This window comes from Rana temporaria, chromosome 9 (genome assembly GCF_905171775.1).
Source record: "Rana temporaria chromosome 9, aRanTem1.1, whole genome shotgun sequence".
NCBI lineage: Eukaryota > Metazoa > Chordata > Amphibia > Anura > Ranidae > Rana > Rana temporaria.
Window position 1 is genome coordinate 173,349,595 of NC_053497.1, and position 72,089 is coordinate 173,421,683.

Sequence of the window (72,089 nt, forward strand, 5' to 3'; positions counted from 1 at the left end):
TTCTAACTTTTTTTACCTAGACATTGTTACATAAATTCTTGCCTTTCTGCTACAACCTTCCTTAAAGGAAATATAAATCTCGAGTACAATATTCGTCCGCGTGAAAGATCGCTGCATAACATTTGAAGAGTATAAAAAGTCGCCGGTCTCCGATCGGCCACGGCAGCTAAAGAACGCGCTTTGTGCAGAAGTTATTCACTTACAGCTGAACTCACTGTTAGGCGTTCAGACTTTTAAAAAAAATGTAATGATCGGAATGCAGCTCATTGCATTGCACAGAGCGCGTAAGTATAGAGATTTTTGTAATTTAACCAGTTAAGGACCAGCCGCCGCAGTTGTACTGCGGCAGGTGGGCTCTCCTGGGCGAATCGCTGTCATTGTACGTCGGTCGCTTTAAGACCACTAGGGGGCACGCGCTCTGGCCCGCCGTGACACCAGCTATGACTAAGCACTGTTTGTTAGTGTGAAACGCGTCGGCTCTTCTGTCCGTTCTGATCTGCTGTGGCATGTATTTTTGAATCAATTTTTTGAATAAAGGCAAAAACTTTTTTTGGAGTGCGGCTGTCCAGAATTTCCTCCCATTTGCCGTGACACCAAAGCCGATGTGCGTGCCCGGCAGCCACGATGTCCACCGGCCACCCGCACGCGCTCCTGAGAGAAACAGAACGGCGATCTGTCAATGTAAACAGACAGATCCCTGTTCTGTCAGGGGAGTAGAGAGAGATCTGCTGTTCCTAGGGATTATGAACAGCGATCTGTCTCCTCCAGTCACTACACTCCCCCCTACAGTTAGAAACACCTCCCAGGGAAAACTTAAAGGGGTTGTAAAGGTTCATGTTTTTTCACCTTAATGCATTCTATGCATTAAGGCAGGGGTCTCCAAACTGCGGCCCGAGGGCCAGATGCGACCCTGTGCATGCCTTTTTCCGGCCCTTTCTAACGACCCTGGTGAACGGAGTGAACCACAACTGCGGTAGCAAGGATTTCAATGCTATTCTTTATGTGAGAATTCAGTATTAGGCCCCAGGCGTCACTCCACACAAACAGGAATTTGGGGGTTCTCTCCATCATCTCTCTCTCACATAAAGAAAGGCGTTGAGCTACTGAGTTTGGACGCATTACAACATGCGACCAGAGCTTAGCGTTTAAAATTATAGTATGCACTAAAAGATTCGAATGCACAACTGTATGCAAGTGATTATCAGTATTACATAGCGTTGTGCATTAGGCCACTAAGGGAGAAGGTATGAAATAGTCAACCCTTAGCATAGAAAAGTTTAGGCGAACATGTTCCGCAACTTAGGGCATAGGCCCATAAATAGGTACCACTCATGTCAAGCACATAGTAAATAGGCGTTGTTGAGACAACTAATAATTACATATGAGAGGCAATTATAGCTCAGGTACTTTGAGAGTACACATATAGGTAGATTCAGAGAGAGTTACGCCGGCGTATCAGTAGATACGCCGTCGTAAATTTAAGCGTATTCTGGAAATCAGATACGCTTAAATTAGGCTAAGATACGAGCGGCGTAAGTCTTCTACGCCGTCGTATCTTAGGGTGCATATTTACGCTGGCCGCTAGGTGGCGCTTCCGTTGTTTTCCGCATCGAATATGCAAATGAGCAAGATACTCCGATTCACGAACATACGTACGCCCGTTTATGGAAGACATACGCCGGCGTAAAGATAAAGCTGGTCTCTAGGTGGCGCAGCTAATGCAAAGTATGGACGACGGAACAAGCATATCTTTACGCCGGCCCATTTACGCTACGCCGCCGTAACTTAGGACGCAAGTGCTTTGTGAATACAGCACTTGCCTCTCTAACTTGCGGCGGCATAGCATATATGTGATACGCTACGCCTGCCTAACGTTAGGCAAGTCTTACTGAATCTGGCTAATAGTAAATAGGAGTTGTAGCGACAACTAATAGTTGCATATGAGAGGCAATTATAGCACAGGTACTTTGAGAGTACACATAGTAATTAGGAGTTGTAGCGACAACTAATAGTTGCATCTGGGAGGCTCAGGGCACATTATGGTGCACATCGTTCACCAGCCAGCATGCAGAGTAGCGCAGGAAGCGTGTGTAATATGTTCTCTCTCCTGTCACGGCACTCACTCGGCTCCCCGGTGGCCCCTCCCCCCCTGTCACAAGCAAATGGGGATTGACGAGAAGAGAGGAGGTGCCGCCGGGAAGCAGCGCGAGTGTCGTGGCAGGAGAGAGAACATATTACACACGCTTCCTGTGCTACTCTGCATGCTCGCTATATGTCGATCTACCCGTCAGGCGCCAGCTGTCGGCGATTGATGGGTAGATCGCTGCGGACCTCCAACCGGCCCACCGAGCCATCGTCCCACCGGGAATCCCCGGGTAGTCCTGATAGCCAGTCCATCCCTGGTAATGTTGGACCTGCTATAAGGCTCTAATCGCCACTATTACTAGTATTTTTTTTTTTAAATAAGTAAAAATATCCCTTCGTTTGTAGACACTATGGCTCAGATTCACAAAGCACTTACGCCGACGTAGAACACGTTACGCCGACGTAAGTGCAAATGTGCGCCGGAGTATGTGTGCGCCAGACCCACAAACTAATATGCGCCTAAAACAGGCTACACCCCGCCGACGTAGCTTGCACACGCCGGCGTAGGGTGGGCGCACATTTAGGCTGGGCGCATGGTTACCGCTCCCATTGATTAGCCATTCAAACATGCAAATGAGGGAAATACGGCGATTCACGAACGTGCGTGTGCCCGGCGCATGCTACGCGAGATGCGTGTAAGTTGTACGTCCGGCGTAAAGTTATTCCCCATAAAGGAGGTGCAACCTGGTAACAGACATGCCCAGGTCTGCACCGGGGAACACAAGCCGGCGTATTGTGCGTTGGACGTGTGTCTGGCTGGGCGTACGTTATGTTACGTTCACGGCGTACGCAGTGATCCAGGGTAGCTTAGGCAGTTGTGCCGGCGTGGTTGTGAGGCTTGCGTCCACGGCGCATGCGCAGTTCGTGACACGTACCTGTCTGGCGCTCGGCCCATCATTTGCATGGGGTCATGCCTCATTTGCATGGGTTCACGCCCACTTCCACCTACGCCGACGTGCGCCTTCTAAACCCAGCGTTGGGAGCACTGGCTTGCTGAATGCAATGCTTGCCTCTCTGCGCTGCGTTGGCGTAGCGTACGGTGTTTGCTCTACGGCGGCGTAATGTGCGCCTTGCTCTCTGTGAATCTGGGCCGATAACTTTTGCCCAAATCAATCAACAAGCGCTTATAAAGGAATTTGTAGTAGGATATTGGAGTGATTGTGTGCAGCAGGAGCATCAGCAATTATGTAATCATATCAATTATCCTGGTTGTTAGGCTGATTAGGTTATTAAATGCATTGCTGCTCCCAGACAACTTATATCTACACCGGTCCCTAATAGTGCACTGACTATGCTGACACTTCTACAACCTGTCCTTTGATTTATTATTATCATTTATTATTAGGCAGGTTTTATTAAAGCACCTATAGTTTGCGCAGCTTTTAAGCAAAACAAAGGGAAACAGTACTTGTACAGTATCTCACAAAAGTAAGTACACCCCTCACATTTTTTGTATACATTTTATTCTATCTTTTCATGTGACAACACTGAAGAAATGACACATTTGCTACAATGTTGTGTAGTGAGTGTACAGCTTGTATAACAGTGTAAATTTGCTGTCCCCTCAAAATAACTCAACACAGATTTTACCCCCCTTCCTAACCAGAGCACTGTTTACAATTTGGCACTGTGTCGCTTTAACCACTTAAGCCCCGGACCTTTAGGCAGCTAAATGCCCAGGCCAGGTTTTGCGATTCGGCACTGCGTCGCTTTAACAGGCAATTGCGCGGTCATGCGACGTGGCTCCCAAACAAAATTGACGTACTTTTTTTTCCCACAAATAGAGCTTTCTTTTGGTGGTATTTGATCACCTCAGCGGTTTTTATTTTTTGCGCTATAAACAAAAATAGAGCGACAATTTTGAAAAAAATGAATGAGTTTGTTGTCTGGCGGACCTACGGCTGGGGAGCACTGATTTTTTTCAAAGCTGGGCACCCCTTCCATAGACTTCCATGTTAAACGTCAGTCTAGTCATGGGCACAGTGAGGCATGGGCACAGTGAGGCATACACATGGACACAGTGAGGCACAGTGAGGCATGCAGATGGACATATACTCGAGTCAATTAGCTAGATTCAGGATGGCGAGCGCATACTTGCGGCGGCGTAGCTTAAGGCATTTAAGCTACGCCGCCGTAAGTTAGCGAGGCAAGTACATGATTCACAATGTACTTGCCTACTAAGTTACGGCGGCGTAGCCTAAAGCGGGCGGGCGTAAGGGAGCGCCTTATTCAAATTTGTCTGAGGGGGCGTGTTTTATGATAATGAGGCTTGACCCGACGTGATTGACGTTTTTTTTTAACTGTGCATGCACCGTGCGCCTACATTTCCCAGTGTGCATTGCGGCTACGTCCGCCGCACGGGTTTATTGATTTCGACGTGGACGTAAACAACGTAAATCCCTATTCACGGACGACTTATGCAAACAACGTAAAATTTTCGAACTTCGACGTGGGAACGGCGGCCATACTTAACATTACTATTCCATCTATTTGATGGAATAACTTTAGGCCTGCTAATGCGTTACATAAACGGCGTATCTGTACTGCGTCGGCCGGGCGTACGTTCGTGAATAGGCGTATCTACTGATTTACATATTCTACGCCGACTGCAATGGAAGCGGCACCTTGCGGCCAGCCTAAAAATTACACTTAAGGATACGAGGGTGTAAGACACTTACGCCGCTTGTATCTGAGCCTAATTTAAGCGTATCTGGTTACCAGAATACGCTTAAATTAGCGCCGACGCAAATTATGACTTAGGCTGGCGTATATATATTGATACGCCAGCCTAAGTCTCTCTGAATCTGGCTAAAAACGTTTTCCAAGTTTTTTGTGGTAAAATTAGGTGCCTCGGCTCATATTCGGGTCGGCTTCTCTTCTCCCTATTTCTTTACACTGAGTACAGTCAGGAACCATTTGGAATTGCGGTAAAAAAATAAAAATAAATGAAAAAGTAATTATCTAGTAATTAAACCTTGCAGTACATAGAAGTATTCTCTTTTTTTTCCCCCTTCCCACAATTAAACATTGCCTAGTTACCATGCAATAATTCAAGGCAAGAAACCTTGTTATTGTGTGTAGCGGAGAAAGGTTAACACTGAACATACATCATCCAAATGAGTAACTACAGAGTGAAATAATTATATAGTATCACCGCAGAGCTCTAATTTACTGCTGTACGACAAAGGGAACGAGATTATGAATATTACTGTCGTAATGTTGATCATATTACAGGGAATACAATAGATTATCAAGTAAATTTAATAATTACACAAAAAAAAAAAAAAAAAAAAATCAGTATATCTGTATTGCAATATTGGATCGTCTCTCCCCATGGGCTTCTTTCTTACAGGAACCGCAAATATATTCATGAAGAATGGTGTAATTTCTGTTTCCTCAGCGTTACTCAATAGTAAGCCCTCAGATAGATCTCCAATAGCAGCAAACGAGAATTTAAAGGGAACCTGAGCTCTGCTAATGCAGGACCAATCAACCCGCGCATTTTAATTTTTAACACTGATGCCACGTACACGCGATCATTTTTCGGCATGAAAAAAAAACGTTGTTTTTCAAAAACGTCATTTAATCACTTAAGGACCGGACCAATATGCTGCTAAATGACCCAAGGGGTTTTTACAATTCGGCACTGCGTCGCTTTAACAGACAATTGCGCGGTCGTGCGACGTGGCTCCCAAACAAAATTGGCGTCCTTTTTTCCCCACAGATAGAGCTTTCTTTTGGTGGTATTTGATCACCTCTGCGGTTTTTATTTTTTGCGCTATAAACAAAAATAGAGCGACAATTTTGAAAAAAATGCAATATTTTTTACTTTTTGCTATAATAAATATCCCCCAAAAACATATATAAAACTATTTTTTTTCCTTCTATTCTTCATATTTTTGGTAAAAAAAATCGCAATAAGCGTTTATCGATTGGTTTGCGCAAAATTTATAGCGTTTACAAAATAGGGGATAGTTTTATTATTTTTATTTTATTTACTGATAATGGCGGCGATCAGTGATTTTTTTTCGTGACTGCGACATTATGGCGGACACTTCGGACAATTTTGACACATTTTTGGGACCATTGTCATTTTCACAGCAAAAAATGCATTTAAATTGCATTGTTTATTGTGAAAATGACAGTTGCAGTTTGGGAGTTAACCACAGGGGGCGCTGTAGGAGTTAGGGTTCACCTAGTGTGTGTTTACAACTGTAGGGGGGTGTGGCTGTAGGACTGACGTCATCGATCGAGTCTCCCTATAAAAGGGATCACTGATGCAGCTGCCACAGTGAAGCACGGGGAAGCCGTGTTTACATACGGCTCTCCCCGTTCTTCAGCTCCGGGGAGCGATCGCGACGGGACGGCTATAAACGAATAGCCGCGCCGTCGTCCCAGATCGCCCTTCCCTGCGGGAATCCGACCGCCGCATGTAGCGGGGGGGGGGGTCCCGATCGGACCCCCAACCCACGTCTAGGCAGGGACGTACAGGTACGCCAATGTGCCTGTACGTGCCATTCTGCCGACGTACATATACATGCGGCAGTCTGGAAGTGGTTAAAATGATCGTGTGTGGGCTTCGCATCATTTTTCAGGTTCTGAAAAACGAAAAAAAAAAAAAAATTCGAACATGCTGAATTTTTTAACGTCGTTTTAAACTATGTAGTTTTTCGGGTTGTAAACAAAATTATCGTGTGTGGGCTAAAACGACGTAAAAAACCCGCACATGCTCAGAAGCAAGTTATGAGACGGGAGCGCTCGTTCTGGTAAAACTACCGTTCGTAATGGAGTAAGCACATTCATCACGCTGTAACAGACAGACAAGCGCAAATCGTCTTTTACTAACACGGAATCGGCTAAAGCAGCCCAAAGGCGAATGGAACTTCCCCTTTATAGTGCCGTCGTACGTGTTGTACGTCACCGCGCTTTGCCAGATCATTTTTTAAAAACGATGGTGTGTAGGTAACGCCGTTTTAATGATGAAGTTGGGAAAACGTTGTTTTTTCGACATGCTGAAAAACTACGTTTTTTTTTCATGCTGAAAAATGATCGTTTGTATGCGACATTAAACTCCGAAAGTTTTCAACCCCTTCGTGACCCAATCATTTTATTTTGCTATTCGGTAACTGGTAATTGCGCAGTCATGCAACACTGTACCCAAATGAAATTTATATCAACACAGTTTATTTTTTTATTTTTTAAAGACGGCCCTGGCCAGCACAGACACTCATCCCAACTCCCCGCCAGCACTGACACTCATGCCATTACCCCCCCCTACTAAGGAGTAAGAGAAGGAATACAAATAGAAAATACATGGAAGGTAGAAGAAAAGAGGGGGAGGAACAAAGAAAGATGGAGAGAAAGAATAAGAAAACAAGAAAGATGGCTAGAGAGAGGGATGGGGAAAAAAAAACTGAAATAAGGATAGAGAGAGAGATAAAAGGGAAAGAGAGGAGAACAAAGAGAGAGAGAGAGGTACATCCTAAAATGTACCATAAGGGCCCAGATTCTCGTAGATCGGCGTAAAACTCGGCAGGCGTAACGTATCTCATTTACGTTACGCCGCCGCAAGTTTTACAGGCAAGTGCTTTATTCACAAAGAACTTGCCTGTAAAGTTGCGGCGGCGTAGCGTAAATCACCCGGCGCAAGCCCGCCTAATTCAAATTAGCCGGGTAGGGGGCGTGGAGCATTTAAATTAAGCGTGTTCCCGCGCCGAACGTACTGCGCATGCGCCGTCCGAAAAATATCCCAGGGTGCATTGCTCCAAATGACGTCGCAAGGACAACATTGGTTTCGACGTGAACGTAAATGGCGTCCAGCCCCATTCACGGACGACTTACGCAAACAACGTAAATTTACAAATTTCGACGCAGGAACGACGGCCATACTTAACATTGATTGGGCCTCATATACCCAGGGGCAACTTTACGCCGGGACAAGCCTAACGTAAACGTCGTAACTTTACTGCGTCGGCCACGCGTACGTTCGGGAATTCGCGTATCTAGCTAATTTGCATACTCGACGGGGAAAACGACGGAGGCGACACCTAGCGGCCGTCGTAAGCCCTTTGAGAATCTGGGCCATGGGGTTTTAATACTGTACAAGTGGAAGGGACTCGGGGAGCGCTAAATGTGAGTGAGTGAGTGAATTACTTATATAGCGCTACAAATGCGAACTGAATCGCCTCAAGGCGCTTGGCATCCTTTTTCCTTGAGTTTAACCCTCAGAATCGATGGGTCTCTCGTTTTTTTCAGAAGGCCAGGTGATGAATTTCCATTCGGATTTTAGTTGGTAAAGCGTTCCATAGTCGAGGTCCTTGAACTGAAAAACGACGTTCTCCTTTGGTTTTATATCGGGCTTTGGGAATTTGTAATAATTTTTGGTTAGTTTATCTAATGCCGCGTACAGACGGTCGTTTTTTGGGATGAAATAAAACAACGTTTTAAATCATGAAACAAAACGACGTTTTTCAAACTTCATTTTCAAAAACGATGTAGCACACACACCATCGTTTTTTCCAAAAGCTCTTGCAAAGCGTGGTTACGTTCAGCACGTACGGCGGCACTCTTTTCCATTCAAACTCGCTTCATAACTTGCTTCTGAAGCATGCGCGGGTTTAAAAACTTCGTTTTAAACGTCGTTTTGCCCACACACTATCATTTTAAATGACACAAAAAACGACATTTTGAAAAACGACACAAAAAATTCAAGCATGTTCGAATTTTTTTTTGGTCGTTTTTCAGAAGACATAAAACGACGTTTTCCCCACACACGGTCATTTTAAATGACGTTTTTAAAAACAACGTTTTTTTTCATCACAAAAAACGACCGTCTGTACGCGGCATTAGAACTCGATTTGGGTTTTGTCGTTTTATTTTCTCACTTAAATATAGGGGCGCGCTTCCGTGTACACATTTGTGCGTTATGCATAAGGCTTTGAAAGTGACTCGGTCCTTTATGGGCAGCCAATGGAGGGATCTCAGGGACGGGGTCATTGGTTCCCAGGGTTTTTTCCCCGTTACCAGTCGAGCTGCCATGTTTTGGATGATTTGGAGCCGGGCGAGTTGGTACTTTGGGAGTCCGAGGTAAAGGGCATTTGCATAATCCAATCTGGAGTTAATGATTGACCCTACCTTTACCGCTGTGTCTTCTTTAGGGATGAAGGGAACCACTCTTCGTAGGAGCCGTAGAAGATGGTGCGATCCGCTATCTACTGATCCTATTTGTGCATCCGCGTCCGTGGGTTAGGGGCGCAAATTACTTGCCTTGGGTACTGACAGCCCACGCTACGAAAATAATTTTACTGTTAGGGGTCCCCACAACTTGGGAAATTTCATCAAGGGGTTACGGCACTAGAAAGGTTGAGAATCAATGATCTAAGACATAGGCGTCCGCTGAAATTTTTTCAGAGGGGGGCGATTCAGCAGTGGCGATACACGGTCGCATTTAACTCTTTCTTCAAATGCTAGCAGGGGTTAAAAGCGCCCCACTAGCGACCGAATAGCGCAGCTAAAACGATGGTAAAGCGCTTTACCGATAACGCGGCCAGCTGGCAGTGTAAAATAGCTCTTGAGATAATTCAGCTTCACTCCATGCCCATATAAATATAGCCTAGAGAATGTACAGACCCCCCTTCAGCACAAATGGACCCCCTGTCAGCACAGACCCCCATTCAACACAGATGGACCCACCATTCAGCACAGACCCCTCCCTTCAGCACAGATGGACCTCCCCTTTTAAGCACAGACCCCCCTTCAGCACAGATGGACCCCCTTCAGCACAAACCCCCCCTTTCAGCACAGACACACCCTCCCTCCCCTATCCCATTCAGTACCTCAGATCAGCCATCAGCGCGGCACAGCATGTTCCCTCCCCCTGTGTACACATAAACACTGGAGGGGGAGGCGGCTTTACTCTGCTCGCTGTGCCTGTGTGACATCTGGCCCGGACCGCTGAGACAGCCCGCGGCCGAGAGAAGGGGTTGGTTGGTCAGGTGCAGTGGTGTCACCCCTTACCAGACCACCCACCCCCCCCCCCCTGCAATGCCACGACCAGCAGCTCGCCTCTCTCTCCCTGTTCTAACCTCCCTGTCACTGCGGAGCTTTTCACTCTTCAACACCTTCTTGATTTTCCAGGGGGGGTCAATTGCCCCCCCTTGCCTTATGAAGCGGACGCCCATGATCTAAGAGAAGGGAAATACTTTTTTATTATTATTGATTAAAAGAATGTCTGTCTTTTTTTTTGTTGCTCCCTTTAGTTGCCTAACCTCACTCGTGACCCTGATACCAACTGGAGCCCTTCCAATTATCCTTGCTCTGGAGCAGCTTTTAATAAATCGGAGGACCTCGGTATCATTTGTTGCCGTTTAGCTTTTCTATCACTTGCCGATTCTTCCAGAGGAGCCCAGGGGGGGTTCTCAGAATTCATTGTTCGGAGAAGAATGGCGCAGGCCAGGAGGCAGGTCACCGATCTCGCTGTTGGCAGGGCAGTGACTACAATAAAATGTCACCACAAAATTGTCTGTGTCCACAAAATACATGTGATCCGGTGTTACTATTTAAAGAAGAATTCCGACTTGTACCTTCGTTCTAACACCAGAGACTAATATGCTGTTATCTGCAACTTTGAGACCATCGCTTCCATCTCAGCAGTGCAATGTCTTCTACAGACGTGTTGCCTAAAGGAAATCTTTATAGTGTATTATTAACCACATCAATACTGGGCATTTTGCCCCCCTCCTTTCCAGACCAATTTTCAGCTTCACACTTTCAATGACAATTGCGCGGTCATGCGGCGATGTACTAAAATTAAATTTTTCGCATTTTGGGCCAGATTCACATAGAATCTGGCTGCGCTGCGGCGGCGTAACGTATTCCATTTACGTTACACCGCCGCAAGTTTACAGCGTAAGTACTTGATTCACAAAGCACTTACCTGTAAACTTGCGGTGGCGTAGCGTAAATCCGCACGGCGCAAGCCCGCTGTAACGGAATGACTTGTGATACCCAAAGACTTTGTGAGGATGGAGGATACTCCTGTGTCAGCGTCACTGATAACTCTTGGGTCTGAGTCCACTCTGTGCCCTTTGGGCATGGAGTGGCAAGTGAATCATAATTCATGTATTACATGAGATTTGACATCACTGATAGTTCGTATTGCAGGATTTTGAGACACTGCAAGATGTTGGTTAATTGTGACCCAACCAGTCAATAGTGACTCTTCTCTCTCTGAAGACTGTTAATATGTTAAATAAGGCTAGCTTTTGAAAGGCCTTTAATTGTGTGATAACACTGTCTAAAACCTATTGATGCTCAGAGGTGTGAATAGGTGTCAAGCTGCATGCGGAGACGAAACATCTGCCTAGGAAACTCAGTGTGTGATGGGTTTGTTTGTTATGCTGTTTAAGGAATGTGCAGTGATTAGACATGATAATTATAGGCCGGTGCCGACCGGTCTAGAATGTTTAATTAGCCTTAGTGTGTGATTAGGGGGGTGGAGATCTCATTGTTGATTTAATGCCTTGTACTGTATAAAAAGCTGAGAAGAAACCATTAAAGTATCATTACATTTGGAACAAGCACAGAGCTGTGTCTCGTCTTGATTCTGGGCAAATGAAATGGGATTGGGTCCTGTCGGTTGGCATGTCGATAAGCTGTCTTGGATGTGATAGAAGGTCGTAAACGGTGGTGACCGTTACACCCGCCTAATTCAAATGGGGTGGGCACCATTTAAATTAGGCGCGTTCCCGCGCCGAACGTACTGTGCATGCTCCGTCCGTAAAATTACCCAACGTGCATTGCGCTAAATGACGTCGCAAGGACGTCATTGGTTTCGACGTTAAAGTAAATGGTGTCCAGCGCCATTCACGGACAACTTAAGCAAACTACGTGAAATTTCAAATTTCGACGCGGGAACGACGGCCATACTTAACATTGGCTAGACCACCTAGTGGGCAGCCTTAGTTTTACGCTGCGTATCTCGACGGAAACTATGTAAATTTAGAGCGACGGGCAGAGCGCATGTTCGTGAATCGGCGTAACTAGTCATTTGCATATTCTACGCCGACCGCAAGGGAATCGCCACCTAGCGGCCGGCCTAGAATTGCAGCCAAAGATCCGACGGTGTAAGTCAATTACACCTGTCGGATCTTTGTGAGAACTATGCGTAACCTGATTCTATGAATCAGGCGCATAGTTATGACGGGCGGATCTCAGAGATACGACGGCGTATCAGGAGATACACCGTCGTATCTCTTTTGTGAATCTGGCCCTTTGTTCGAACAAATAGAGCTTTCTTTGGTTGTATTTATTCATGATTCTGTTTTAATTTTTTTGCGATATAAGCAAAAAAAGAGCGGAAATTTTGAAAAAAAACAACAACTATTTTCTTCTTTGTATTTTAACCACTTCAATACCGGGCTTTTATACCCACCTCATTACCGGGCCTATTCTGGCACTTCTCTCCTACATGTAAAAATCATCATTCTTTTGCTAGAAAATTACGCAGAACCCCCAAACATTATATATGTTTTTTTTGCAGACACCCTAGGGAAGAAAACGATGGTCATTGCAACGTTTTATCTAGCACGGTATTTGAAAAATTATTGCTCTAACGCCTTTTTTTTGGGAAAAAAATTGTTTCATGAATTAAAAAAATAACAAAACAGTAAAGTTAGCCCAATTTGTTTGTAAAGTATGAAAGATGATGTTACACAGAGTAAATAGATACCTAACATGTCACGCTTTAAAATTGCGCACACTTATGGAATGGCGCCAAACTTCGGTACTTAAAAATCTCCATAGGCAACGCTGTGAACATTTTTACAGGTTACCGGTTTAGATTTATAGAGGAGATCTAGTGCTAGAATTGTTGCTGGCACGCACGCGGCGATACCTCACATATGTGGTTTAAACGGCGTTTACATATGTCGGCGGGACTTACGTGTGCGTTCGCTTCTGCACGCGAGCTACCGGGGACAGGGGCGTTTTAATTTTTTTTTTACTGATTTTTTTTTTTTTTACACTTTTAAAAAAAAATGTTTTATTTTTTTTTCACTTTATTCTTATTGTAAACATCCCTTGTAATAGGAAATGTGTGTGACAGGTCCTCTTTATGGAGCGATGCGGGGTCAATAAGACCCAACATCTCTCCTCCGGGCTGAAAGCATGAGATCAGTGAAAAAAATTCACCGATCTCATGATTAGTGTTGCTTACTAGCCGCAATTGCGGCTTTGTTTACTTACGGGCACCCGGGCGTGACGTCATCACATCGCGCCCGGGCCTCCGACTGTCATAGAGATGACTGGTGACCATCTGGTCACCAGTCATCTCTATGCTTCCTGCCTGTGCCGGACGATTATTTCTCCAGGCCCCTGATTGCACGGGAGAGCCCGGAGAAGCACCTGATGGCGGCGGGAGGGGGGGATGTCCCCTCCCGCCGCCTATAAGAACGATCAAGCGATGAAACCGCCGCTATGATCATTCTTATGTTACACAGAATTGCCCGCAGAAGAGAAGGATATCCGAATGATGCCTCTAGCTGCAGGCATCACTCAGATATCCCCCCACAAAGCCCAGCACATCATATGACGTCCACCCAGGGTGGGAGATCCCATCTGTGGACGTCAAATGACTATGAGCCGGTATTGAAGTGGTTAAAAGAAATCCAATGAAATCAAATTTTGTCATAAATTTATGTATTCTGCTACATGTCTTTGGTAAAAAAATCCCGTAAAGTGTATAATAATTCATGGACAGATGTGCGCAGATGATCATTGGGACATGTGATTTTACTGTTACATATGTGGGGGACATGTGTAGGGACATGTGTGGGGACATGTGTTTTGGAGACATTGTGTGGGGACTTTGCGTATTTTACATAGTGTGTTTACACTAGGCTGGTCATCAGTGTGTAAAAAGCTGTAAAAAAACAGCGCATACACACTGATCACCAAAGATCCGCTCTCCTCTCCTCACCAAACAACTGCTATGTGAGGAGAAGAGAGCCGATTGCCTAGCAACCGCCTCTGTATTTACATCACATGATGGCTGTGATTGGACACAGCCATCATGTGTTCAGGAGGGACAATCACAGAGCCCTCCTGACGATCTGAGATGCGCCGTGTCCGGGTGACATGAGCGCATCGGGATCGCCCCACTGCGTGGGCATGCGCGTGCGGGCAAGATACCCCTCCTTCTGAGGGGCGTTTTCTGAACGTCCACTCAGGAGGAGAGAGCACTGACCCGGCCGTATATGTACAGTGGCCGGGTATGAAGTAGTTAAATGGTCATTCTACGATGAGTTCAGTATTTGGTTAGATGTCGGAGCAGTGGTCCATAGGGGGCGCCCGGGTGCCGCCCCCCCCCACCCCCCCGTAGTCATAAAAAAAAACGGGCCCTTTAAGAATTTAAGATTGTCGTTTTTACTAATATTGACTGCAGCGCTGCCCCCTCTGGCTCTCGCAAATAACATACATTCATGCATTGCATGAATGTATGTTATTGTTGCCAGCTGCCGCTGGTCTATTCAGATGGCCGGACCTTGGGCGCCGCATACCTGAGTAACGGCAGCTGGTTGGCTGTGCGGAAGTGCCTATCAGAGCCAGCTCCGAGTACAGCCCTCGTCTCCCGGATGCTTTATTCAGGGAACTTACGGGGGGTGCGTTCCTTAGATAAGACTGATGGCCGTCTCGGCCAATCAGGTTCACCGATTATCGGTAACCTGATTGGCTGAAGCGGTATCGAGGGCGGGAGAGGACATCGAGGGACGTGGAAGCAGAAAGGTAAGTGCATTTTACAGGGCACAGCGGCGACAATGGGCACAGTGGCGACAAAGGGCACAGTGGCATCAATGGGTACAGTGGTGACAAAGGGCACAGTGGTAACAATTAAATGACACAGTGACATGCACAGTGGCATCAATGGGCACAGTGGTGACAATGGGCACAGTGGCAACAATTAAAGGGCACAGTGACATGCACAGTGGCAACAATGGGCACAGTGGCGACAATTAAAGGGCACATTGGTGACAATTGGCACAGTGGCGACAATTGAGGGGCACATTGGCTGCGTTTGATGGCATGGCACAGTGGTGACAATTGATGGCACAGTGGCGGTATTTGGTGGCATGGCACAGTGGCTGCGTTTGATGGCATGGCACAGTGACTGCATTTGATGGCATGGCACAGTGGTGACAATTGATGGCACAGTGGCTGCATTTGATGGCATGGCACAGTGGTGACAATTGATGGCACAGTGGCTGCGTTTGATGGCATGGCACAGTGGTGACAATAGATGGCACAGTGGCTGCATTTGATGGCATGGCACAGTGGTGACAATTGATGGCACAGTGGCTGCGTTTGATGGCATGGCACAGTGGTGACAATTGATGGCCCAGTGGCAGTATTTGGTGGCATGGCACAGTGGCTGCGTTTGATGGCATGGCACAGTGGCTGCATTTGATGGGCACAGTGACACTGCAGTTTTTTTTTTCTTTTCGTTTGCACCCCCCCCAAAAATTTTGAGCACCAGCCGCCACTGTGTCGGAGTGTTAAACTCCCTGCCAGTTTTTTTCTCTGTCTCTCAGGAATGGTGTTGGCGGGATCTCTAAATGGAGATCTGCCCACCTGCTTTGAGGTTTCAGCCATCACTGCTGGATACATTTTTATTGAAAATTATAACATTTGATATATTATCTCGCGTGTGATTTATGCAGAATTTGTAATTACAGTGGGCCATATTCTGAGTAAAGTTACGATGGAGTATCTCAGGATATTCCATCGTATCTCTTTTTTGGCCCGTGTATCTATGCGACTGATTCTTAGAATCATTTTCGCATAGATACACTGAAGATCCAACATGTGTAAGTCACTTACACTGTCGGATCTTAAATGTAATTACTCCGCCGCCGCTAGGTGGCGTTTACGTTCAGGTCTCATTTGTTTATGCAAATGAGCCTGATACGCCGATTCCCGAACGAATTCGCGTTGCGTAACCGTCGTTTGCGTAGGCGTAAGGTTACCCCTGCTATATGAGGGGTAACCTTACGCCAGTCCCACGTAGGCCATGTTAAGTATGGCGTCGGGTCCGCGTCGTGTTTTCCCGTCGGGTACGTCGTTTTACTAAGTCGTTCTTGAATACGACTTTACGTCAATGACGCACACGTCGGCGTCATTGACGTTTTACGCCGAGAACTGGAGCATGCGCACTGGGCCATTTTAAGCCCGGCGCATGCGCAGTTCGTTAGAATCGGGGGCGCGCTTAATTTAAATAGAAGCCGCCCCCTTGGAGATACGCGGGGATACGCCGGGCCAAATACACTCCGCCGCCCCAAACTACGGAGCAAGTGTTTGGGGAATACAGCACTTGCTCCTGTAGGTTGGGGCGGCGGAGTGTAAATGGCTTACGCGACGCCCGCCGGAAATCTACGAGAATATGGCCCAGTATTTCCACTAATCTGCTTTTGTGATCTATTGAAAGGACTGTAAAAAAAAAATAATACTTTTCAGCTCTGTCTAATCGTCTTGCTGGGTTTATTTGTCATTTGGCTGTGTTAATAAACATTTGTTGAGCGGTGTCAAAATATTTGAAGTGGTTGTAACCCTGTAATTAGCCGACTAGAACATAACAGCAAATCCATTCCGATCCGAGGTAATAAAATAATATTTCACCGCCACAAAGACCTAATATTTGTGGCTTTTGGCAAACGACAAATAGACACACCACGTTTAAACACGCTCTAATTAGTTCCCATATTGATTGAAGAGATAATTTCTGTAATTAAGATCTGATAGAATTTTTCTCCGGCGTGTTTTGTTTTCTGGATTGAGAATGACAGCTGCAGGAAAAGCTTTTCAATTCCAAACTATTTTAATTAAAACAATAAAATATTTAGGAGGGGGATTGTAAAATGAAAAGCCGTCTTCACTAAAAAAAAAAATAGATGATTATTTAATGTTATTTAAAAAATAATACCTTTTTTATTTTAAGAAATAAGCTATGACAACTGCCAAAAACTCAAACAATTCAATCTATGACAGTTTGGTGTGCGTAAATTCAATTTCCCGCTTGTGTGATTAGTGAAAGAAGTGAAGGGGTCGTGACGCTGTCTGAACTGGAGGCAGAATGTACCAGGTGGGTGGTACAGTACTAACTTGAATGTGATCCAAATGTGAGTGAGTAGTGGATCTATTCAATACAAGTGCCTGAGTGTATTAATACATGAGTGCCTATATGACATGTATTGAACACTCTAATAAACATGTGATGAGGACATAGTAAATAATATGCACCAAATGCTGGAGATGCAAATTAAAATGTGGCACTTAACCACAAGGGTGGTCAGTCACTAGGTGTACTGCTAAAAGTAGCCACCAGGGGCTAGTATACTTAATGAGTAAAGAATAATAATATAAAACTTGACAGTGACCGCCTTGCAGCGGTGAGTGAATACTGGATCAAAGATACCAACGTGATGGTGAATGACTGGTGAATGTGTAACACAACAGTGAAAAATATGAAAATATAAAAATAAATATAGATATAATGTAATAGTCCAATATGCTAAGGACTCAGCAAGAAATTAACAGTCCACATAAATATCAAAGGTGAATGTGTTCGTGAACCGGTGCACCCACTCTGGGTGATAAATCACAATATTTAGTTGTGTGAATTCGCACAGTGGTTCCGGTGCTCCCCCTTCTGGGTCCCTACTCACCGGAGGCACTCACCCCTGCAGGGGTAAAGTGCAAGTATAAGTGCTCTCCATTGGTTGTGAGTGTCACCGGCGCAAAAGGAAATAAATAAATAAATGTGAACTGTGATCTGCTGCAGTACTGTGTGCCCTTAGTGGGGGTCAATAGTGCTCTAAGAAGAAAAATGTTACTGCGCTGATCTAATTATCCAGAGGTATTTAATCTCTGGGAATATGGACATAAGTGAAATATCAGGGCCACAATGTACCCAATCTTAAGTGTGAATAACCTGAATACAAACAATAAAAAATATAAGAAATATATGAGTCATACAAATGTGACACAGTGATTTCAAACTTAAATCATATATCTAGATCAGTGTGTCAGCATACAATCCATATGCCACACTGCTTCTATGAGAAAAATGGCTGTTGCTGCTACTGACCAACCAAATAGTGAAAACAATAGGAAAGATATTACAAAAAATATATATTATATATATATATGTGTGTGTAAAAACCCAATATGCAGTATGCCAACTGCACCGTGAGTTGTCCAATAACCGATATTGGAACAAAATAAAATAAATATCAATAAAAGTGAAATAATTATCAAACAACCATACAAATGTGCAATGTGCTGGCTGCACTTAAAAATAGTCCAAATGACAGGCAATCTTGCTCTTATACAATAGGTTCCAGCAAACACAAGGTTCAATGTTGGTAATGCTGTGTACAGGAAAGTGCCGCTATCTCTTCCACCCGACAAAGATGTGCCACCATCACCAATGGTTAAAATCAACACTCACCAGACCCCAGATATTATTAGGCTCCAAAGTGGTGTCTTTTCTTTGTCCGTCAGTGGGTGTTGCCTCCTTTTCCCTTTTACAAGGTGTCATCAATTCCTCAAAAACAAGGGGCTCATCATGGTGTAGTATATTAAAATATGTATTTATTTAAAAAAGGTAAAAAAATATAACACTTACAATATAAAGTGCCTCTGACCGGCACTGAGTGTCTTTGGCAGTGTCAACCGTTAAAAGCCGCTGACCAGCATTTAAGTGGCGTCCTAAGAGGTGTGCTTGCCCCGCTGTGCTCCGCATGTATTGCTACAAGGGGTCCGTGCGCGCTGGTGTGCTGCACCCTCAATGTGTGTGTCCAAACAGCCTCTACGCGTTTCGCTAGTTGCGTCGTCAGGAGAGCTCTCCAACAGCTAGAATTTCGTCTTCCTGGATCCTATGGATGGATGGGTCCTCCCGGTCTGGATAGCTCCACTTCTTTTAAATTGTCCAAAATTCCTCCAGGGAAAAAGACAATCTCATAGCGCAGTATGTTCAAAGTATAAAAATGTTTTATTTAGCACTTCCACAAACAGGCATGTGCAACAAAGCAAGCAGTTACAAAAAACTATTAGAACCAAGGTTCCATATAAAATTGGATAAAAAATAAAATAAAGGGACAAAATGATAAAAACAAAGCAGCAGACAGCTATCTAGGCGATAGCAGAGCCTCCCACCACAGCACTAATAGCCGGTAAGTAAAATATGTCAGCGCCGGCTGGGGAACGGCGTGCGTTCCACTGGGGATCAGCTGATCGATCCGAAAGTGCGTGTGGGTGTGCGTGTAGCCGCTTTACGCACGTTTCGTATTGATTACGTCTTCTTACGCTTGTGTGATTGGCTCATTCCATTCCCTAGATATCTGCACAGGACTTGAATTAAAATTTTCGACATTCCGCGCACATTATTTAGTCTTTTTTTTTTTTCTTATTTTGTATGTGTACTCGAGAGAGGAGCCGGACTGCAGGAGTTGGGAGTAGGCAGGCCTCCCCCAGAGGCAATCTGACACCTTTCTCCATGCCCCGGGTGGCAATGGCGGGTGTATGAGGGGGTCCTCCCACACAGCCCGCCCTACCTGCTCCGCTTTGAAGCCCAACGGGGCAGAGGGACTCCCTATAAGGGAGTGAGAGGATTTGCCCGCTCAACCAGCCCCGTAAGTCCTTTCTCTCTCTTTTTTTAGAGACCGCGTGGTCAAAGTGCATGCATGTTAACCCAATTATTTAGTCTAATGCCGTGTACACACCATCATTTTTCAGCATGAAGAAAACGTTGTTTTTAAAAAACGTCATTTAACCACTTAAGACCGATTTGGCTCTGTGTCGCTTTAACTGACAATTGCGCGGTCGTGCGACGTGGCTCCCGAACAAAATTGGTGTCCTTTTTCCCCACAAATAGAGCTTTCTTTTTTTTGTGGTATTTGATCACCTCTGCGGTTTTTATTATTTGCACTAAAAACAAAAATAGAGTGACAATTTTGAAAAAAAAACAATATTTTTTACTTTTTGCTATAATAAATATCCCAAAAAAAGATATAAAAAACATTTATTTTTCTCAGTTTACGTATTCTTCTACCTATTTTTGGTAAAAAAAATCGCAATAAGCGTTTATCGATTGGTTTGCGCAAAATTTATAGCGTTTACAAAATAGGGGATAGTTTTATTATTATTTTTTTTTACTACTAATGGCGGCGATCACCGATTTTTTTTCGTGACTGCGACATTATGGCGGACACTTCGGACAATTTTGACACATTTTTGGGACCATTGTCATTTTCACAGCAAAAAATGCATTTAAATTGCATTGTTTATTGTGAAAATGACAGTTGCAGTTTGGGAGTTAACCACCAGGGGGCGCTGTCGGGGTTATGTGTTCCCTGAAGTGTGTTTACAACTGTAGGGGGGTGTGGCTGTAGGAGTGACGTCATCGATTGTGTCCCCTATAACAGGGATGACACGATCGATGCAGCCGCCACAGTGAAGAACGGGGAAGCCGTGTTTACAGCTCCGGGGACCAATAGCCGCACTCCAGCGGTGATCGGGTCCGCGTGAGACCCGCGGTCCCGGAGCTTCGGACCGGGGCACGCGCCCGCGACCCATGGCTAGGTACTAGTACAGGACGCACCTGTATGTGCTTGTGCCCAGCCGTGCCATTCTGCTGACGTATATGTGCAGGAGGCGGTCCTTAAGTGGTTAAGAAATAAGCTATGACATCTGTCAAAAATTCAAACAATGGAATCTGAGGCCTCGTACATACGACTGAACATGTCTGCTGAAACTGGTCCGCGGACATGTCCGACCGTGTGTAGGGCCTACCGGACCGGATTCCTGGGCTAGCGGACAGGTTTCCAGCAGACAAAAGTTTCTTAGCATGCTAAGAAACTTGTCCGCTGGAACCATGTCCGTCGGACAGTATGACTCATCGGACATGACCGCTGGTTATGACGTATAATCAACGGCCCGAAATCCCGCGCATGCGTCGAATTGATTAGACGCATGCGTGAAAGCATTGAACTTCCGTGTCAGAGAACGTTGGTGTCGTATACGTCACAGCGTTCTCTGTCCGCGGGGATTTTGGTCTGATGGTGCGTACACATATCAGACCAAAACCTCCCAGCGGTCATGTCCGAAAAAAAAAATGTACAACGGCACCAGTGGCGGACTGACCATTGGGGCTCTCGGGCACTGCCTGAGGGCCCCATGTCACTAGGGGGCCCCATCAGGGTTGCCAGGCTCAATTAAACCAGGGACAGTATGTAAAAATCTGTGTTTTTTTTACATCTGTCCCTGATATGTCTGAAACCGACATGCTTTTGATGTGAAAATACTGAGATTTTAGCTGCCCCGCCTCTGCACTGCCTCCTGGCGTGGTGGCCATCTGTAAGCCCAGGGGCCCCATAATCTTCTATTGCCCGGGGACCCCATGAGTTGTCAGTCCACCCCTGGACGGCACTATAAAGGGGAAGTTATATTCGCCTTTGGGCTGCTTTAGCTGATTCCGTGTTAGTAAAAGACGATTCGCGCTTTTTTGTCTGTTACAGCGTGATGAATGTAGTTTTACCAGAACGAGCGCTCCCGTCTCATAACTTGCTTCTGAGCATGCGCAGGTTGTTTACGTTGTTTTAGCCCACACACGATAATTTTTTACAACCCGAAAAACGACATTGTTTAAAACTGCGTTAAAAAATGCAGCATGTTCGAATTTTTTTTTTCGTTTTTCAGAACCTGAAAAATGATGTGTAGCCCACACACCATCATTTTAAATGACGTTTTTGAAAAAAAAAGTTTTTTTCATGCCTAAAAAAGGGTCGTGTGTTCGTGGCATCAGGCCTCGTACACACGACCGGGTTTCTCGGCAAAAACCAGCAAGAAAACTGCTGCTTGCCGAGTTTCTCGTGCGTGTGTACGTTCGGGTTTCTCATCAGGAAATCTGGCCAGAATCTCGACGAGAAAAAAAGAGAACCTGCTCTCTTTTTTTTCTCATCGAGATTCTTGTCGGCCTGTTTCCCGACGAGAAACCCGAGAGTGTGTATAATTACCTGTCGCCGTGGAAACCCATGCATGCTCAAAATGACTTTGACGCATGTGCGATAGCTTCCACAGCATAGGTAGGGTGAAGCAAGATGGTGGCGACGGCATTGACTGTGACGAGCACATGCTCGTCGTACGCGATGATGTCACTGCGTTCTTTCCTTTCAAGAGAACCGCGGCCTGTACACTCTGGCGGCAAGAGTTTCTTGCCAAGAATCTCGTCAGGGAAAACGACGGGTTTTTCCTGACAAGATTCTCGGACGTGTGTACGGGGCCTTATGCCGCGTACACACGACCATTTTTCGGGTTCTAAAAAACGATTGTGTGTGGGCTTCAGAGCATTTTTCACAATGTCATTTTTAAGGTTGTAAAAAATGGTCGTGTGTGGGCTTTAACGACGTGAAAAAAACGCGCATGCTCAGAAGCAAGTTATGAGATGGGATCGCTCATTCTGGTAAAACTAGCGTTCGTAATGGAGTAAGCACATTCATCACGCTGTAACAGATTGAAAAGCGCAAATCAGCCCCAATGTTTGCACTCCAGACCTCAGATCAATGCATAAACTTCAGACCTCAGATCAGCCCTAGTGCATAAACTTCAGACATCAAGTCTTCAACTTCAGATCGCAGATCAGCCCAGTGTATACATTTAAGACTTCAGATCAGCCCCAATGATTGTAGATCAAGAACTTAGATCAACGCCAAAAGCATGCAATTCGAACCTCAGATCAGCCCTGATGCATACACTTAGTTGAGCCCCAATGGTTGGACCTCAGGACTATGAATAAGCCCCAGTGCATGCACTTTAGACCTATTTCCAGACTTCAGGTCAGCCCCAATGCATGCAATCCAGATGTTAGATCATGCCCAATGTCTGCAATTCAGATCTCAAATCAGCCCCAATGCATGCAATTAAGACCTCAGTTGAGCCCTGTAACAGAATGACCCATGACACCCAGAAACTTTTGAAGGATGAGGGGTACTCCTGTGCCAGCGTCACTAATGACTCTTGGGTCTAGGGTCACCCTGTGCCCATTTTGGGCATAGGGTGACTGAGAAATATTAATTATAAATTACATGAGATGGGACATTACTGATAATTCATGTTTTGCAGGATATCTTGGAATTTTACAGGTTGTTAAAGTCTGACTCCAAATGGAGTGTTTTCATTCAATGGGGGGGACACATGCTTTTGAGGTGTTAATAGCGTAGACTCCTGAAAGACATTCCATTGTCCATTGTGTGATGCTAACTAAGTCTGAAGGGTCAGATGTCTCCTTTCAGGGGTAGGGAATTAGCATGTCAATTATGTTAAGTAAAGGAATGTGTTTTGTGTAAGAGGTGAGGGGAACTTGTCAAGCTGTAGTAATTAACCCCTCTAAATGCGGAGACGGGACGTCTGGGGGATGGCTAATAATTAACTCAACTGAATGTCATTGTCTAAGAGAAGGTGTATTGAAGCCCCCCCATTGTGTGATGTGTGGTGGAGAGTTTCTTTGTCCCTGTGATTAACTTTAACATGCTTGTACTGTATATAAGAAAGCTAAGATACCATTAAAAGCGTTCATACATTTTGAAACCAGAGAACAGAGCTTGTCTCGTTATTCTGGGAAATGAGATGGATCGTGTCTGATGTCTGCTGGCTTGTCGGATAAGCTGTCGTGGGTTGATGGATTGGGAATATCGTAAATGGTGGTGACTGTTACAAGCCCCAATGGCTGCACCTCAGGACCTTAGATCAGCCCTGGCGTATGCATTTCAGAACTATTTCCAGATGTCAGATCAGGCCCAATGCATGAAATTCAAACCTCAAAAAGGCCCCAATGCATGCAATCCAGGTGTCAGATCAGGCCCAATGCATGTGCTACAGACCTCAGATCAGCTGCAGTGCATAATCTTCAGATTAGACCTAAACCCTGTACCTTTAGGAATGCAGGGTAAGACTGTAGGCATACAGACTTTTTTCTACACAGCACACTGATATCCTCAGTCACTGGCAGGCTTAACATCAGGCAGGTGGGTGGGCCAGGATTTGTAATGGGCAGCCTAGTGAACTGTCAATTACAGCCAATGGTAAACAGCATCGCATTCCCACCTTGGCATGAATGTTGGGAGTTGCCGATGTCCGATCTAACAAATTAAATTTAAACTAACTCTGTCCATGTGTGACCAACTTTAGCATCTAAAAGAAACAAAACAAGCATAATGTTGAATACAGATCTCATTTTCTATTATAGACCTGAAACATCCGGATTTTCAACCTGGCAACTAAAAAACAAAAATCTTTCAGTTAGCTCATATTTTTTATTGTATATAAAAAAAATATATATATATATCCAACAAAAACGATTTGTAATTCAGGACAGACATTTAATCTGCGGTCGTGTGTCATCCAGTTGACAAAGGCGAGGTGAAATTTCCAATCTAAAAGGACAATTTGAACATGTACTGTTAAAAAGGACCATATGGTCTCGGAATACAGCTGTGCCGCCAGCATTACACGGCTGTTGATCATAAATTTCTCCTAATTTATAGAGCTCTTGTCTGAATTATTTATCATTCAACCGTGGGACATTTTATGTAAATAGTTTTTGGAAGTATTTTAGGCACATTGTGTTTCCTGCTAATCAAAATGTCAAAACGTTACGTTGTAAAAAAAATGACACCAATTATGTGCAATGATAAGGCTGTCATAGCTAAGAAGTGCAAAAAAAGTGCCGCCAGTTGCTTCGCAAACTTTTTTTTTTTTTCTTCTAAAAGTAGAGCCAATCACAAAAATCCAAGATAGGCATTGATATGTTATTGTTTCGAATGTTGTTTTCACTAGGGGCCCTGATTCAGAAAGAATCGCGTATCTTTAGGCGGGCGTAGCGCATCTCATATGCGCTACACCGCCGTAACTAAGTCAGGCGAGTACCGTATTCAGAAAGAACTTGCGCCCGAAGTTACGGCGGCGTAGCATATATGGGCCGGCGTAAGCCCGCGTAATTCAAATGATCCAGGCAGTGGGCGTGTTTTATTACAATGGGCCGTGACCCCATGTAAATGAGTTGCCGATCGAATGGCGCATGCGCGCGCATGCTCAGAGTCACGTCGCAAATACTCCCCAAGATACGTCGGCTCAATGCTTTGTCGACGTGAACGTAACTTACGCCCAGCCCCATTCACGTACGACTTACGCGAACGACGTAAAATACGACGCTGTTTCCGACGCTTCCGACGTCCATACCTTAACATGACTTACCCCTGCTTTATGAGGGGTAAAGTTACACCGGACCGACGCCTTACGTAAACGGCGTAGCTAAATCCGGCGGGCGCAAGTACGTTTCTGAATCGGCGTATCTACCTCATTTGCATATTCAACGCGGAAATATACGGAAGCGCCCCTAGCGGCCAGCGTAAATATGCACCCAAGATACGACGGCGTAAGAGACTTACGTCAGTCGTATCTTGGAGGGGATCAAACGTAAATGCCTTTCTGAATAGGCGTAAAGATGCGACGGCGCAGATTTGGACTTACGACGGCGTATCTGGAGATACGCCGTTGTAAGTCCTTTCTAAATCCGGGCCACTCTCTTTAACCACTTGCCCACTGGGCACTTGAACCCCCCTCCTGCCCAGACCAATTTTTCGCTCTCTCACTCTTTGAATGACAATTGCGCGGTCATACAACACTGTACACAAATTAAATTTTTATCATTTTTTCCCACAAATAGATCTTTCTTTTGGTGGTATTTTATCACAGGTAATTTTTCTCCTTCATTGATGTACGCTGATGAGGCTGTTCTGATGGGAACCGATGGACTGCACTGATGGGCACAGATAAGGCAGCACTGGTGGGCACTGATAGGTGGCACTGAGAAGTGGCACTAATGGGTGGCACTGAAGGGCATTGATAGGTGGCACTGGTGGGCACTGAGAAGTGGCACTAATAGGTGGCATTGATGGGTGGCAGTGATGGGCACTGATGGGTGGCAGTGATGGGCACTGATTGGCACTGCTAGGTGGCACTGATATACTGTAAAAATGCTTTGGATTACAAGCATGCTTCTGAAACGGATTATGCTCGTAGTAGTAGTAGGCACTACTATAGTTAATCTTCCACATTCCGATATAGAGGAAAAGGACATCTAAAAACGGTACCGTATATACTCGAGTATAACCCGACCCGAATATAAGCTGACCCGAATATAAGCTGACCCGAATATAAGCCGAGGCACCTAATTTTGCCACAAAAAACTGGGAAAACTCATTGGGCTAGATTCAGGTATCTGCGCCTGATCTTACGGCAGCGCAGCGTATCGTATTTACGCTACGCCGCCGCAACTTACAGGAGCAAGTGCAGTAATCACAAAGCACTTTCTCCATAAGTTGTGGCGGTGTAGCTTAAATGGGGCCGGCGTAAGCGCGCGTAATTCAAATGTGTGTGGGGGTGGCGTGTTTTATGTTAATGTGTGTTGACCTGACGTGATTGACGTTTTGTACGAACGGCGCATGCGCCGTCCGTGTACATATCCCAGTGTGCATTGCTCCAAATGACGTCGCAAGGACGTCATTGGTTTCGACTTGAACGTAAATGATGTCCAGCCCTATTCGCGAACGACTTACGCAAACGACGTAAAAAATTAAAAAATCTAAGCGGGAACAACGTCCATACTTAACAATGAGTGCGCCTCATAGAAGCAGGCACAACGTTACGCCGAAAAAGCCTTACGCAAACGACGTAAAAAACGAACGCCGGGCGCACGTACGTTTGTGAATCAACTTAACTAGGTAATTTGCATATTCTACGCCGAAAACAACGGAAGCGCCACCTAGTGGCCAGCGTGAGAATGCACCCTAAGATGCGACGGCGTAATAGAATTACGCCAGTCGGATCTTAGGCTAATGTCGGCGTATTTAGCTTTCTGAATACAAAAAGTAGATACGCCGGCGCAGCCTTGAATTTAAGCGGCGTATCTATGGATACGCCGGCGTAATTCTTTGCTGAATCTAGCCCATTGAGTATAAGCCTAGGGTGTCCATCTGCATGCCTCACTGTGTCCATGCCTCACTGTGTCCATGCCTCACTGTGTCCATGACTAGACTGACATTAAACATGGGAGTCTATGGATGGGGTGCCCGGCTTTGAAAAATCGGTGCTCCCCAGCCGTAGTTTCCCCGGACAACAAACTTTGCACACTTGTAGAGGAAGTGGGGCTAAATGTGTGCCAAGTTTGGGGTCCAGGGGACCTACGACCGGCCGGTACCAGGTCCCCAAAGTCACCGGAGAAATTACCATTTAACATGGGAGTCTATGGAAGAGGTGCCTGGCTTTGAAAAATCGGTGCTCCCCGGCTGTAGGTCCCCCAGGCAACAAACTTTGCACACTTATAAAGGAGTGGGAGTCTATGGATGGGGTGCCCGGCTTTGAAAAATCGGTGCTCCCCAGCCGTAGTTTCCCCGGACAACAAACTTTGCACACTTGTAGAGGAAGTGGGGCTACATGTGTGCCAAGTTTCGGGTCCAGGGGACCTACGACAGACCGGTACCGGGTCCCCAAATTCACTGGATAAATTACTGTTTAACATGGGAGTCTATGGAAGGGGTGCCCGGCTTTGAAAAATTGGTGCTCCCCGGCCGTAGGTCCCCCAGACAACAAAATTTGCACACATTCGTAGAGGAAGAGGAAGAGTGGGCCTACATGTGTGCCAGTACAGGGTCTCCAAAGTCTGGGAGATCAGGCGCAAAAAAGGTGACTCGAGTATAAGCTGAGGGGGACATTTTCAGCACAAAAAAATGTGCTGAAAAACTCGGCTTATACTCGAGTATATACGGTAAGTACAAAAAATTATGTATATGTTCAGGCGGCGGTCGGCAAGTGGTTAATGCATTAAAAATTTTCCCCACCAAAGTAAGATTTTTTTTTTTTTTTATATATATAGTTTTTTTTAGCCCAGACCAAAACACAAAAAAGGAGAAAAGGATTTTACGGTGAGTACAAAAAATCCTATTTTCTCTTATCGTCCATCGACGGACACATCTCCTTAAATCGTGACAAGTGTGTTATGCCACTACACACACACACTTGTCAAGATTTAAGGAGCTGTGTCCGTCCATGGACGATAAGAAAAAATAGGATTTTACGGTGAGTACAAAAAATCCTATTTTACGTTTCATTTATAATTTCGATTAACCACTTCCGGACCGCCGCATGTATATGTACGTCAGCAGAATGGCACGGACAGGCACATTGGCGTACCTGTACGTCCCTGCCTAAACGTGGGTCGGGGGTCCGATCGGGACCCCACCCCCTGCTACATGCGGCGGTCGGATTCCCGCCGGGAGCGATCCGGGACGATGGCGCGGCTATTCGTTTATAGCCGCTCCGTCGCGATCGCTCCCCGGAGCTGAAGAACGGGGAGAGCCGTATGTAAACACGGCTTCCCCGTGCTTCACTGTGGCGGCGCATCGATCGAGTGATCCCTTTTATAGGGAGACACAATCGATGATGTCAGTCCTACAGCCACACCCCCCTACAGTTGTAAACACACACTAGGTAAACCCTAACTCCTACAGCGCCCCCTGTGGTTAACTCCCAAACTGCAACTGTCATTTTCACAATAAACAATGCAATTTAAATGCATTTTTTGCTGTGAAAATGACAATGGTCCCAAAAATGTGTCAAAATTGTCCGAAGTGTCCGCCATAATGTCGCAGTCACAAAAAAAATCGCTGATCGCCGCCATTAGTAGTAAAAAAAATTTTTTTATAAAAATGCAATAAAAATATCCCCTATTGTGTAAACGCTATAAATTTTGCGCAAACCAACCGATAAACGCTTATTGAATTTTTTTTTTACAAAAATAAGTAGAAGAATACGTATCGGCCTAAACTGCGGAAAAAAAATGTTTTTATATATATTTTTGGGGGATATTTATTATAGCAAAAAGTAAAAAATATTGCTTTTTTTTCAAAATTGTCGCTCTATTTTTGTTTATAGCGCAAAAAATAAAAACCGCAGAGGTGATCAAATACCACCAAAATAAAGCTCTATTTGTGGGGAAAAAAGGACGCTAATTTTGTTTGGGAGCCACGTTGCATGACCGCGCAATTGTCTGTTAAATCGACGCAGTGCCGAATTGTAAAAACCCCTTGGGTCATTTAGCAGCATATTGGTCCGGTCCTTAAGTGGTTAAAAACAATTGGCAAATTGGACCACAGGTGCAAAATGGTTGGGTGGCCCGTAGAGCTAGAGTTTTTAGCAGGTTTGCTCCAATCTGTCACAGACATTCCAAAACTTTACCTTGCCTTCAAAACATAAAAGCTTTAGGCATCTCTTCAAAAAATAATAAACAAACATAATCCCCAATGTGAGCATGTCATAAAATAGATTGTCTCGTAAAATTTTGACATTTTAAAGTTTGCCATAGTTTTGCATGAAAGCAGCTATATTTTGGCGGCGATAGGTAAGTGTTTCACACTAAGCAAAACATCTGAGTGCAATAAAACATGGTAGCAATTCCCGTTCTGAAAGCAGAAATTGAAGAGTGGCACAAAAATGTAGCTGAGTGTGTAACCGTTCCTAATTTTTTGCAGGGCCGTAAATCTTCCCAGGGCTAAATTACTGACTCCAGTCCTGTAGACAAGACATATAGGCCTTAATAGGGCCTCGGTGTGTTGATCATATATTCATCATGTGTTCCCTTTAAATCACAACTGGACAATCGGGAACCATATTTCAGGAGCAAAGTGCTGGCCGAAATAATGCTGCGGGTAAAAACGTATCACATTTCATCGAATTTACAAACTATTTTTATGGCATAGTTATAAGAAATACAAGAGGGAAAAATATAAAAATAAAAAATGAGAATTGGATTTCTGGTTACACATTATAGAAGCTCTGATGTCTTTGCTTCATGGGGAGTCCTTAAAGATGAACGCCGGGCAACAAGCTAAACACACAGATTAAATACATAGAAGGGGAGCTGATCTACCAACCAATCGATTGGGTACAGAAACACAATGGCCCGGATTCACAAAGCACTTGCGCCGACGTATCTCGAGATACGCAGCGTAAGTGCAAATATGCGCCGTCGTATCTATGCGCCGGACTCAGAAACTAAGATACGCCTGGAAATAGGCTTCATCCGACCGACGTAACTTGCCTACGCCGGCATAGAGTGGGCGCATATTTACGCTAGACGTATTTGGCGCTCCCATTGATGTTCTATTCACATATGCAAATGAGGGAGATACGCCGATTCACGAACGTACATCCGTCCGACGCAGTGCACGTAAAGTCATACGTCTGGCGTAAAGTTATGCCCCATAAAGGAGGTGTAACTCAGCAGCATCCATGCAAAGGGCTGCACCAGGCAACACAAGCCGACGTATTTTACGACGTTTACGCAGGACGTGAATATGACTAGGCGTACGTTACGTTCACATCGTAGGCAGTGATCCGACGTATCTTAGGCAGTTGTTCCGACGTGATTGTGAGCATGCGCACTGAGTTGCGCCCACGGGACGGCGCATGCGCAGTTGGCGATACGTATCTGTCTGGCGCTCGGCCCATCATTTGCATGGGGTCACGCCTCATTAGCATGGCTCACGCCCACTTCCACTTACGCCGACTTACGCCTTGGAAACCTAGCGCAGATTTGGGAGCACTGGCTTTGTGAAATTCAGTGCTTGCCTCTCTGCACTGCGTCGGCGTAGCGTAAAGGAGATACACTACGGTGGCATAAATATGCGCCAGTGTCTGTGAATCCGGGCCAATGACTTTAAAGAGGCTTCTGGTTTAGAAATTCAGGATTTTGATGGTTCACAACATTTTAATAAGTTCAGACAAGCCACAATGGACTGAAGTTTGCACAACCTTTACCACTTAAGACCCGGACCATTATGCAGGTAACGGACCAGGCCACTTTTTGCGATTCGGCACTGCGTCGCTTTAACTGACAATTGCGCGGTCGTGCGACGTGGCTCCCAAACAAAATTGGCGTCCTTTTTTCCCCACAAATAGAGCTTTCTTTTGGTGGTATTTGATAACCTGTGCGGTTTTTATTTTTTGCGCTATAAACAAAAATAGAGCGACAATTTTGAAAGAATAACAATATTTTTTACTTTTTGCTATAATAAATATCTCCCGAAAAGATATAAAAATCGTGACTGCAACATTATGGCGGACACATCGGACACTTTTGACACATTTTTGGGACCATTGTCATTTTCACAGCGAAAAAAATGCACTGATTTCTGTGAAATAGACAATTTCAGTGAAGGAGTTAACCACTAGGTGGCGCTAAGGGGTTAAGTGTGCCCTAAGGGAGTGATTCTTACTGTAGGGGGGTGTGGCTGTAGGCGTGATGTCACTGATCGTCGTTCCCTTACACTTACACTCACCTCTCCCCGATCCTGTGACCGATCGCGGGACACCAGGGATGATCGGGTCCCGCGGGCGTGATCACGTAGCTTCGGACTTAGGACCGCACGCAACCCACGGCTGGGCTCTAAAAGGCAACGTACAGGTACGTGCCTGTGCCCAGCCGTGCCATTCTGCCAACGTAAATGTGCAGGAGGCGGTCCTTAAGTGGTTAATAGCAATGCATACATTGGGATCAGGCTTATCTAAAGGCAACCCCTATCTCCCTAAAAGTACAGCAACACAACAGAAGCAGATGGGAAGGGTAGAACAAAAAGTGGGATCAGGAACAAAGGAGAGCAGGTACAGAGTAGCAGGGTACAGTGTACAGGGCAGGAAGAGGAACAGAAAACGGCCAACTGTATCTGTCAGCAAGGAAAAACACTGGCGCAAGAGGCACTACAAGGGAGGACCTAAGTACTCTTCCAGCAGCCAGCTTCAGGTGGAAATGTATTACTGTTTTCAATTTATTTTTATTAATCTTTTTACCAAGTACAAAAAATTATACATTTATACATGATTCCTTTAAAGTTTACATCATTCCTTTTTTCAATATACGGAATCTTGATATATATATACTCCCATTCTCTTCCATTACTGGGATCTGCTGGTTGCTGGAAGACACCTCCTGGTGGACTGTAGAAATATACGTGTAATATTTCGTCTTTTTCCATCTTGTGTGTGTCCCAGATGATGGGGACGTTCAGGAAGCACCGCGCGGCTTACGCATGCACAGTAGGAAACCAGCGGTGAAGCCTGAAGGCTCCATTGCCGGTTTCCCCTAGTTGAAATGGCAGGTGCCTGTACCCGATCCAATGGACGATCCGATCGGCCTCAGGGGGGCTGACATCGTGGGCTCCCTGGACAGGTAAGTGTCTTTATTCAAATTCAGCAGCTACAGTGTTTGTAGATGCTGATTTTTAAAAGATTGTACTTTATTGGAATTGGACTTTATTTACTGCATGCTATAATTTATGCAAATGAGTAACATGATACCCTTACCCCATGCAGTAAAGCTTAGTGAATTTACCCCATTTTCTCTATGACTGAATATCTATTCTCCCTTTATATGGCACCACACTGCACCTATACAGGCAAACCCTGACAAGTGCCCATCATAGCAAGTCACTTGCTATAAAGGCACTCGTACAGGCTTTCTGCTGAGCCACTCATCAGACTCTCGGAGACTCTCAGAGACACTCGGAGACTCTCTGGGACACTCAGAGGCTCTCGGAGACGCTCTGAGATGCTCTGAGGCACTCGGAGACTCTCAGAGACTCTCGGAGACACTCGGAGACTCTGAGACCCTCGGTTCCCGAGGGTCTCTGAGTGTCTCCGGCGCCCCTGAACCTCTGACCACATGCGGTACTGCACACATCGGCGCCCCCACACCTCTGTGCTGTGGAACGGATTATCTGAGTTTCCCTTATTTCCTATGGGAAAACTTGCTTTGATATACAAGTGCTTTGGATTACAAGCATGCTTCTGGAACAGATTATGCTTGTAATCCAAGGTACTACTGTAGTTAATAAATCTTCCCCATAACATACCGATGCAGAGGAAAAGGGCATCTAAAAAAGGTACTGTATTTATCGTGGTATAACGCGCTCCCGCGTATACCGCGCACCCCTAAAGTTGCCCCCGAAATTCCTGTAAAAAAAAAAATGTTATATGATTTTATTACTTACAGTTTTGGTGTCTTCCCAGCGTCCATCGTCCGGTCCGGCGTCCGTCTGCGGCCTCGATGGTGTCCTCCCGGCTTCTCCAGTGCGCGCCTCAAGTCGAGTTCCCACTTCCCGCACTCGGTTCAATTGCCTCCGCCGACATATACCGAGTGCAGTACACTCGGGTACATTCGGCAAGGCTCGGCTTCGCTCGCGCTCACGCTCTGTGACGTTTATGCGTGAGCACGAGGCGAAGCCGAGACTAGCCGAATGTACCCGAGTGTACTGCACTCGGTATATGTCGGCGCAGGATTTCAAACTGAGCGCAGAAAGCGGCTATCGGCGTATATTGCGCACCCACGATTTTCCCCTTATTTTAAGGGGAAAATAGTGCGCGATATACGATGATAAAGTACAAAAAATTATCTTTTAAAATAACTTTTACAAAGCACTTCTTATAACTGCCCCCCTCCTTCTCTCTTTTTTGCGGTTGTATTGCACTATGTATGTATTGCACTACATATGTTTGCTTTACATATCATTAGATATACAGTACAAGGGGTCGTGCCATTCTGCTAATGTCATACATAGAAACTCATGCCGCACGTACACAGCACAATATATTAAAGCATTCGGTTGCTTTGGAGAATCCCCGCCGCCACCATATTAGCATTTTCAGATTTTTCTTTTTCTTCTTTTGTTACTGTTTGGTTATAATATTTCCTCCCACTGGGCTAATAATTAAACCATACGTTCTGCGGAATAATGACACAATGAAAGATCGTCGCAGTGATCGCTGCCCTATTAAACCATAATTCACCCAGCAGTTTAATTATCCTATCCACATATATTTTTTTATTATTTGTAAATATGTAGATATTTTTTCCGATAATTGCTTTTTCCACGTAGAGAAACAGTACAAGTGGCTGCCCAACATTTCATGTCACAATTTGACCTACTGTGTTAAACTTCTGCTCTTTCAACTTTCTTTGGGTCTATAAACCTTTTTTTTTTTTTTTAATAAAGAATTATTTATGGGCTGAATTTTGTAGTGAAAAGAACATGATTTCAGGGCTGTTGGAGGGTCCTGCTGTTTCCACCACCTAATTGTGAGTTGGGGGCTTCATTGCGACTGATTTAGCCAAATTTTTTTTTGCCGCAGAATTAAAATTTTTGTATTTTCTGAAACTTCGTCCTTACCATTTTCTATGTGGACTGCATGAATGAAATTTCCTTTAAAAAATACATCACCATATTAGTTATCACTTGGTCACATATCACTACAGCTTTCATATACCCTCATCCGACCAAATTACGTCTGGGCACCACACCCCTACTGCAATATTTAGTACAAAACCATGGAATAGGTCTTTATGTAGGCACCCAAAACTATACAAAATTATATAAAACATATTTCTTTATTAAATACAAATGTATTAAAACATATAGGCCCGGATTCACAGACACTGGCGCATATTTATGCCGCCATATCGTATCTCCTTTACGCTACGCCGACACAGCGCAGAGAGGCAAGCACTGAATTCACAAAGCACTTCCTCCCAAATCTGCACTGGGTTTCTCAGGTGTAAGCCGGCGTAGGTGGAAGTGGGCGTGAGCCATGCTAATGAGGCGTGACCCCATGCAAATGATATGGGCCGAGCGCCAGACAGATACGTATCGCCAACTGCGTATGCGCCGTCCCGTGGCCGCATCCCAGTGCACATGCTTAAAAATACGTTGGAACAACTGCCTAAGATACGTCGGATCACTGCCTACGGCGTTAACGTAACCTATGTCCAGCCATATTCACGTCCTACGTAAACTACGTAAAATACGACGGCTTGTGTTCCCTGGTGCAGCCCTTTGCATGGATGCTGCTGAGTTGCACCTCCTTTATGGGGCATAACTTTACGCCGGACGTATGACTTTACGCGCACTGCGTCGAACGGACGTATGTTCGTGAATCGGTGTATCTCCCTCATTTGCATATGTAAATATAAAATCAATGGGAACGCCAAATACGTCCAGCGTAAATATGCACCCACTCTACCCTGGCGTAGGCAAGTTACGTCGGTCGGATGAAGCCTATTTTCAGGCGTATCTAGTTTTGTGGGCATGACGCACAGATACGACAGCGCATATTTTCACTTACGCGGCGTATCTCGAGATACGTCGGCGCAAGTGCTTTGTAAATCCGGGCCTAAGACATTAAAATATTGCAAATGATACATCAAGGGTATATCTTGTATCTGAATTCCATCATGCAAAGATCTCTTCAATGACAATCTGTCAATGGTATTGAAACTCAACACGTTTCAACTCTTATAGAGTCTTCATCAGGAGTTAAAAAGTAAATCTAGGATATAGACTGTAACAGAAGGGCCTGTGGGACCCAGAAGCTCTTGAAAAGTATGAGATACTCATGTTTCCGCTTCCCCGATGACTCTTATGTCTAAAATCATCCTATGCCACTAGGGGCATAGGATGACTGAGAAATGATATCGTGGACTACCTGAGATGGGGAAGTAATGATTATCCACAATATATTCCAGGAAATTGTTAAAGAACGAATTACTGTGTGTTGATTCTGAACTCAACAGGTTAATTGAAAGATGTCAATGTCATCAACTCCAGCACACTTGTCTTTTGTGATGTAAATGAATCTAGGATGGCTTCTGAGGAACTTTCATTGTGGCTTGTGCTAATTGACCCTGTATTGTGTGAAGGTCTATTGATGATAAATGCGTATTGTGAGTTATTAGACAGGTGTATGAATTATCAGTTGTAGTTAATTAGCTCATGTAAATTATGTCAGAGCTGGAGCCAGAATTTCTACTAAAAGATGTGTATTGGGCTCATTAGGAACCATTGTCTGATGTTGTGGGTGGAGTTGGGTCATTGTCCATTTGGTTATTGCAGTATTCTTTTTGTGTATATAAGAGCCTGCTTTCTCAATAAAGATGGCCTATTCCTGTTGAACCTCAAACATAGTTGAGCGGTCTCGTTAATGGAGGAATTTGTGTCGTGTTCGCTGGATTGTGGAGTCTCGATAGCTGCCTTGTGTGCGGGAATGGAATATCCTAAACCGCTTTGACCCCTGTCCCATTTGGGGTTCCGTTACATAGACAGACATAGACTATCTTACCAAAATGATTGGGACGCCTGCCTTTACACGCACATGGAATTTAATGGCATCCCAGTCTTAGTCCGTAGGGTTCAATATTATGTTTGCTCACCCTTTGCACCTATCTGTCAATGGTATTGAAACCTGTACACGCGATCGGTTTGTCCGATGAAAACAGGCCGATGGGCGGTTTGTTTTCCATCGGTGAAAAAAAATAGAACATGTTTTAAATTTTAGCCATGGATAAAAAAACGATAGAAAAAAACGATTGTCTGTGTGGAATTCCATCGGTCAAAAATCCACGCATGCTCAGAATCAAGTCGACGCATGCTCGGGTGCATTGAACTTCATTTTTTTCAGCACGTCGTAGTGTTTTACTTCCCCGCCTTTTGACACGGTCGGATTTTTGACTGGTGGTGTGTAGGCAAGACGAATTAAAAGTCAGCTTCATCGGATATCCGATGAAAAAATCCATCGGATTACATTCCATCAGATATCCGATCGTGTGTACAGGCCTTTCAAAGAGGTTTCATCAGGAGATATGAAGTAAATCTGGAATATAGATAAACATACACTATATTGTAAAAAGTATTAAGACACCTGCCTTTACACACACACATGAACTTTAATGGCATCCCAGTCTTAAGCCTCGTATACACGCACAGATTTCTCTGCAAGAACCCGCAATAAAACTGCTTGCTGAGCTTTCTTGCTGAGTAAACCGAGCGTGTGTACGAGGCTTTGAGGTTTCTCGTCAAAAAAACTGCCCAGAATCTAGACAAGAAAAATAGAGAACCTTCTCTCTATTTTCTCGTTGTGATTCTCGCCAGTGTTTTCCTGCCGAGAAACCCGAGCGTGTGTATACTTACCTGTCTCCATGGAAGCTCGAAATGACTTTGACGCATGTGCGGTAGCTTCCAAGGCATAGGTAGGGTGAAGCAAGATGGTGGCGACGGCATCAAATGTAACGAGCGGATGTTCGTCGTAGTCGATGACATCACCGCGTTCGTGCCATTCAAAAGAACGGCGGTTCTTTTGAATCGTACGTGTGTACACTCGGCCGGCAAGAAAATCTTGCCAGGAATCTCGTCAGGAAAAACAATATTTTTTCCTGACGAGAATCCCGGCCGTGTGTACAGGGCTTCAGTCTGTAGGGTTAATTATTGAGTTGGCCCACCCTTTGCAGCTATCTGTGAATGGCATTGAAACTCAACACGTTTCAACTCTTAAAGCGTCTTCATCAGGATCTAATAAATTAAATCTGGAATATAGATGAACATACATTCTAATATTTTACATAATAAGGAAAGTGTAAGCCAATCTTTGTATAGATGAGAATTGACTTGCAAAAACCCAATGATGCATGAAAAGAGTGAATGTGTCTGAAAGCCCTAGGCAGGTTATATGACGAAACGCATAGGCTGGAGCTTTCAGCGTCATTACGTCACTTCTGGTTTGGAGCTTTAGTTCTGTGGAATGCAAGCCGACCCAGGTGGTCTTGATTTTTAAACCGTGTATCACTGTTGACACTAGTGACAGTGCTCTTTTTAAAAAATATTTATCTAATAAACTTTTATTGACGGATTTACACAATGGGAACCCTTTTTTTTCGTATCCACCCATCTTGGTCGGGGCTTCTTTTGCATGAATTACTGCATCAATGTGACCTGGCATGGAGCCTGTGGCACTGCTGCGGTGTTATGGAAGTCCAAGTTGCTTTGATAGTGGCCTTCAGCTTGAAATTTGATTTACAGCACCATTGTATGCTCTCAGGAGCAGGGCCCTCCTAACCCTATTGTCATGGATATGCAATAAAGTCTGGCAGCCTAACTGTCTCCATGTGTTCATTAGAGGCCTGACCCTCTTTCTGGCTGTCTTTTATCATCTTCCTTCCTGTATGGCTCCACCTTAGGCCATCCCAGGAAGCCTATATTAACCACTGCACTGCTAGTCTGCTTCTCTGTTCAACCTTGGTTTGTAGCTTGTTCCTGTCTGCAGTGTACTACGTTTACCTTCCTGTGTACCGACCTTGGCTCGTCTCTGATTTCTGCTGTTTGCCTGTTTCCCTGACCTTTTGCCTGTCCCTCGGTTACCCTTGTCTGCCTGTTGCCCTGACCTCGGCTTACCCATCACTATCGCTTGACCTTGGGGACCCCAGGTGTCGCGACCTGGATCCAGCTGCGACGAAGGCCATCCTCACCACCAGAGACTCTGGTGAACACAAAGCTGGGTCTTAGACTCCGCGCCCTGGGGAATCTTGGGCTCACGTTTCCTCTCTGATCGCAGCAGTCGGCCATAGGGTTCACTACCCTGTGGTGCATCCCTGACCCCAACGGGGTGCACTTGTCACCTGGCCACAGGTGACCTGACACCTATTGAATTGCAATGTGCTGTCTCCCTTTATAATGTAAAAAACACCCCAAAAGTTGTTGGCGCTATTTAAATCCTGTATAATAATACAGGGCTTGGCAAATTTGCTTGGAATCTAGGAGCCAGCTAAAAACGTTAGGAGCCAGGAACGCGCCCCGTTCCGCCAAGCTCGCGTGTAGAAGCGAACACATACGTGAGTAGCGCCCGCATATGAAAATGGTGTTCAAACCACACATGTGAGGTATCGCCACAATTGGTAGAGCGAGAGCAATAATTCTAGCAATAGACCTCCTCTGTAACTCAAAACATGCAACCTGTAGAATTTTTTAAACGTCGCCTATGGAGATTTTAAAGGGTAAAAGTTTGTCGCCATTCCCCGAGCGGACGGAATTTTGAAGCGTGACATGTTGGGTATCAATTTACTCGGCGTAACATTATCTTTCACAATATAAAAAAAAATTGGGCTAACTTTACTGTTGTCTTATTTTTTTTATTAAAAATTGTGTATTTTCCCCCAAAAAAGTGCGCTTGTAAGACCACTGCGCAAATACGGTGTGACAAAGTATTGCAATGACCGCCATTTTATTCTCTAGGGCAGGGACATGCAATTAGCGGATCTCCAGCTGTTGCAGAACTACAAGTCCCATGAGGCATAGCAAGACTCTGACAGCCACAAGCATGACACCCAAAGGCAGAGGCATGATGGGAATTGTAGTTTTGCCACATCTGGAGGTCCGCTAATTGCATATTCCTGCTAGGGTGTTCGAATAAAAAACATATATAATGTTTGGGGGTTCTAAGTAAAGGGAAGGAGATGGGCGTGCAGTGAAAACAGCAGGGGAATAAGCTTCATTAGCATTGCTGGTTGTCTTGTCATACCAACGGCCACCACAAGAGAGCGACAGATTCCAGAAGAAAGCACAGGCCCAACGCAATCGTGCCGGGGGGGGGGGGCGATGTTGTGCACACAGAGACAGGATACATCAGCTGTGCCGCCCCAGGCGACAGGTTGCTAATTCTAGTCGCAAATGCGACCTGGCGCCCGGGGTTAGTCGAACCCTGTAATAATGTATAATAATAATAATTGCTTGCTTTTACAAGTCAACATTATGGACCTTGGAGGTGCATAGACCTCATGTTACCTACTTACTAACTTTCATTAGTAGTCCAAAGATTGACATGGAGCCCACAGGGCCACAAAAGTAAGAGAAGTGGTGAAAAGTGGCGTGTCCGTCCTTTATTGCAGCCATACAGCGCAGTAAGGGGGTGAATAGAAATACAAGACTACTGTACTACTATCAGGGCTGGGCAGTGAGGTGATGGGCAGTGCGGATGACAGGTCTTTCCTATACCGGCCGACCGGACAAACCTGCCCCCCCCAACGAGCCAACCTAATGGCCACCCAAGCCCCCCCCCCCCCCATTCACTGGCCATTAGCCATTCTTCTTTATTTCTCTTAGAGGCAGTACAGCGGTGCTCAAATGAATGGGCTGCTTAGCCATTACTTTAACAGGCTGTCACCGAAACCAGCCCGCTGAGCCATCGGCCCACCGGGAAACTCCCTATGTGCTACTGTATAAGCCTTTCGGAAGGTAAAGCATTCCCTCTAACTGCCTCTATCGCTGTCAGGTTGGAGATGCCCATTAGACAACTTCAGCGGCGGAGTCTTTCAGCTCCCTTGAGATGAAAACAAATATTAAGCAATCTTTATTCATCGTTTTCTTTGTTATTCCGCCGAAGCGCAACACAAAGTGCACAAGATCCAATTTCATTTGCCACAATACACATCCTTCAGAATTGTGTATGGCGCTGTTTCTTACAACAAATTGAATTTGTCTTCCTCTCTGCTTCTTGTTTAAGTCGTTCTCGTACACGGAGGGAAGGGGGGGGGGGGTTTGTTAACCTCGGCTGTAATGTTGGCGCTGCCAATGTTCTCTTCAATTATACCTGCCAGGGCCCATTGCAAGCTATCTTCTCAATAATTACTCCCCTGACAGCAATATTTCATTCCGCAAATTTCAACGGGCAATCAAATGCAAATCGTGCCAGCGAAATCGCTTTACCTGGCCGCGGTAATTAAAACAAAGTGGTAAGCTACGGTTATTTTAAGAATGTTTTGCTGTAAGTGAATTAGGTTACAAGACGGGACTCTTGTTACTTGTTTTGCAAGTAAATTAGCTGCGATGTTGGACCTGATTCCAAAAAAGATTCTGTTTTAGGACAAATAATTGGCAAGGTTGGTCTGGGCGCGTTTTTGGGGCACGTTACGTTAAAAGCTCCTAAGCGCTTTTAATCGCTTTGAATCCTAAGACCCGTCAGGTTGTATTTTGAGATCTTTTTCTTGACAGTGAGCATCCAAAGACTAGGGTTATAGTCAGTGGCTGCTGGTGCTCAACATTTTTGGGGGGGGGCGCAAACAAACAAACAAAAAAAAACATTAATTGCAGCCTCACTGTGCCCATCAATTGCCGCCACTGTGCCCATCAATTGCCGCCACTGTGCCCATCAATTGCCGCCACTGTGCCCATCAATTGCCGCCACTGTGCCCATCATTTGCCGCCACTGTGCCCATCATTTGCCACCACTGTGTCCATCAATTGCCGCCACTGTGCCCATCAAACGCAGCCACTGTGCCATAAAATTGTCGCTGCTGTGCCATGCCATCAAACGCAGCCGCTGTGCCATGCCATCAAACACAGCCACTGTGCCCATCAATTGTCACCACTGTGCCATGCCATCAAACACAGCCACTGTGCCATCAATTGACGCCACTGTGCCATGCCAAACACAGCCACTGTGCCATGCCATTGTCGCCACTGTGCCAATCAATTGCTGCCAGTTTGCCCCTAAAATCCTGCCAAACCCCCCCCCCCCCCGCCTGGCACTTACCGCTGGCTCTGATAGACACTTCCACAGCCAACCAGCTGCCGTTATTCAGATGGCCGGTGCTCGCAAGGGGGCCCGCCATCTGAATAGTGGGCGGCAGCGGGCGACAATACATAGATTCATGCAATGCATGAATCTATGTATTGTTTTTCAGTTGCGGGGTGCAGGAGAGAGAGGGGGCACCGCCACTGGTTATAGTAATTTGTTAAAGAAGAATTCCAGGTATGGCATTTTTTTGCATATGCCACAGCTGTGGGATCCCGCTAGGGATCAAAAACTACTGCCCCTGTGCCCTATTGCCTGCTACAAGATATTTACCCAACCTTGAAGCTAAAGTGAATAACCTATTCCCTATGTGCACCTATAGCACAGGCTCTGATGGGAACCTTGATGTAAAGGGGGACTCTGATGGGGACCCTGATGTAAGGGGGACTCTGATGGGGACCCTGATGTAAGGGGGATTCTGATGGGGTCCCTGATGTAAGTGGGACTCTGATGGGGACCCTGATGTAAGGGGGGACTCTGATGGGGACACTGATGTAAGGATGGACTCTAATAGGGACCCTGATGTAAGGGGGGAGTCTGATGGGGACCCTAATATAAGGATTGATTCTGATGGGGACCCCAATGTAAAGGTGAATTCTGATAAGAACCCTGATGTAAGAGGTAACTCTAATGTAAGGCAGACTCTGATGGAGACATTGATTTATGGGTAACTCTAATAGGGCCATGTTTGGCCCGCTACAAGATTGTGGCATATACTCAATGTGCACCTATAGCACAGGGTTCAGTGGGGACCTCCGATGTAAGTGGGGATTCTGATGGGGACCCTGATGTAAGGGTTAACTCTAATGTAAGGGGGATTCCAATGGGGATTTTGATGCAAGGGGAACTCTGATCGGGGATGCTGATTTATGGGTAACTCTGATGGGGACCCCGATTGTATGGAGGGGTTTTGATGAGGACCCTGATGTATGGAGGGGTTCGGATGGGGACCCTGGTGTAAGGGATAACTCTCTAATGTAAGGGGGATTACAATGGGGACTTTAATATAGGGTGGACTCTGATGGAGACACTGATTCATGGGTAACTCTAATGGGGACTCTGGGCCACATTTGGCCCGCTGCAATATTTTTTTACAGACTGTAGCTAGAGTGAATGGCATATCCCCAATGTGCACCTACAGCACAGGCTTCGATGGGGACCCTGATCTATGGAGGGATTCAGATAGGGACCCAGATGTAAGGGGTAACTCTAATAAAAGGGGACTTTCATGGAGATTTTGATGTAAGGGGAACTCTGATGGGGATGCTGATTTATAAGTAACTTTGATGGGGACCCTGATGTATGGAAGGATTCTGATGGGGAGTCTGATGTATGGAGAGGTTCCGATGGGGAGCCTGATATAAGGGTTAACTCTAGTGTGAAGAGGATTACAATGGGGACTTTAATATAGAGGGGACTCTGATGGAGACACTGATTTATGGGTAACTCTAATAGAGGCTCTGGGCCACATTTTGCCTGCTGCAAGATATTATGCAGCCTGTAGCTAGAGTGAATGGCATATCCTCAATGTGCGATGGGGACCCTGATGTAAGGAGGGGCTCTGATGTAATGGGGAGCTTGATAGAGACCCTGATCTATGGAGGAATTAAGATGGGGACCCAGATGTAAGAGGTAACTCTAATGAAAGGGGAGTCTTAGGGGGATTTTGATGTAAGGGGAACTCTGATGGGGATGCTGATTTATTAGTAACTTCAATGGGGACCCTGATGTATTGAAGGATTCTGATGGAGACCCTGATGTAAAGACAGATTGTGATGGGGACTCCAATGTAAAGTTGGATTCTGACAAGGAACTTGATGTAATGCCACGTACACATGATCGGAAAATCCGACAAGAAAACCGTGGATTTTTTTCAGACGGATTCTTGGCTCAAACTAGTCTTCCATACACATGGTGACGCCAAATTCTGACTGTCAATAACACGGTGATGTACAACACTACAACGAGCCGAGAAAATTTCAATGCTTCCGAGCATGCGTCGACTTGATTGCGAGCATACAGACGATGATTCCTCCAAGATCTTTTCTTGTCAAAAAATTTGAGAACCAGACATCAAATTTTTCTTGGTGGAAATTTCGACAGAAAAATTCTGATGGAGCCTACACACGGTCGGAATTTCTGACCAAAATCTCACGTCGGACTTTTCTTGTCGGAATTTTCGATCGTGTGTACTCAGCATTAGGGGTAACTCTAATGTAAGGGGAACTCTGTCAGGTCACCCGTGGCCAGGTGACAAGTGCACCCCGTTGAGGTCAGGGATGCACCACAGGGTAATGAACCCTATAGCCGACTGCTGCTAACAGAGCGGAAGCGTGAACCCAAGATCACCCAGGGCGCAGAGTCTAAGACCCAGATTTGTGTTCACCAGAGCCTCTGGTGGTGAGGATGGCCTTGGCCGCAGCTGGATCCAGGTCGCGACCCCTGAGATCCCCTAGGTCACACTCCGCAGGGAGAGAGGGGAAGCAGCTAGCAGGACAAACGGTAGTGATGGTTAGGCCAAGGTCAGGGCAACAGGCAGACAAGGGTAACCGTGGGACAGGCAAATGGTCAGGGGCACAGGCAAACAGAAGAAGTCAGGGACAAGCCAAAAACGGTACACAGGAAGATGATCGTAGCACACTGCAGACAGGAACTTGGCAAACTACACTGTTGAACAGCACTGCAGACCAGTTAATATAGACTTCCTGGGATGGCCTGGGTGGGGCCATACAGGAAGAGGAAGTGATAAAAAAGGGAACCAGAACAGGGTCAGGTCTCTAATGAACAGATGGAAAAACAGGTAAGCTGCCAGACTATTGCATATCCATGACAAACTCTAATGGGGACTTTGATGTAAGGGGGACTCTGATGGGGATGCTGATGTATAGGTAATTATGATGGGGACTCTGTTGCACAGCCTGTGAATATTTGTCAATTACATGAGGTGGCCCTTGTAGTGAAAAGTCTTCTCTAGAAATCATTAGCTTATACTGTAGGTCCCATGCTGAGGAGCTACCCTTCTGCACTTTGAACACAGGAGGTCAGCCACTGAGTGAATTTCTGATTGAATGAGGTAAAAAGTCTGACATCACCACCACACATTATCTTGGACTCTTTCATCTGGTTTTGGCCCGGTGCTCCTTTCTGTATTTTTATGGGTTAGGTTGGATGACAATCTGGGGAAACCTTGCTGTGTTGTAGCTGTCTCGTCAGAGCTGTTCAGCTTGTTTGAAGTTTTCCAACATCCGACTACATATGCTAAGTCTAAAAGTTCCCAGTGACTTTTTGGTATGCTGTTCTTGGGACCAGAAACACGTCATTCTCGTCTAGTTTAGATTGGTGGCAGGGGGTGGTAGATCAGATTGGTGGCAGGGGGTGGTAGGTCAGATTGATGGGAGGGGGTGGTAGGTCAGATTGATGGCAGGGGGTGGTAGGTCAGATTGATGGCAGGGGGTGGTAGGTCAGATTGATGGCAGGGGGTGGTAGGTCAGATTGATGGCAGGGGGTGGTAGGTCAGATTGGTGGCAGGGGGTGGTAGGTCAGATTGGTGGCAGGGGGTAATAGGTCAGATTGGTGGCAGGGGGTAATAGGTCAGATTGATGGCAGGGGGTGGTAGGTCAGATTGGTGGCAGTTGGTGGGACTGGAAGAAAAAAAAAAAACAATAACGACACAATTATTTTTTACTTTTTGCTATAAAACATATCCAATATAAAATCGAATTTTTTCATACATTTAGGGCCAATTTGTATTCTGCTACATATTTTTGGTTAGAAAAAATCCCAATAAGTGAATATTGATTGCTTTGCGTAGAAGTTATAGCATCTACAAACTATGGGATAGATTTATGGACTTTTTTATGGATATTTTTTTTATTGTTTTTTACTAGTAATGTTGACAATCTTTGATTTTTTTGCGGGACTGCAACATTTCGGCGGATAAATCTGACACTAAGGGCTAGTTTACACTTGCTTCAACACATGGCTTTGGGCACGCTTTGTTAAAGCTCTCCGAACGCCAGTCAAAGCTCCTGTCACTAAATAAAATGGTTCGCTTACAGTCCTGTTTATGCCTTGGTTTTGCTTGGTGCTTAGATGAGGCTTCGGTAGGGCTTCGGCGGAGTTTCGATGAGGCTTCAGTGGGGCTTTGATGAGGCTTCGGTGGGGCTTCAGTGGGCCTTCAGTGAGGCTTCAAAGGAGAAAAGAACCCCACAGTCCTGAAAGTGTAGCTGTTTGTAGGTAACCACACCCCTAATGGATATAGGAAAAACAAGAAGAACTCCCTCAAGGGTGGGACTTTTAAAGTGAAACAAACAAATGGAGTATAGAAAAATAAGTATCAATTTATTGAGTATAGAAGGAAAGACACGATAGTGTCATCAGTAGTGTATTTAGGATTTGTGCTGCCCTAGGCCTGACTAAGCTCATGACCCCCTAATTTAAATGACCCACCCCTTCCTGTCAAGGCCACATCCCATTCTGTTAAGACCCGCCCTGTATTTTTCGAGTGAGGGCATAGATTTCCTCTCACTTCCCGTTTGGCTATGGGGCAGGAAGTGAAGGGAAATCTCTACAATGGGACAGGGATGGTAAAAAATAAACTGATAGGGGCTATAACCCTCCCTTACTCTATCCAAAATGAAAAGTGTTGCCTATAGTTCTACTTTAAGCACAAATTTCTGATAATTTTATGGAGAGGACTAAGAAGATATAACCATGCCAATGGTGCAGTCCTGTTTACACCTTGGTTTTGCTTGGTGCTTAGATGAGGCTTCGGTAGGACTTCGGTAGGGCTTCGGTGGAGCTTCCATGAGGCTTCAGTGGGGCTTCCATGAGGCTTCGGTGGGGCTTCCATGAGGCTTCGGTAGGGCTTTGGTGTGACTTCAGTGGGGCTTCCATGTGGCTTTGGTGGGGCTTTGGTGGGGCTTCTAAAAGAGATATAAAAACCACATATGAGTGGTATACAAATCCAACTTGGATACAGTAATAGACAAACATAAGACCACTCTGTCCAACCCGACAGCCGTTTCGGTATCTGATGTCTTCGGGTCAGAAAATTGCATGTCTAGTAAAAATATATATATATATATATTACAAAGAGAGCTTGATTATTATTTACAGTTCAAGTGATTGCAATTGTTGCGTTCACAAAGAAAGAAAAAATACACATCCAATTAAAATACTAACAGAAAAAACATCACTTACACAAAGCAGGGTTTGAGGGACATCTTTTGTCTCAGCAGAAGACATGCATGGAGAAGTACAAGTTATATATAGAGACGTAGTCTCATTAGCTCGCGGAGAGGATATAGATAGCCTCCAAGCAAGGGTCGTTCCCTGTAAAAAAACAAAAAGGGGGGGGAGGGGGTTGTTTATACAGATGTAAACGAAAGGCTTATTTTTATATATAGTGACTGACAGGTTTGTGATTTTAATATTATAAGGTGGCCAAAAGAAAATGATCTTAACCTACCACGAAAGGAAATTCAACGTGGGATACCAATAAGGGGGAGAAGCTCCAGAGAAGGTATCACTGAAATATAAACAGCCTCCACAGTAATCCTCTGACACAGGGAAGTAGGTTATCTTCACTATCGCAGTGATCTCTGGAATAGACATATATTTATAGTCGACCTACAGTCTAATATAGTAAGCCCCAAAGTGGTAAATATAAATAAATAAACGGCCCTTTCAATATAATGGAAAAACCTAATGTTACCTGTAATAAAGATCTAACCCTGAAAAAGGAAGCCTCAGGGGTAGAATAGATTAATATTGTAGTGGGAGGTACCTTTATCCTTGGGATCAAGATATAGGGTACTTGGGTCTAAGGTCCCCGAACCGAAGAGCCAAGAGGGAGCAAAAAGGGCCAGTTTAGGACTATCGCGGTACCAGTATAAAGTTACAAAATAAAATAAAAATATATATGAAAAAATAAATTTTTATTTCAAAAATACAGACAAACAATTGCAAAATTAAAAGCATAACAACCAGACAACAACACCATAACAGAGGTCCCCGGTAGGGGAGAACATTGCGATGAGTTGAGGGTTGTAACAGTATCTCAACTAGTTTTGCGGATTAACCCGCTTCGTCAGGAGAAGATCTAGGAATAGTTAAACAATATATCAATAATAAGTTAAGAAGACTGCATAAATAAACAAAGGGAAAAGGCACGGCTTCCTTTTTCAAATTATCTAAGGTGGATAACACACCTGGGCCCATGTATGGCAGCCTGTGACTGGCGCTTGGCCGCGCCTCCAACATGCTGCCTACTCACTACTCCCCAGTTCAACTGGGGAGCAGCCTCTTTTTTATTGAATATTATCTAATTATATTACAGTTTTTACTGTCTGGTGTGACCCTAGGGCGGCGGGCCGAACTTTAGCGTTTAGGCTGGGCATAATCTGGATTTGAGCTCATGCCTTGCCTTCTTGCGTCCCTGGTCTGATTACCCTCAGACTGGACGCAGCAAGTCATGACTCCTCTCCAGACTAAGTAGCCTAGCACGTCCCAAGGCATATTATCACTGCAGGGACATATGCTGCCTTTTTTCCATTTTAAACACCTTTGTAGCCCTATATAGTGTGTTAACATAGTCATAGGAACAGGCAGGGCTGGACTGGGACAAAAATTTGGCCCTGGACTTCATCCAGACTGGCCCACTTTGGCAGGTCTCTCCCATGGCGGCTGGACAACTCCTGCACCCCCCCCCCCCTGCCACCCAAGCCCCCTCTCCCCCTTCACTAGCCACTAGCTGTTCTACTTTATTAGAGTAGAACGGTTGTACTGGTTCTCTTATAGGCAGTACCAGTGGGGAAGCTAGACATTATTTCACCCGGGGCAAAGAATCAGTTTGGTGCCCCCCCCTTATAGGACAAGATTAGGCAGAAGTGAGAAACTCCCAGGCCATAGCTGTTGAGTCAGCTGTCTGTCCCCTCCCCCATGCTCCTCTGTCATCCCCCCTGCTCCTCTGGTCCTCCCCCTGCTTCTTTGTTCCCCCCAGGTGAGCGCTGCGAGGAGGGAGAGGAGGTGAGCGCTGCCGGAAGGGAGAGACAGAGGAGCGGCGGTCCGCTGTCACTGAAGCCGGCCCACTGAGCCATCGGCCCACCGGGAAACTCCCTGTAGCCCCAATGGCCAGTCCATCCCTGGGCACCGGATTGTGCAGCAGGAGGCAGATGAGTCTTCTCCATACCGCCTTGTGCCTGCTGGCCGTACAGGCGATGAAATCCCCTCCCCCGGTGCCAGCCTCGGACTTCGGGCTGAAGCCCCTGGTCTTTTTGCCACCTAGCAATGCCCCTGCATGTATCAATGGGCCCTCAGAGTCATGAAAGGTATGACAAACAAATGAAGTTCCTTCGTGCAAGGATGGTAATTGTATACCGCGGTTAGCCATTGCCGATTCCAATTCCATTCCATGGAGTTTCTGCAAACTTTAATTCATCTAGAAATACATTAGTCACAGCTCTTCCACAATATGGCAGCTATCATCGGCCGTGTCACACGAAACTTTCATTTCGGCGAGAGATTAGCGCAGTCTATAAAAACTCACTTTTATCCAAGAGTATCTGAGGACAAGAGTGGAGGATTCGATCGGGAGAGAGAGAAAAATGCATAAATATAAGTGTTTACTGTAAATAGAAAATGCAAACTTAGGTTAGAGAAAATGTTTGCAGGGGAAAAAAAATAAAAAAGTCGGAGATAGGAGTATATTTTTCAAAGTATATTTGCATTTTTATTGCTTGTAAGCTGTTACAAAGTGTATGAGTCGTGGATTCTACCAGGCATAATATAAGACTATTGCCTTGTAATTTCAGCTCGCTTTCTCACAAACCGAACAGTAAATTCACATCGCTATTGTAGCACCGCGTGCAAATTCTTATTGAAAATTAAACCAGAACTTGAGCAGAGCCTGAAAAATAAACCATTATTCTTTTTTTTTTTTTCCTTCAATCCTCAGGCAAACCTTGGATATAAATGTTGATGATAGGGCACGTGTCAGGGTAACAATTTCACCATTGGGTTGAGATGTTCATACGGAGGCATCAGAATTAATTCTCCGCATTATGTTCTCGGTTGAGGGGAATACAAATGTGGATTTAGACACTTCGCTGAAGATTTTCCTCAGTTCATAAATACTGTAATGATCCTTTTAGACAAATTAAAGTGATGGGTGAGAGGAAGGAGGGTGATACGTCGGAGGAGTGATCGGCATTATGCTGTTTTTCCTCTCCTTGTTTGGGAATATTTACTGAGGAAATTGGATGACACAATGCAATGTTATAAAAAGAAACTGTAATGCAGAGGTATTGAATTAAAGCGCGAGCTACAGTATGCCGTTATTTAATTTTTTTGCGCCGTACTCACAGTTTAATCGCGTAGTTAAGATTCAGACTCCCCGCGAGGAGTAGGCGTTCCTAGGCAAAGGGGAACATGATTGACGGCCGGCTATGGCGCGTCACGCTTCCCGAAAATAGCCGAAATAGGACTTGGCTCTTCACTGCGCCTGCGCAGTCAGCTCCTAGTCTGTGCGCAGGTGCCGTATAGCGCCGTGAAGAGCCGAGTCCTACTCCGGCTATTTTCGGGAAAAGTGACGCACCATAGCCGGCCGTCAATCATGTTCCCCTCTGCATAGGAACGCCCATTCCCCGCGGGGAGTCTGAAACTTAACTACGCGATTAAACTGTGAGTACGGCGCAAAAAATAAATAAATAAAGGCATACTGTAGCTCACGCTAGTATGCTGGATTTAATGGTAGAAACTTGTTTTTAAGGGTGAACCACCGCTTTAAAAATCAAGAGGGAGGGGTGTAAGATTTTATTCCAGCAGAGGTCCAAATCTCATGTTTGTGCGAAGACCCAAATATTTGTAGTCATTGTATGTGTATCAAAAATGAAACCTCCATCAGAGTGCCGACTTACTTCAGTTGTCCCCATCACAGTTGACCCCTTATATCAGGTGCCCCTGTCTGATGTGCCCCCCATATATCAGGTGCCCCTATCTGAGTGCCCCCTTACATCGGGTGTCCCCATCGCAGTGCCCCCTTACATCGGGTGCTTCCATCTGAGTGCCCCCTTATATCAGGTGTCCCCCAACACCGTGCCCCCTTACATCAGGTGTCCCCATCACAGTACCCCCTTACATCAAGTGTCCCCATCACAGTGCCCCCTTACATCGGGTGCTTCTATCTGAGTGCCCCTTACCCCTTCTATCAGGTGTCCACATCACAGAGCCCTCTTCCATTAGGTTTCCACATCACACTGGTCCCCTTTCATCTTAGTGCCCCCTTCCATCAGATGCCCCTATCTGAGTGCCCCCTTACATCAGGTGTCCCCATCAGGGCCACTGAAAGAAATCATGGGGCCCCGTACAGCCTACCTGACGGGGCCCCCCCTTCAGCTCCACCCCTGGTCCTGCCCCCTCCCTCAGCCCCACCAATGGCCCCGTCCCAGACCCCGCCTTGAAACAAAGTGCAGGTTTGTCTACAAGTGATATTTATTTTTCTCACCCATGCCGCCAATGCTGTAAAGTGCTGCAGACAGTGCCACCCATGACGCTAATGCCATAACGCATGTGCTGCCTGCAGAGACAGTGCCACCCATGCTGCCAATGGCATTACGCCATTGTCAGCATGGGTGACACTGTCCCTGGTGGGCATCAGACGGACAATGTTTGGTCATGGCTGGTGGATTTTTTTTTAATTTTTACATTAATTAGCCATCTCTTCAGGTTGCCCGGGCCCCCTCTGCTGGCCGAGCCCGGTACAACAGGGCCAGTTGTACTGGCCTATCAGTGGCCCTGGTCCCCATCACAGTACCCCCTTACATCAAGTGACCCCATCGCAGTTCCCCCTTACATCGGGTGCTTCCATCTGAGTGCCCCCTTACCCCTTCTATCAGGTGTCCACATCACAGAGCCCTCTTCCTTTAGGTTTCCACATAACACTGGTCCCCTTCCATCTTAGTGCCCCCTTCCATCAGGTGCCCCTATCTGGCAGTTTACACACACAGCTCCCGATCCTCGCTCTGTAACGAGCGATCGTGTGTGCCCCGGCGGCGATCCCGCCCGCCGGGCACACACACGGGAGTCGGGGGCGAGCAGGGGGCGCTTCCAAAATTCATACCAGGCCCTTCAGGTCTGGTATGGATTTCAAAGGGAACCCTGCGCCAAAATGTAAACAAAGTGGCGTGGGGGTTCCCCCCAAAATCCATACCAGACCCTTATCCAAGCATGCAACCTAGCAGGCCACAGAAAAGGGGGATATCAGAAGGGGCAGGGTCATTACGACACCGAGTGGCCTCGCCCTTGCCTTTATCCCGTTGAGGCGGAGCTTTTTTTTTATGTTTTTCGGGTTAGTCTGCGCAAATCTGTATAGTGTTTGTATGGTGTTTCTTACATTTTGTGTTTTATTTTTATTTTTTCTGTAATTTTTTTCTGTCTGTGGAAAAAGAACCATACAACATATACATCAATGAAGGGCCCTTTTAAGCTCATACTCCTCATTATTCATTTACACCCCATTGCATCCTTAAAATTCACCTGAATTTTGCCTTTTTCAATAACTCCAATAACTTCTCTTAACTTACACATTTTTGCCCATCCCTAGGAGCAATGTATTGGGGGCACCTTTTTGACTGACCACTGTGAGCTGTAGATATAATATATATATATTTTTTTTAACAAGAGGTATGGAAAAAGAAGCTGCACTGCTTGAATTGCCTTTGGCTCCTGCTAGTGTCAATCACAGCCAATGAGCCAATAAGAAAAGAGCAGGGATGGGGCAAAGCCACCCTTTGTTAGTGAATGGACACACAGAGCAGCGGCTCAGGAGGATTCCTGCTCTGGTGACCCCATAGCAAGATGCCTGCTATGGTGGCACTTGGCAGGAAGGAGGGGCCCGGAGTGTCAGCGTGGGACCCGGGAAGAGGAGGATCGAGGCTGCTCTGTGCAAAACCATTACGCAGAGCAGGTACTGTAAGTATGACGGGCTTGTTCTATTTTTTTAATCTGGGTTTAGTAATGCTTTAATTCTCAGGTAAAGGGGACTCTGATGTAAGGGAAGCTAATGTGCACCCTGATGTAAAAGGGGACTCTAACAGTGGCAGCTGGTGCTCAAAATTTTTGGGGGGGCGCAAAAAAGGAAAAAAAAAATCAATTGCAGCCTCACTGTGCCCATCAATTGCCGCCAATGTGCCCATCAATTGCCGCCACTGTGCCCATCAATTGCCGCCACTGTGCCCATCAATTGCCGCCACTGTGCCCATCAATTGCAGCCACTGTGCCCATCAATTGCAGCCACTGTGCCCATCAATTGCTGCCACTGTGCTTATCAAACGCACCCACTGTGCCCATCAAATGCAGCCACTGTGCCATAAAATTTTCGCCACTGTGCCATCAATTGTCGCCACTGTGCCATCAATTGTCGCCACTGTGCCATCAATTGTCGCCACTGTGCCATCAATTGTCGCCACTGTGCCATCAATTGTCGCCACTGTGCCATGCCATTGTCGCCACTGTGCCATGCCATTGTCGCCACTGTGCCATGCCAAACGCAGCCACTGTGCCATGCCATTGTCGCCACTGTGCCCATCAATTGCCGCCAGTTTGCCCTGTAAAATGCCTCCAGATTGCCCCTTAAAAAGCCACCAGATTGCCACAAAATACCGCCAGTCTTCTCATGCCCTCTATGTCACTTCAGCCAAACGGGTTACCGCTAACCAGATCCGGTGAACCTGATTGGCTAAGATGTGTGTCAGTGTTAACCAGGGAACACACACCCCCTGCGTCCCCATGTTAACTATTTGGAAGCAAATTACAGCCCACAGGCTGTAATCGAAAAGCCTATCAGAGCCGCTTGCTCTGATAGACACTTCCACAGCCAACCAGCTGCCGTTATTCAGATGGCCGGCGCTTGCCAGGGGGCTAGCCATCTGAATAGTGGGCGGCAGCGTCGCCGGCGACAATACATAGATTCATGCAGTGCATGAATCTATGTATTATTTTCAGTGAAGGTGCAGGAGGGAGAGGGGGCGGCGCTCCTGCGCCCACTATGGACGCACCGCCACTGGACTCTAAAGTAAGGTGGACTAAAACATAGAGTGTGGCCCTCCTACAATACTGAAAAGTCTGGAGACCAGTGCGTTGGGATGGTTTAGTGCGTTAACAGTAATCATAAAGGGTTCAAGAGAGGATAGACTACGTTCTATGGGTAAACCAGAGAAAAAACCCTTCAAAGCACCTACTGTATGTCATCAACTGAAGTGTAGTTGATGTAGTCAAGTAAAACTTTTGCACTTAGTTTAATCAAGTAGTGTCACAAAATAATGAGAACGCTGGCATGGCAGTTGTCGGCGTTTCGGAAGTGATTTTCACAGCTCGGGAACTGAACCGGCATATCTCACGGAGCTGTCGCTGAAATTCATTTCTCAGTCGCCTCTGATCACTGCATAAGCCCGAGAAAGATGATTCCATCGCCAAGTCTGTTTAACACGGTGCAAGAACTAACAGGCTTATTCCTTGAGGTTGAGGGGACTTTGATAAAAGGCGGAGGATACAGGAAGCCCATGGAAGGAAAAGCTCTCTTTAGGAGGGGTTGTGAAATTATGAGATAATCGTTTAGATCTCAGAGAAGGACGCATATACTACATGCACCCTTGTGGATTCCTTCTAAAGCCTTTTAAGGTGTCCTTTAAAAAAAGCCTTTCGTTGTTCTGAGCTGAGTGAAGAAAAAAAAAAACTCTTTTTTTTCAAATAAATAAGAAAAATAAATGTGAAAGTCGATGGAAGCCCCAACTGGATGACATTATTTTACTAAATAGTAGGGTTGTCCCGATACCGACTAGTATCGGTATCGGGACCGATTCCGCGTATTTGCGGGAGTACTCGTACTCCCGCAAATACCGCCGATACCAAAATAGAATACCCCCCCCCCGCCGCCGCCGTTACGCTGCATCCCGCCGCATCCCCGCTGCCGCCGACTGCTTAATACGCGCGGGGAACATTACAGCTATCATTTGAATAGCTGTAATGATTCGCGCCGCGTATAGACACTCCCCCTTGCTCAGGTGAACTGACCGATCCCGAGCAAGGGGGAGTGTCTATACGCAATGCGGCGCGAATCATTACAGCTATTCAAATGATAGCTGTAATGTTCCCCGCCCATATTAAGCAGTCGGCGGCAGCGGGATGCAGGTAAGGGGGACATGGCTGAATATGGGGGGAGACATGGCTGCATATGGGGGACGACATGGCTGCATATGGGGGGAGACATGGCTGCATGGGGGGAGACATGGCTGCATATGGGGGACGACATGGCTGGATATGGGGGGGAGACATGGCTGCATGGGGGGGCGAGACATGGCTGCATATGGGGGACATGGCTGGATATGGGGGGAGACATGGCTGCATCAGTGATTACAGATCTGTGATTTGTAAAAATGTTTTATCTGCCTGGAGTTCAGCTTTAGAATAATAAAAAAAAAACATGGATCCAGTGACCTTTACTTTCCTGAATTGATGAATCCCTTGATGCCCGCCTATAAAATCCCATCCGAGGATAAAGTCTTCCCAAGTTACTCATTGCTGCCCCTAAGCACTACAAATTTACTATTAGAGTATCAGAGCGTGTTATATTGGGAGTTTCTACCACTTACTTTACATAATTGGCCCGCTCAGACGATAAAGTCATTGTAACTGTCCTTGTTATACATGTTTCATATGCCTGGATGGGATAATTAAGCTCTGAGAAGGGGTGGGGGAAACTCCCAGATCAACACGCTCTAATACTCCAACGTGGAATCCCACTAAGATTCAGTCTACGAACTGCAAGAAATGGAGAGTAGCTTCTGTCCGTCCAATAGGCGTATCGTTACCCTAGAATGCAACTATTATATTCAGTGGCGGCTGGTGCTTAACATTTTTGGGGGGCGCAAACGAAAAAAAAAGAAAAAATTGCAGCCTCGCTGTGCCATCAAATCGCACCACTGTGCCATGCCATCAAACGCAGCCACTGTGCCATGCCATCAAACGCAGCCACTGTGCCATCAATTGTCACCACTGTTCCATGCCATCAAATGCAGTCACTATGCCATGTCATCAAACGTAGCCACTGTGCCATCAATTCGCACCACTGTGTCATGCCATCAAACGCAGTCACTGTGCCATGCCATCAGACACAGCCACTGTGCCATCAATTGTCACCACTGTGCCATGCCATCAAACGCAGCCACTGTGCCCATCAATTGTCGCCACTGTGCCAATTGTCGCCACTGTGCCCATTGATGTCACTGTGCCCTTTATTGTCGCTACTGTGCCCATTGTCGCCACTGTGCCCATTGATGCCACTATGCCAATTGTCCCCACTGTGCCCTTTAATTGTCACCACTGTACCCATTGTCGCCACTGTGCCCTTTAATTGTCGCCATGTAAAATGCATGAATATGCATCATACATACTAGGGGGGGTACAACTGGGGGAATCATCGGTGGAGAAGGATCTGGGGTTGTTTGTGGATCATAAGCTCAATAATAACATGTAATGCCAAGCTGTGGTTTCCAAGTCCTTTCTTGTATTAAGAGAGGTATGGACACCAGAGATATCATCTGTACAAATCATTAGTAAGACCTCATCTGGAATATGCAGATCAGTTTTGGGCCGCAGTTCTCTAAAAGGATATCTGGAAACTGGAGAAAGTGCAGAGAAGGGCAACCAAACTGATAAGAGGCATGGAGGAGCTCCGTTATGAGGAAAGATTAGAGGAACTAATTGTATTCACTCTTGAGAGAGAAGAGATAAAGGGGGAATATGATCAACATGTACAAATATATAAGGGGTCCATATAGTGAACTTGGTGTTGAGTTATTCACTTTAAGGTCATCACAGAGGACAAGGGGGCACTCTTTACATCTAGAGGAAAAGAGATTTCACCTCCAAATACTTCTGATGGTGGAGGTTTCTTCACAATAAGAGCTGTAAAAATGTGGAATAGACTCCCTCCAGAGGTGGTTCTGGCCAGCTCAGTAGATTGCTTTAAGAAGGGTCTGGATATTTTCCTAGATGTACGTAATATAACTGAGTACTAAGATTTGTAGGTAAAGTTAATTCAGAAATGTTTTTGATTCTCGGGGGATCAGCAAAGAATATTTTTTTCCCCTGCTGTAGCAAATTGGATCATGCTTTGCTTTGCTGTTTTTTTTTTGCCTTCCTCTGGGTAAACTTTGGGTATAGGATTGGGTATATGGGATTGTATGTTTGTTTTTTTTCTTTTTTGACCTGACTAACTATGTAACAATACCTATTTATGAAGGAGCAAATTGTCACACTAGTCTGATGTTCTGATTTGACCTACAGGACTCCCCACCTTCTCATCTCTATAAAATAAGGGTGAGGTGTTCTGCAATTACTTCTGATGGTGGAGGGCAGGGCCGGCCTTTGGGGTGTGCGAGCTGTGCGGCTGCACAGGGCGCCATGGGCAACAGGGGGCGCCCTGCGGCACACACAACTCACAGAATGTGAGTCACATCAGGGCCGATCCTAGATGGGGTGCAGTTCACCCAGGCGCCACAGAGGTGGGGGCGCTCAAGCCCCAGCCTGCCCTATACCACCCCAGCCTGCCCTATACCACCCCAACCTGCCCTATGCCACCACAACCTGCCCTATACCACCCCAACCTGCCCTATGCCACCGCAACCTGCCCTATGCCACCGCAACCTGCCCTATGCCACCGCAACCTGCCCTATGCCACCGCAACCTGCCCTATGCTACCGCAACCTGCCCTATACCACCCCAACCTGCCCTATGCTACCGCAACCTGACCTATGCCACCACACCCTGCTCTATACCACCCCAACCTGCCCTATGCTACCGCAACCTGACCTATACCACCCCATCCTGCCCTATATCACCCCAACCTGCCCTATATTGCCCCAGCGGTCCCAATACCACCCTATACTTGAATTTACAGGGGCCATTTTGGGGGGGGGGGGGCGCCACAGGATTATCTCGCATTAGGCGCCTGAACACCTAAGACGTCTATTGTTACAGATACAAGGATAAGGGATAATATTGCGCTAACTAGTATTGAAGCGATAAAGAACAAATTCTATAAATGATGAAAAGCTGCTACATAAGAATGTGACAAATATTCAAAGTTGAGAATATGGGTAAAATGTAGTGCTAAAAATGTTGTACAATGGAAGTGCACAAAGAAGATGTACAGTATATTCAAATAAACATTACAATTAAAATGTATCAGAAGTCCCACTTAGTGAATATATAAAAACAAAACTAGTCCACAAAAGACAAGTGGTAGTCTTCAAGTAGAAATTGATGTTACAAGCAGGTATGCGGGACATCCAAGGCGATAAATCATTCACTCTTTGAGAAGAATAAATACTCTTATGCCGCGTACACACGATAGGTTAAACCGATGAGAATGGTCTGATGGACCGTTTTCATCGGTCAAAACCGATGGTGTGTGGGCGCCATCGGTTATTTAACCATCGGTTAAAAAAAAGCAAACTTGCTTTAAATTTAACCGATGGATTCCTAACCGATAGAACATAACCGATCGTTAGTAGGCACAACCATTGGTTAAAAATCCACGCATGCTCAGAATATTCAGATATTGTGTGAGTATCTAGTACAGCTTGGTGACTACAGACTGGCCTGTGCTAAATCGAATATTGAATTCACATTGGTTGCACCACCATAAAGCCCAGATTTAGCATCCACTGACTTCCACTTGTTCAGTCCAATGAAGGACAATCTTTGGGGGATAACAAGACAATTCGAGAGTTGGGTTCAACATTGTGCAAATGCACCATTTGTAATGGAGACTATGTTGAGCGCAGTAACTTCTGTATAGAGGAAGGGTTACTCTACCAACATCTGAAATTTGAACAATCTATGTAAGTTAATGAAAAAGTTATGCCCACTTTTGCATCCCTTTTGATGCAGCCCTCGTATACAGTATATAAATAAATAGGAACCGGCCTTTATTGTGGCTGAATGATGAAAGTGTATTTCTACCAAATGGATACGTTTCTATACTTGAAACAATATTATTATCCTCAGGAAGCAAGCTCCTGCTGGCTCTTTAGACTGAATAATACACAATCTTAAACCACAAAAGATACATTAGTGTTAGCTGTATGTCGAAGCTTTATATGTGGGAAAGTGACTTCACACAACAGATAATGGAGGCAAACCTCAGCGTCAGGACAGAATGTAAATGAACACAAGAACAAGCTTTACTAAATAGATCTGTGTAACTAAAGAATGAAGAACGCAGTGGCGGCTGGTGCTCAATTTTCTTGTGGGGGGGCCCGTGCCCCCAGCCAACCGCAGAGGTGATCATGTGGAGTAATGGGGGATGCAAGGTGTGCTGAATGTGGAGTAATGGGGGATGCAAGGTGTGCTGAATGTGGAGTAATGGGGGATGCAGGGGGTGCAGAATGTGGGGGATACAAGGGATACTGAGTGTGGAGTAATGGGAGATGCAAGTGTGCAGAGTGAAGTGTATTGGGGAATGCAGAGTGTGGAGTAATGGGGGTTGCAGAGAGTGAAGTATGTGGAGTCATGGGGGATACAGGGGATACAGAGTGTGGAGTAATTGGAGATGCATGGTACAGAATGTGGTGCAATTAGGGTGACCACGTGTCCCAAATTGCCCGGGACAGTCCCGCATTTTGCAGGTACCTTCATTCCAGGACAATACGGTGTCCCGGAATGAAACTGACACAGCCAACCCCCCCCCCCCCCCGGGCCAATCTGGTTCCCCCAAAAAAGGCTACCACATCACTGCTTTACTCACTGACAGTACTTGTCCTTGCCGGGAATGCCTGGAGGAGCACAATCCCCGCCCCCTGCTTGTGATTGGAGAAATCATAAATCCCGCCTTTTGTGTACAATCACTGTGCTGTGATTCGTTACAGCACAAGCTAATTTTTGGAAAGGGGGGTGTCCCTGAATGGTAATTTGGAAACATGGTCACCCTAGGTGCAATGGGTGGATGCAGAAAATTGAGTAAAGGAGGATGTATTGGGGGCGGGGGGTCTAGAGCAATGAGGGATGCAGGGGTTGCAGAATATGGAGTACTGGGAGATGTAGGGGGTGCAGAATGTGGGGCAATGAGGAATACAAAGTTGCTGAGTAATGTGTATTGGGGGGTGTAGGGGTGCTGAGTGTAGAGTAATGGGAGATGCAGGGGTAATGGAGTAGGGTGCTGAAATGTAGGGGTGCTGAGTGTATAGAAATGGGGATGCAAGTGTGCAGGGTGAAGTGTAATGGGGAATGCAGAGCAGGGCTTTTTTTCAGCTCAAATGCGGGGGAACGCAGTTCCGCCACCTCTAGCATTGAATGAATGTAATGGCAAGGGGTACTGAGGTGTGCTAGAGGGTCTATTGATTCTGGTTGCTGAATGATTTATTGTTACTTGAAGGTTCGGGAACTATTGTTGCTGGGAACCATCTACTGTTGAGGGAGGATTCTATTGTTGCTGGCTGCTGGAGGGTCTATTAATTCTGGCTGCTGGGAGGTCTATTGTTGCTAGACTGGATCTATTGTAGCTGGAGGAGGATTTTTTGTTGTGAGGTGTCTGTAGCCTAGGGGGAGGGGGGGGTCTTTTGTTGTTGGGGTGATATATTGTTGTTGGGGGGGTCTTTTGTTGTGAGAAGTCTGTTGTTGCTTGGGGTAAATTGTAGTTGGGGGGAACTACTGTTGCTGGGTGGTGTATTGTTGCTGGCTGCAGTCGATATATTTTGCTTCTTTTCTTGCTATCACTAACCAATTCCATATGAATTACTTAGCACCATAAAATTATACTTGCTTCTGTAGTCTCTAAAAGAGGCAAAACTGGGAGGTGGGTATGGGATCGAACCAAGGGACGGTGCTCAGAAGTGGGAAGGAGGTGGACACAAGAAGTGGCTCAGGGGGTACCTGCACCTATTGTCTGAGAAAAAAAAGCCCTGATGCAGAGTATGGAGTAATGGGGGCTGCGGGGGGTGAAGAATGTGGAGTAATGGAGGATACAGTTGTTACAGAGTGTAGGGTAATGTGGGATGTACAGGGTGCAGTATATGGAGTAATGAGGGATGTACGTGGTGCAGAATATGGAGTAAAGGGGGGTGTGCGGGGTGCATAATGTGGAGAAATTAGTGATGCAGGGGTTGCAGAATATGAAGTAATGGGGGGATGCAGGTAGGGTGACCACATTTCCAAACTACAATTCAGGGACACCTCCCCTTCCCAAAAATCAGCTTGTGCTGTAACGAATCACAGCACAGTAATTGGACACAAGAGGCGGGATTTATGATTTCCCCAATCACAAACAGGGGGTGGGGATTGTGCTACTTCAGGCATTCCCGGCAAGGACAAGTACTGTCAGTGAGTAAAGTGGTGATGTGGCAGCCTATTTTTGGGGGGCATCAGATTGGCCGGGGTGTGGGGGGGGCATGGCTGTGTCAGTTTCATTACGGGACACTGTATTGTCCTGGAATGAGGGTGCCCGGGACAGACCTGCAAAATGTGGGACTGTCCCGGGCACAATCCGGGACATGTGGTCTCCCTAGATGCAGGGGTTGCAGAATGTGGAGTAATATGAGATGCAGGGGTTGCAGAATATACAGTAATGGGGGATACAGGGGTTGTATGTGGGAATAATGGGTGATGCAGGCGGTGCAGAATGTGGGGTAAAGAGGGATACAAGAGTTCTGAGTATTGTGTATTGGGGGATGTAGGGTGTAACGGAATGACCCATGACACCCAGAGACTTTGGAAGGATGGGGGGTACTCCTGTGCCAGCGTCACTAATGACTCTTGGGTCTAGGGTCACCCTGTGCCCCTTTTGGGCATAGGATGACTGATAACTGATAATTCATGTATTGCAGGAGATCTGGACATATTACAGGTGATTTTATGCTGACCCACAACAGGTCAATAGGCTCCTGAAAGACATTCCATTGTGAGATGCTAATACTGTGTTGTGTCTATTGTACTGATTAAGTCTGAAAGGTCAGATGTCTCCTTTCAGGGGTAGGGAATGTCAGCATGTAGCATGTCAGTTATGTTTAGTAAAGGAATGTGTTTTGTGAATAGCAGGTGAGAGTCATAACGTCTGACTTCGCAGGTGTAGTAATTAGGTCATGTTAATTATGTCAGACCGGTGCCGAAAAGTCTGAGGGATGTGTATTGGAGACTCCTTAGCCCCCCCATTGTGTGATGTGTGGGTGGAGTGTGTCTTTGTCCCTGTGATTGACTGTAACATGCCTGTACTGTATATAAGAGAGCTAACCATTAAAGCATTGGTTCATTCATTTGACTCAGAACACAGAGCGTATGTCTCGTCTTTCTGAGGGAATTCTTATGGATCGTGTCTGCTGGCTTGTCGGACTGTTGGATAAGCTGTTGTGGGGCGATGGAATGGAATATCGTAAACGGTGGTGACCGTTACATAGGGTATGCTGAGTATTGTGTTTTGGGAAATGTAGGGGATGCAGAGTGTGGAGTAATGGGAAATCCAAGGGGGTGACAAATGTGGAGTAATGGGGAATACAAGGGATACAGAGTGTAGTGTAATTGGAGATGCAGGGTGCAGAATGAGGTGCAATGGGCAACGCAGAGTGTGGAGTAATAAGGGATGTATAGGGTGCAGTATATGGAGTAATAGGGGAATGTACAAGATACAGAATGTAATGTAATGGGGTTGCGGAGGGTACAGATAGAGTAATGGAAGATGCAGGTGGTGTAGAGTGCTCGTTAATGTGGGGTGCAGAGTGTAGAGTAGTGGGCAAGGCTACCAATAGGGGGCACTAGGGGGCCTCTCAGGTAGGCTCTATCGGCCTCATGATTTCTAATGATGGCCCTGGGTACTTGTATTGCTCTCAATATGTACCTAGAACATAATGAAACTTCATCCATATGGATAAATACAAATACTGTACGTGTCAATGCTGGTGACAGACTGCATTATATACATCATTTTTGATTATGCCCATCATTCCAATTAAATTTTTCTTCTCACATACAGAGAGTAATGCAGATATTAAAGTGCCTGAAGAATCAATGGAGGCAAAGTGACAGTTTGAAATAACAAAGAAGATTGATCAGTTGATAAAACATCCATTATACAATTAGCTTCGAATATCTTTACACCTTAAACAGAAGTTGTTGGTGTTTACATTATCTTGCTTCCTCTAGGCTGTTTTGTTTCCAACTTTTACAATCTTTTGAGCTGGTGACGGACCCCGCCGGCCCACCCCCGCTCTGTATTTGTAAGGTAAATATGGTTCTACTGGAGAACAAAAAAAAATGAGAAAGATTGCAATATTATGCTAACCTGATTAAAGTGATATGATCAATGTCCATAATTTTATAACGCACAGTTATAGATGGAGAAGACGTGTTGAGCTTTATGTTGGATCTATAGCTTTATACAACAAGCTTTACAGTCCAATCCTGGGGATTATACTATACAATGGAGTTGAGAGTGATGGGCTATGATGAGTGTTGTTGAACTAAGTGGGTGGCAAATCGTGACTTCATCAATAGATGGGCCGAACACACCCCCGCCCCCCACGCGGTTTGGTTCGCACCAGAACTTTCAAACATCGCAAAAGTTCAGAGCCAAACAACAAACCCCATTAAAGTCTAAAGCCCTGTACACACGATCAGTCCATCCGATGAGAAAGGACTGAAGGACCGTTTCATCGGTTCACCGATGAAGCTGACTGATGGTCTGATGTGCCTACACACCATAGGTTAAAGAAGCGTTAGGTTCAGAACGCGGACACGTAAACCACGTACGACGTCACTATAAAGGGGAAGGCCAAAGCCTTTGGCGCCACCCTTGCCTCTGCTTTTGCTGATTCCGTGTTCCCGCGTGATGGTGAAAGTTTGGTTAGAGCCGATTCGTGCTTTTCAGTCCGTTACAGCGCGACGAATGTGCTATCTCCATTACGAACGCAAGTTTTACAAGACCGAGCGCTCCCGTCCTCTCATTTAGTCTGAGCATGCATGGACTTTGAACCGATGGTGATGCGTACTAACAATCGGTTTAGACCGATCGGTTAGGCGTCCATTGGTTGAATTTTAAAGCAAGTTTTACATTTTTAGACCGAAGGATAACGGACCGATGGGGCCCACACATGGTCGGTTTGGACCAATGAAAAGGTCCTTCAGTCGGTTTCCATCGGTTTTGACCGACCGTGTGTACGCGGCCTAAGGGACCCGAACTGTAAAAATGTTAAGTGTCCATGTTGATGGCTTACATGCAAGTTATTGGGCCTACAAAGGTTATGGGGGTCCGGGTACTGTCCTGGCACACATGTATCAATGAAAAAAAAAGGTTTTTAAAAGAGATAATTTTTAAATAAGATTTATTGATGCTTAAAGTGAAACCATACAATTAAAAATACCTTTAAATATAGTGCCTGGGGTCCCCTTAGTCTGCCTGTAAAGTGGCACATCTGTACTGTGTATAGAACCTGCTGCAGCAAATATTACATTTATAAAGATAAACATGACAATTTCCCTGCAAGCTTTCTTTATTTTAAAAACAACAACTTGGGGAGCCAGTCTATATGATGAGGCCACAATTTAGTGCACTTGGAACAAGATTAGAAATTTTGGGGATACATTCTGGTATCTGTTTTGCAGACTTTGAATAGAAGTAAAAGGTGCCAAAAAATTGATCTTTGGGTGTAAAGAATTTAAATTGTATGCAACCATCAAACAGGTGCATAAAATATGGTCCTTGGGTGTTAATTGTGCCCATAAAACCTATACCAAAAATGTCTTCCACAATCAACACCCACAAAGCTAGGCAGCCTAGACAGTCTTGCAGATATTCCACGTCCCAAAAACACTTAATCTGTGACATCGGCATCAGGGGCTATATAGCTGCTTACCCAGGAATGATTCATTTTGATAAATGTCAGACGGTCCATGGAGTCTGTGAACATCCTTTATCAGCAGCCATCTGCATGGCAAAAAAAGCGGTGCTGACCTAAACCGGTTGTTATGCCATACTCACACAGATACTTGTTGATAGCCCCCTGCTGCATGTGCAGCTGCTGCAGCATTGCCAAAATTAAGTTCCACCTGGTGTGCATGTCACAAATCAGGCGGTTTATGGGCAGGTGGAATTCCCGCTGAATTTCAGCCAAATATACCCTGGCTATGTAGGACTGCCTGAAATAGCTACAGACTCTTCTACCCTGCTTCAGAGGATCTTGTAACCCTGGTTACCTAGTTAAGAAATGCTGGACTGACGCACTATAATGCAGTAAAACTGCACTGATGCACTTCAATATACTGCAGTAAATTAGTACTGATGCACTAAAATATACTGCAGTAATGCTGCACTGATGCACTTCAATCAACCACAGTAAAAATGCACTGACACACTTTCATATACTCCAGTAAAACTGCATTGACGCACTTCACTATACTAGAGTAAAACTACACCGAGGCACTTCAATATACTGCAGTATTACTGCACTGAGGCACTTCAATATACTGCAGTAAAACTGCACTGACATAGTAGAATATACTGCAGTAAAACTGCCAAAAACACAACATTGATCAGCAGGGCTGGCTTGCAGTGCACATGTTAGAAAAGAGTTCTCTGATAGGGGCTGGAGTGAAGCCATGCTTTTAGGAGAGATTACTTAAGAAGCCAGGTGAGAGTGGCTGGCCTCTAAAGCTGAACACATGGAGGAGAGGTAAGCTGACAGACAAACATTACTGCATTATCATGACATGCAGCCAGCTTGGGATAGGAGGCGGTGGTGGCCGGTGATGGAGATTCCACCAGAGGGGTTGACTGTGTCGTTCACCCTTCTAAGTGACAGAGACTCTATGTTAGGGCCCGCTGCATAACAAAACCTTTCTAGAGACTGGAGCATCAGCACGCGAGGCCTTGTGAAGTATACAACAGGTTCCCTTCATGCCTTGGGGCTGAAGAAAGTAAAGTGTACTGTATAGTGTAATGTGTGTAAAAGAGCTGGTGGAGGAAAAACAGCACTCAGCGCTATTTCCTGTAAAATGTCTCTGTAGTCAGTGCAGGGACAGGCGTGTCACTGGCAAATGCAATGACATCACCCTTCTGGTGTGGAGCTTAGTGGAGTTTTTTTGCAAAAAAAAGATTGGCCTCTGGTCAGGAGGGGTGCTGACCCCCACATAAGCAATGCTGTCACGTGCCTGGTAGGAGTCTGTAATGACGAGGTCGGCCTCCCTTGTATCTCCAACCCAAGCCCCACTGAAGGTAGAACAGATGTTTGCTAGGATGAGGAGGAACACGAGTGCCTGTAGGTGTTGCGTGAAAAACTTGTAAGTGGAGTTGCAGGCTTGGAGGTGCAGGCAAAGCATCCGGTAAGGAGCTGAACCCAAGAAAGCCAAAAGGATGGATAGCCAGCACAGGCACTCGGAAACAGCGTTGAGCCAAGCAGGAGACAGGAGCAAGGTGACAGGGATAGCCGGGTTCGGTAACAGGCGGGAAGCGAGGTAACAAGGCATAGGCAGGAGCAAGGTCAGATGGGAAGCCAGGATCAGGAACCAGAGTCCAAAAGCAGGGTCAAGGAAAGCCAAGGTTCAGCAACAGGAATCAAGCCAGGTTTCAGAGTTCAGATTATCAGGACACAGCTGAATACCACAAGGGGCAATTTGGGGACAAAGGGACAGCGGGACTTTAAATTAAACACAGCACTGGGATTGGAAGAAACAATCTATATATAGTATAAAGCTGAACAGCTGAAGACCAGTCAGCACTTGTCAGAAGTCAGGACATCCTTTAAAAAGGCCATCTGGCGCCAATTGCGTCTAGGGGCACGCATGCATGCCGTGCGATTAGCACGTGCATTGGCGTGTGTGAGAATCTGCCGTTGCCCGCGCGTATGCGTGCCTGATGCATTCTAACAGTCCTCTTACAAATGCCATGGTGCTAACACTTGGTGAAATTATTTATATAAATTTATCAGCATGCAGCCCCCCCCCCCTCCCCGGCACCCAACACACATGCCATTTACTATAACAGGAAGCAGAGGTGAAGAGTTATTAGAACCATTTTATGCTTTAATTCATCAGTGTCCCATGAGGGATCCTTTTAATCCCTGACCCCAGTTGCCCGGGGCTTGCTGCTCAGATAAAATGATTTGGTAATAATCTCTCAGTAGTATACCTAAGAAGCGGAACCTAATCCTTCATACTCGAAAAAGTGTACATTTGTACGTGAGTCGATATATTCTTCACAAGGCTGACAAGGACATTCTTTGAGCCTCATCTCCCCCAGCGAGTTTAGACACCAACAGTCTGGACGGGAACATTGACGACTCCACAACTACAGCTCCCTCTCGTCTCTTCAATCTCAATCATAACGTTTTCCTCCTTGTTTCCAGCTAGGAAGACAAACTCCACTCTGCGATTTTTGCCATCTGTTGAACCTCCCCGGTGGAAACTGCTCATCTCTTTTTTTTTGGCAGCTGTATCACGTACTTACAGCATCCAGCAGGCCTTTATCAGAATCTATGGGAGATTCACATAATGTTGGCGGTAATGTATTTGGCAACCCATTGCTTCTAATGGATTAGCTAGCGGCATTCAGAAATAATGAGCGTTGTGTTGACGAGGCTGTAGCTGTCATGATATTGTCATAATGCAGAGAGTTACGACCGTATGATATTGTGTTGTGGAGTCAGGACAGGATCAGGCTTGTGGTCAGCATTTGCAAAACACTTGGTTCAGTTCATTCAGCTTACAACTGGCCACACTGGTGGAGTTATAAATCTACGTTTGTACATTCGTACTAAGGTTTTAGATTTAGGTTTTGTGCTGCCCTAGGTCTGACGAAACTCGTGCAACCCCTAAGTTAAATATGACCCACCCATGGCCGGATTTGCTCTCCCTGCCGCCCCAAGGCCAGGTTCCACAATGCACCCCCTCTCCGCCAACCGAACCCCCCCCCCAAATCAATGGAGAATGTGCGGCAAGGTTAGTTCAAATATGTTTTGTTACTTTTCTATCACTTTTTTTATTTATTTGTAGCTTGTCGCTTACTTTTTTGAATTTTTGTATCATTTTCTTATTATTTTTGTTATTCTTTACTTTTTTATTTTATTAATTAAATTATTATTTCTTATTATTTATTTATTTTTTATCAATTTATTTTCACTTAAAGCGGTTCTCCACCCTAAAGTGGAGTCCCGCTGATCGGAACCCTCCCCCCCTCCGGTGTCACATTTGACACCTTTCAGGGGGGAGGGGGGTGCAGATACCTGTCTAAAGACAGGTATTTGCACCCACTTCCGGCCACACACTACGGGCAAAAGTCGGGCATTCCGTCACATCCCGTCTGTCGCCCGTTGTGTGCTGGGAACACTCGGCTCCCAGCACACAGCGTGTGAGCCAATCGGCGGGCGCAGCGCAACTCGCGCATGCGCCGTAGGGAACCGGGCAGTGAAGCCGCAGCGCTTCACTTCCTGGTTCCCTCAGCGTGGATGGCGGGGGGAAGAAGCAGAGTGACGAGCGATCGCTCGTGCTCTGCTGCGATCGGCGCTGGACTCCAGGACAGGTAAGTGTCCTAATATTAAAAGTCAGCAGCTGCAGTATTTGTAGCTGCTGGCTTTTAATATTTTGTTCCCATGGCACATCCGCTTTAACTTTTTTGCTATCACACAAAACAAAACAATTTCCTGTGTGATAGCAATTGGAGGTGACATGTTCTCTTTATTGACCCTGTCACCTCCAAAACAGGAGTCCTAGCACTGTGCTATAACTCCTGTCACAGCTGAGAAGGGAAGAGCACAACTCTCCCCTCTCACTGTGTACATCGGCAGCAGGAACAGGAGACAGACTCGGTGGCCGGGGGAGGATGGAGTCCCGAAGATATAGCCAGCAGAGAGAGGTATGTGGGGTGGGGGGGGGAAGAGGGGAGGACGGACGGGAGCACATATTTTACAAGTATTTTGGCGACATCGCCGCAATCACTTGTTAATGAGCGAGCAGATGCCCCCATAACTTACCGCAGTTCCTCAGTTTAGGCCGATACGTATTCTTCTACCTATTTTTGGTAAAAAAAAAAAGCAATAAGCGTTTATCGATTGGTTTGAGCCAAATTTTTTTAGGCCCAGATTCACGTATGCCGGCGTAGCGCATCTCATATGCGCTACGCCGACGTAACTGTGAGAGGCAAGTGCAGTATTCACAAAGCACTCGCTCCCAAACTTGCGCCGGTGTAACGTAAATTGGCTGGCGTAAGCCCGCCTAATTCAAAGTAGGAAGGTAGTGGGCGTGTTACATTTAAATTAACCGTGACCCCATGTAAATGAAGGGCCGAACGAACGGCGCATGCCCGCGCATGCTCAGAATCACGTCGCATATACTCCCTAAGATACGACGGCTCAATGCCTTCGACGTGAAAATAACCTACACCCAGCCCCATTCACGCACGACTTACGCAAACGACGTAAAATCCGACAGCTGTTCCGACGTCCATATCCTAACATGACTTACCCCTGCTTTATGAGGCTTAACTTAAAGCGGGGGTTCACCCTCTATAAAAAAAATAAATAAAAATGTTTTCCTCTAGCATTACATTCGGCATAGTAGCGCGAGCTACAGTATGCCTATCTGTATTTTTTTGTCCCCGTACTCACTGTGCTATTGTACATTGAAGATTCCGGGGAATGGGCGTTCCTATGGAGAGAGAAGGTGATTGACGGCCGGCCCTGGCACGTCACGCTTCTCCGGAAATAGCCAAAATAGGCTTGGCTCTTCACGGCGCCTGCGCATAGCCTGTGCACAGGCGCCGTGAAGAGCCGAGACCTACTCCGGCTGTCTTCGGGGAGCGTGACGTGCCAGAGCCGGCCGTCAATCATCCTCCCTCTCCATAGGCACGCCCATTCCCCGCGGGAGTCGGAATCTTCAATGTGCAATAGCGCAGTGAGTACGGGGATATAAAAATACAGATAGGCATACTGTAGCTCGCGCTACTATGCCGAATGTAATGCTAGACTGATGTTAAGGAGGGTGAACCACCGCTTTAAGAATCCCAGTGCTCATGCTCAAAATTCCGCTGCAAATCATCATTGCTTTCGACGTGAACGTAAATTACGTCCACCCCTATTCTCGAACGACTTACGCAAACGACTTAAAAAATTAAAAATTTGAAGCCGGAACGACGTCCATACTTAACTTTGGCTGCGCCTCCTAATAGCAGGAGTAACCTTACGCCGAAAAATCCTAACGTAAACGACGTAACTAAATTGCGCCGGGCGTACGTACGTTTGTGAATCGGCGTATCTAGGTCATTTGCATATTCTACGCCGAAAACAACGGAAGCGCCACCTAGCGGCCAGCGTAAAATTGCACACAATTGTACGCCGCCGTATTCAAGTTACATCTGCGGAGAAAGCCTATTTTTTCAATGTATCTGCCTTTGAGAATCGGCGTAAAGATACGACGGCGCAGATTTGAAATTACGGCGGCATATCTGGAGATACGCCGCCGTAGGTTGTTGCTGAATCTAGCCCATAGTGTATGTACTGCAACAAAAGGGTGGGCTTTAATTCCCACAGGCCGCACATATGCATCCCTGGGTGGCCGATGTTTCTCACTGCATACTCCCGGCACAGAGACCAAGCCTCCCGATCATGTGACCACTGTGACAGCCAATAGCAATGGTCAAATGATCACCCATCCTTTCTGACCCCCCCCCCCCCCCCCCAGCCAGGTTCAGAACTGTTTAAAGGGATGCTGGAGCTAGTGGGAAGGGATTAACTAAATAAAAGTAAAAAGATTTTCCGAATTTTTTTTTTTTCATTTAAGTCCTGACCACAGTCAGTAAAAAAAAAAAAATATATATATACACTATATATACAACTACTATAATTTTTCTTCAAATTCGCGTACAGGCAGAAAAGATTCTGTTTAGTGGAATCTAATCCATGAGGCATTTGTGTCTGATTTCCTTCATTACCTCCAGCGATCGGTAAACAAAAGGCGCTGTCTGTCTCGGAGCCGGCTGAAATTCACGCTGATAAAACGGCTAAAGATTTTTCTTATCAGATTGTCTGGCTCGTCCATCAATCTTTCCAAAAAGTGTCAGACACTGGAAAACTTTGCAGGCAGGTACTTTTTTTTCTTTTATATATATATATATATATATATATATATATATATATATATATATATATATATATATATATATATATATATATAAAATAAAACTTTGAAACAGCAATAATGTATCTTCTTCTATTTTTTTTATTTTTTTTTCCTTAACCACTTCAGTTCCGGAAGGTTTTACCCCCTTCATGACCAGGCCATTGCACTGCACTACTTTAACTGACAATTGCACACAAATAGAGCTTTCTTTTGATGGTATTTGATCACCTGTTTTTTTTTTTGTATTATTATTATTATATGAATTTAAAAAGACTGACAACTTTAGAATAAAACAAGGGGCCGGATTCACAGAGACTTACGCCGACGTATCTACTGATACGCCGTGGTAAGTCCAAATGTGCGCCGTCGTATCTATGCGCTGATTCTCTAAATCAGATACGCCTGAATTGTGGCAAGATACGACCGACGTAAGTCTCCTACGCCGTCGTATCTTGGGGTGCATATTTACGCTGGCCGCAAGGGGCGCTTCCGTTGATTTACGCGTCGAATATGTAAATGAGCGAGATACGCCGATTCACGAACGTGCTTGCGCCCGTCGCTGTAATCTACGCCGTTTACGTAAGGCGTACGTCCGGCGTAAAGATAAAACACCTCTATAGGTGGCGCAGCCAATGCAAAGGTATGGACGACGGAACAGCCGTCGTATTTTACGTTGTTTACGTAAGTCGTACGTGAATGGGGCTGGGCGTAGGTTACGTTCACGTCTTTGCCATTGAGCCGTTGTATCTTAGGGCGTAAATTTAACGTGATTCTGAGCATGCGCGCGCATGCGCCGTTCGTTCGGCGCTTCATTTACATGGGGTCACGATTCATTTTAATACAACACGCCCATTACCAGCCTACTTTGAATTAGGCGGGCTTACGCCGGCCCATTTACGCTACGCCGCCGTAACTTAGGGAGCAAGTGCTTTATGAATACTGGTCTTGCCTCTCTATGTTACGTTGGCGTAGTGCAGGGGTCTCCAAACATTCTAAACAAAGGGCCGGTTTATTGTCCTTCAGGCTCTTGGAGGGCCGGACTTTGGCCAGCGGGAATGGAAATTTTCCTGGCATCATTGTTGGTAAACATCTGGTATTAGGGAGAGGAATAGTGCTGCATTGCTGGTATCATAGGGAGCAATAGTGCTCTATTAGTTGTGTCAGTGGGACAAATGGTGCGCCATTGTCTGTGTCAGATGACAGAATAGTGTCTCAGTGGGAGGGATAGTGCCCCAAGG